Source organism: Coregonus lavaretus (assembly GCF_964263955.1).
Source record: "Coregonus lavaretus genome assembly, chromosome: 2".
Taxonomy (NCBI): Eukaryota; Metazoa; Chordata; class Actinopteri; order Salmoniformes; family Salmonidae; genus Coregonus; species Coregonus lavaretus.
This window is the reverse complement of record NC_139989.1, coordinates 15,347,134-15,419,222: the sequence shown is the minus strand read 5'-3', so window position 1 is coordinate 15,419,222 and position 72,089 is coordinate 15,347,134. Positions and strand designations below refer to the sequence as shown.

Below are 72,089 nucleotides of genomic sequence, written 5' to 3'. Positions count from 1 at the left end.
TGCATCGGCAGGACAGAACAGCAGCGTCGGGTAAGCTCAAGGGGCGTGGTGTTTTTCTCTTTGTTAACAACAGCTGGCGCATAATCTATCATATTAAGGAAGTCTCAAGGTTCTGCTTGCCCGAGTTAGAATACCTCATGATAAGCTGTAGACCATACTTTTTATATATTTTCATAGCTGCCTATTTACCACCACAAACCCCACTCAATGAGCTGTATATGACCACAAGCCCTATACAGGGGCTTTTTGATACAGGAAAACTGAAATTACCTCATTTCTGCCAGCATGTCACCTGTGCAACTAGAAGCGACAAAACTCTAGATCACCTTTACTCCACACACAGAGATGCATACAAAGCTCTCCCACGCATACAAATCTGACCATAACTCTATCTTCCTGATATCTGCTTACAAGCAAAAACTCAAACCGAAAGTATCAGTGACGTGCTCAATACAGACGTGGTCCGATGAAGCGGATGCTAAGCTACAGGACTGGTTCACTAGCACAGACTGGAATATGTTCCAGGACTCATCTGATGGCATTGAGGAGCATACCACATCAGTCACCGCCTTCATTATTAATAAGTGCATCGACGAGTCATCCCACAGTGACCGTACGTACATATCCCAAACAGAAGCCATGGAATAGAGGGAACATCCGCACTGAGTTAAAGGCTTGAGCTGCTGCTTTCAAGGACTGGGACACTAACCCTGATGCTTATAAGAAATCCTGCTTCGCCCTCCGACAAACCATTAAAAAGGCAAAGCGTCAATGCAGGACTAAGATTGAATCCTACTACACCGGCTCTGCTTTTCGGATGTGGAGAGGCTTGCAAGTTATAACGAATACAAAAGGAAATCCAACCAAGAGCTGCCCAGTGACGCGAGCCTACCAGACGAGCTAAATGCCTTCTATGCTCGCTTCGAGGCAAGCAACAGTGAACCAGAATGCTGAGAGAATGCTTTTCATTGAACACAGCTCAGCGTTCAACACCATAGTGCCCTCCAAACACTTTACTAAAGTAAGGACCCTGGGACTGAACACCTACCTCTGCAAATGGCTCCTGGACTTCCTGACGGGACACCCCCAGGTGGTGATGGTAGGCAACAACACATCCGCCAAGCTGACACTCAACACTGGGGCCCCTCAGGGGTTATTACTTTTATTATTACGTGTTTTACTTTTCAAATCAAATCAAATTTAAATTTGTCACATGCGCCGAATACAACCAGTGTAGACCTTACAGTGAAACGCTTACTTACAAGCCCTTAACCAACAATGTAGTTTTAAGAAAAATAAGTGTTAAGTAAACATTAGATAAGTAAAAAATAAAAGCAGTAAAATAACAGTAAAAATAACAGTAGAGAGGCTATATACAGGGGGTACCAGTACAGAGTCAATGTGCGGGGGCACCGGTTAGTCGAGGTAATTGAGGTAATATGTACATATAGGTATAGTTAAAGTGACTATGCATAGATAATTAACAGAGTAGCAGCAGCGTAAAAGAGGGGGTGGGAGGGGGACAATGCAAATAGTCTGGGTAGCCATTTGATAAGCTGTTCAGGAGTCTTATGGCTTGGGGGTAGAAGCTGTTAAGAAGCCTTTTGGACCCAGACTTGGTGCTCTGGTACCGCCTGCCGTGCGGTAGAAGAGAGAACAGTCTATGACTAGGGTGGCTGGAGTCTTTGACAATTTTAATGGCCTTCCTCTGACACAGCCTGGTATAGAGGTCCTGGATGGCAGGAAGCTTGGCCCTAGTGATGTACTGGGCCGTATGCACTACCCTCTGTAGTACCTTGCGGTCGGAGGCCGAGCAGTTGCCATACCAGGCAGTGATGCAACCAGTCAGGATGCTCTCAATGGTGCAGCTGTAGAACTTTGAGGATCTGAGGACCCATGCCAAATCTTTTTCAGTCTCCTGAGGGGGAATAGGCTTTGTCGTGCCCTCTTCACGACTGTCTTGGTGTGTTTGGACCATGATAGTTCGTTGGTGATGTGGACACCAAGGAACTTGAAGCTCTCAACCTGCTCCACTACAGCCCCGTCGATGGGAATGGGGGCATGCTCGGTCCTTCTTTTCCTGTAGTCCACAATCATCTCCTTTGTCTTGACCACGTTGAGGGAGAGGTTGCTATCCTGGCACCACATGGCCAGGTCTCTGACCTCCCTATAGGCTGTCTAATCGTTGTCGGTGATCAGGCCTACCACTGTTGTGTCATCGGCAAACTTAATGATGGTGTTGGAGTCGTGCCTGGCCATGCAGTCATGGGTGAACAGGGAGTACAGGAGGGGACTGAGCACGCACCCCTGAGGGGCCCCCGTGTTGAGGATCAGCGTGGCAGATGTGTTGTTACCTACCCTTACCACGTGGGGGGCGGCCCGTCAGGAAGTCCAGGATCCAGTTGCAGAGGGAGGTGTTTAGTCTCAGGGTCCTTAGCTTAGTGATGAGCTTTGAGGGCACTATGGTGTTGATCGCTGCGCTGTAGTCAATAAATAGCATTCTCACGTAGGTGTTCCTCTTGTCCAGGTGGGAAAGGGCAGTGTGGAGTGCAATAGAGATTGCATCATCTGTGGATCTGTTGGGGCGGTATGCAAATCGGAGTGGGTCTAGGGTTTCTGGGATAATGGTGTTGATGTGAGCCATTAACAGCCTTTCAAAGCACTTCATGGCAACAGACGTGAGTGCTACGGGTCTGTAGTCATTTAGGCAGGTTACCTTAGTGTTCTTGGGCACAGGGACTATGGCGGTCTGCTTGAAACATGTTGGTATTAAAGACACAGTCAGGGACAGGTTGAAAATGTCAGTGAAGACACTTGCCAGTTGGTCAGCGCATGCTCGGAGTACACGTCCTGGTAATCCATCTGGCCCTGCGGCCTTGTGAATATTGACCTGTTTATAGGTCTTATTCACATCGGCCAAGGAGAGCGTGATCACACAGTCATCCGGAACAGCTGACGCTGTCATGCATGCTTCAGTGTTGCTTGCCTCGAAGCGAGCATAGAAGTGATTTAGCTCATCTGGTAGGCTTGTGTCACTGGGCAGCTAGCAGCTGTGCTTGTCTTTGTAATCTGTAATAGTTTGCAAGCCCTGCCACATCTGACGAGCGTCGGAGCCGGTGTAGTACGATTCAATCTTAGTCCTGTATTGACGCTTTGCCTATTTGATGGTTCGTCGGAGGGCATAGCGGGATTTCTTATCTTATAAGCATCCGGGTTAGAGTCCCGCTCCTTAAAAGCGGCAGCTCTACCCTTTAGCTCAGTGCGGATGTTGCCTATAATCCATGGCTTGTGGTTGTGGTATGTACGTACGGTCACTGTGGGGACGACGTCATCGATGCACTTATTGATGAAGCCAGTGACTGATGTGCTGTACTCCTCAATGCCATTGAAAGAATCCCGGAACATATTCCAGTCTGTGCTAGCAAATCAGTCCTGTAGCTTAGCATCTGCGTTATCTGACCACTTCTTTATTGACCGAGTCACTGGTGCTTCCTGCTTTAGTTTTTGCTTGTAAGCAGGAATCAGGAGGATGGAATTATGATCAGATTTGCCAAATGGAGGGTGTGGGAGAGCTTTGTACGCATCTCAGTGTGTGGAGCAAAGGTGGTCTAGAGTTTTTTTTCCTCTGGTTGCACATTTAACATGCTGGTAGAAATTAGGTAAAACAGATTTAAGTTTCTCTGCATTAAAGTCCCCGGGACACTAGGAGCGCCGCCTCTTGATAAGTGTTTTCCTGTTTGCTTATGGCCTTATACAGCTCATTGAGTGTGGTCTTAGTGCCAGCATCGGTTTGTGGTGGTAAATAGACAGCTATGAAAAATATAGATGAAAACTCTCTTGGTAAATAGTGTGTTCTACAGCTTATCATGATATACTCTACCTCAGGCGAGCAAAACCTAGAGACTTCCTTAATATTAGATTTTGTGCACCAGCTGTTGTTTACAAATATACACAGACCACCACCCCTTGTCCTACCGGAGGCCGTTGCAGCGTAAACCCCGCCAGCTGTATGTTATCCATGTTGTCGTTCAGCCACGACTCGGTGAAACATAAGATATTACAGTTAATGTCCCGGTGGTAGGATATTTCGTGATCATAGCTTGTCAATTTTGTTATCCAATGATTGTACGTTGGCTAATAGGACTGATGGAAGAGGCAGATTACCCACTCTCCGTCAGATCCTTACAAGGCACCCCGACCTACATCCCCGATATCTCCATCTCTTTCTCCTGCGAATGATGGGGATTTGGGCCTTGTCGGATATCTGAAGTAAATCCTTCTCATCCGACTCGTTGAATAAAAAATCTTTGTCCAGTACGAGGTGAGTAATCGCTGTCCTGATATCCAGAAGCTCTTTTCGATTGTAAGAGACGGTGGCAGAAACATTACGTACAAAATAAGTTACAAATAACGCTAAAAAACACATAATAGCACAATTGGTTAGGAGCCCGTAAAACGGCAGCCATCTCCTCTGGCGCCATTATATTTATATTATTTTTCTATTTTCTTTCTCTCTGCATTGTTGGGAAGGGCCCGTAAGTAAGCATTTCACTGTTCGTGACAGATGTTGTTTACGAAGCATGTGACGAATAACATTTGATTTGATCTAAATCAATTTTCTAATAAATCTGCTTTTCTGGTGCTCCTAAACTTGAGGTTGTGCTCCTAACTTTGGGAGCACCAGTGCTATCTATGAGCAATTCGAATTTAGAACCCTGTCAGCACATCACTATACACTCAACGTAAATAAAGATACCGCTACACACTCAACATGGTAGTCTTGGCTATCCCATATCTCCCCTTGGTAACGTCCCAAATGGCACCCTATTCCCTATTTAGTGCACTACTTTTGACCAGGGGAATAGGGTGCTATTTGGGACACACCCTTATAACTTTGAGCTACTAGCCAACCTATTTTAATTGGTATGTGGTTGCAGATTACGCTTGAGGAACACAATGGAAACTAGACCACCAATGATTTTACCTATCATGTTGTCTTTTTATGTGTTTTAAAATGGTCAAATAAACTAGACTAAACTTTGTTCCAATGAGTCTTGGAGGAATTCACATACTGTATCATCACATGCTCAGAAGGCTGTGTACCCAAGCAGGAAAAGTATATGTTTAAATATACAAAATCATACTTTATTAACATAATTTAAGTATATATAAAATTATCTAAATTGAAACAATTATAAATACATTTCATGTAAATTTTATTTTTATTTTATTGGCATTAAAATACATTTAAAATTATCTCAATTGGGACACTTTTTTGTACTTAAGTATATTCTTAGTATATTAGATAAAGAGCAAAACAAATATACTTTGAATACACCTTAAGTACATTTTATGTATATTTCTCAAATTTCAATTACACTAAAAGGGTATTTGCATTAGAATATTTGTATTTTCTTTACAATAAAAAGTTTATTTACCTTTTGTTTCAAATATACTTTTACAAATACACTTCTACTACGGTTTGGCGGGTCATGTTTCGGAGGACGCATGACTCAACCTTATCTTCTCCCGAGCCCGTTGGGGAGTTGCAGCGATTAGACAAAATTGTAATTGATTGATTGGTGAGGACAGCGTCGGGTGAGGTTGTGTCTCTCTCTGGCGGGAGGTAAGCTTGGCTTATATGGTGTCGAGTAAAGCTTAAACCATGTATTTAGATTGTAGGTAGGTAGGTATTGTAGTTAGGTATTGTAGGTAGTTTATCTAGGTAGTTATTGTAGGTTATTGTAGGTAATTATTGTAGGTAAGTATTGTATTCGGCTGAGCCCGGTGAAGCACGAGGCTAGCTAACTCACTACCTGGACCAATAAAGCTAGCTAGCTAGCGGGTAGCTACTGGTAACTATTAGCAACAGTGGATAGTTGTTTCCAATGTTATTTCATGCTTAAGAGTACCTGTAATTATGCCAGCTAGCTACCTACCATTCAGCTGTTTTTCTAACCTCATTATCTGAAGCGTTAACGTTAGGTAGTTAGTAGCTACTGTACTCGAAATGTAGCTACCTGGATAGCTAACTAAACAATAGCTGGAACGACCTAGCATTAATATTTGGAGACGCTTTCTCTCCGTTGGGACAGACGCGAACTGGCTGAATCGAATCAGTGGCTAGCTTTGCACTTAACTGGCTAACAGTAGCTACTAAGGGTAAGTTATAACCTACATTTATTTTTGTTTTGTTTTCACATACTGGTAACCAGAGTCGTTCAAGGGCATTCGGGACATGGGTGACTAGTTAACGTTAGCTTGGCTCTCTGTGTGTTCGTGCCGTGGGAGGAGGGGTTAGTTCGTTGGCAGAGAGCAATGGCTAGCTAGTATGCTAACTATTCTAGTTAACTAATTGGCTGAATAAGTTGACGACGTACTCACTCAAACTGTCAAAACTAACCCAAAACTTTACACAACGTTAGACACGGACACGAATGATCTGCTTGGCGTGTTAACACACTGGTGGTTTGTTGTAACCGAGTATTGGTGCTAAACCGTGTTATTGGAGGCTGGCATGCTAGTTGGCTTTGGCGTCATAGGATTCGGTGCCCTGGACGGTTTTCACGGAAGAATACTGTTCCAAGTTAGCTAGCTGAATAAACTAAGTTAGAGTCTATTCCTAGAAACATTGAACCGCTGTAGTTTACAACAATTATAATTTCTAAAGTGGAAGTTGGGAGAGTTATATTTGAGTGTTTCAGTGAAACGTAAGTGAGGGAAGCCCCACTCTCTCGCTTTCCCAGATGTTTAGTTCATTTCATTCCGATCTCCTTTGCATTGTTGTAGCCTTTTTCTGTAGCCTGTCAACTATGTGTCTGTCTATCCCTGTTCTCTCCTCTCTGCACAGGCCATACAAACGCTTCACACCATGTGGCTGTTGCCACTCTAATATGGTGGTCCCTGCGCGCCCAACCCACGTGGAGTTCCAGGTCTCTGGCAGCCTCTGGAACTGCCGTTCTGCGGCCAACAAGGCAGAGTTCATCTCAGCCTATGGTACCCTCCAGTCCCTCGACTTCTTGGCGCTGACGGAAACATGGATTACCACAGAAAACACTGCTACTCCTACTGCTCTTTCCTCGTCTAACCATGTGTTCTCGCATACCCCGAGAGCATCTGGTCAGCACGGCAGTGGCACAGGAAGTGGACATTCTCTCTTTTTCCCCTGACCCATCTGTCTATCTCCTCATTTGAATTCCATGCTGTCACAGTCACTAGCCCATTCAAGCTTAACATCCTTGTCATTTATCGCCCTCCAGGTTCCCTTGGAGAGTTCATCAATGAGCTTGATGCCTTGATAAGTTCCTTTCCTGAGGATGGCTCACTCCTCACAGTTCTGGGTGACTTTAACCTCCCTACGTCTGCCTTTGACTCATTTCTCTCTGCCTCCTTCTTTCCACTCCTTTCCTCTTTTGACCTCACCCTCTCACCGTCCCCGTCCCCCCCCCTACTCACAAGGCAGGCAATACGCTTGACCTCATCTTTACTAGATGCTGTTATTCTACTAATCTCACTGCAACTCCCCTCCAAGTCTCCGACCACTACTTTGTATCCTTTTCTCTCTCACTCTCCTCCAACACTACTCACTCTGCCCCTACTCAGATGGTAATGTGCCGTCGCAACCTTCACTCCCTCTCTCCCACTACTCTCTCCTCTTCCATCCTATCATCTCTTCCCTCTGCTAAATCCTTCTCCCTCCGATCTCCTGATTCTGCCTCCTCAACCCTCCTCTCCTCCATTTCTGCATCTTTTGACTCTCTATGTCCCCTATCCTCCCGGCCGGCTCGGTCCTCCCCTCCTGCTCCTTGGCTTGACGACTCATTGCGAGCTCACAGAAGAGGGCTCCGGGCAGCTGAGCGGAAATGGAGGAAAACTAGACTCCCTGCGGACCTGTCATCTTTTCACTCCCTCCTCTCTACATTCTCTTCCTATGTTTCCGCTGCTAAAGCCACTTTCTACCACTCTAAATTTCAAGCCTCTGCCTCTAACCCTAGGAAGCTATTTGCCACCTTCTCCTCCCTGCTGAATCCTCCTCCTCCTCCCCCTCCCTCCTCCCTCTCTGTGGATGATTTCGTCAACCATTTTGAAAAGAAGGTTGACGACATCCGATCCTCATTTACTAAGTCAAATGACACCGCTGGTCCTGCTCACACTGCCCTACCCTATGCTTTGACTTCTTTCTCCCCTCTCTCTCCAGATGAAATCTTGCGACTTGTGACGGCCGGCCGCCCAACAACCTGCCCGCTTGACCCTATCCCCTCCTCTCTTCTCCAGACCATTTCCGGAGACCTTCTCCCTTACCTCACCTCGCTCATCAACTCATCCTTGACCGCTGGCCATGTCCCTTCCGTCTTCAAGAGAGCGAGAGTTGCACCCCTCCTCAAAAAACCTACACTCGATCCCTCCGATGTCAACAACTACAGACCAGTATCCCTTCTTTCTTTTCTCTCCGAAACTCTTGAACATGCCGTCTCTAGCCAACTCTCCTGCTATCTCTCTCAGAATGACCTTCTTGATCAAAACCAGTCAGGTTTCAAGACTGGTCATTCAACTGAGACTGCTCTTCTCTGTGTCACAGAGGCTCTCCGCACTGCTAAAGCTAACTCTCTCTCCTCTGCTCTTATCCTTCTAGACCTAGCCGCTGCCTTTGATACTGTGAACCATCAGATCCTCCTCTCCACCCTCTCCGAGTTGGGCATCTCCGGCGCTGCTCACTCTTGGATTGCGTCCTACCTGACAGGTCGCTCCTACCAGGTGGCGTGGCGAGAGTCTGTCTCCGCACCACGTGCTCTCACCACTGGTGTCCCCCAGGGCTCAGTTCTAGGCCCTCTCCTATTCTCTCTATACACCAAGTCACTTGGCTCTGTCATATCCTCACATGGTCTCTCCTATCATTGCTACGCAGACGACACACAATTAATTTTCTCCTTTCCCCCTTCTGATAACCAGGTGGCGAATCGCATCTCTGCATGTCTGGCAGACATGTCAGTGTGGATGTCGGATCACCACCTCAAGCTGAACCTCGGCAAGACGGAGCTGTTCTTCCTCCCGGGGAAGGACTGCCCGCTCCATGATCTCGCCATCACGGTTGACAACTCCATTGTGTCCTCCTCCCAGAGTGCAAAGAGCCTTGGCGTGACCCTGGGCAACACCCTGTCATTCTCCGCTAACATCAAAGCGGTGACCCGATCCTGCAGGTTCATGCTCTACAACATTCGCAGAGTACGACCCTACCTTACACAGAAAGCGGCACAGGTCCTAATCCAGGCACTTGTCATCTCCCGTCTGGATTACTGCAACTCGCTGTTGGCTGGGCTCCCTGCCTGTGCCATTAAACCCCTACAACTTATCCAGAACGCTGCAGCCCGTCTGGTGTTCGACCTTCCCAAGTTCTCTCATGTCACCCCGCTCCTCCGCACGTTCCACTGGCTTCCAGTTGAGGCTCGCATCTACTACAAGACCATGGTGCTTGCCTACAGAGCTGTGAGGTGAACGGCACCTCCTTACCTTCAGGCTCTGATCAGACCCTATACCCAAACGAGGGCACTACGTTCATCCACCTCTGGCCTGCTAGCTCCCCTACCTCTACGGAAGCACAGTTCCCGCTCAGCCCAGTCAAAGCTATTTGCTGCTCTGGCACCCCAATGGTGGAACAAGCTCCCCCACGACGCCAGGACAGCGGAGTCACTGACCACCTTCTGGAGACACTTGAAACCCTACCTTTTTAAGGAATACCTTGAATAGTATAAAGTAATCCTGGGATTTCTTCACATTTTATTGTTACAAAGTTGGAACAATCTACACAAAGTGGACGATTTCTATAATTTTTTTTGTAAAGATTGATAGAAATTAAATAACTACAATATAGTCGTTGCATAAGTATTCAACCCCCTGAGTCAATATATGTTAGAAACACCTTTGGCAGCAATTACAGCGGAGTCCTCATTGGTAAGAGCCAATTTATGCTTGATCTGAAAAATGTTGTGGCCGGACTGTATGGATGGTGTGACGCAATTGCGAAGCCTCCGGAGATACACAGAGGCCTCCGGAGGCACCGCTCAAATTTTGTAACAATGCGAAGGGCTGCAGATATTTTTTGGTACCCTTCCACAGATCTGTGCCTCGACACAATCCTGTCTTGGAGCTCTGCGGACAATTCCTTCAACCTCATGGCTTGGTTTTTGCTCTGACATGCACTGTCAACTGTGGGACCTTATATAGACAGGTGTGTGCCTTTCCAAATCATGTCCAATCAATAGAATTTAACACAGGTGGACTCCAATCAAGTTGTAGAAACATCTCAAGGATGATCAATGGAAACAGGATGCACCTGAGCTCAATTTCAAGAATCATAGCAAAGGGTCTGAATACTTATGTAAATAAGGTATCTGTTTTTTTTTTTTATACATTTGCAAAAAATTCTAAAAAACTGTTTCGCTTTGTTATCATGGGGTTTTGTGCGTAGATTGATGAGGAAAACAATTAATTTCATCAATTTTAAAATAAGGCTGTAACATAACAAAATGTGGAAAAAGGGAAGGGGTTGAATACACTGTATATTGCTAACAATGCAAGCGTAGGGGGATTCCCCAAGTAGGTCTCAAACCCAGGCCACCAGGCTGTCACGATCGTCGAAAGGAGGAGACCAAAGCGCAGCGTGTTGAGCGAACATCGTAGACTTTATTTAATTAAAGAAACCACGATCAAAACAACAAACCAAATAGGACGAAAGTGAAGTCCAAATACTGATATACACTAACAGCATCAAGGAAACAAAAACCCACAAAACCAAGGTGAACTCACACAGTATAAATATGGCTCCCAATCAGAGATAACGAGCCGACAGCTGACACTCGTTACCTCCGATTGGGAGTCATACGACTAATCAACATACAATCACCCAACATAGAAATGAAACAACCAGAATACCCAACATAGAAATACACCCAACCAAGGAAAATGAACAACCCTGGCTCAATAATAAAGTCCATGGAGCCAGAGTGTCACAGTACCCCCCCCTAAAGGTGCGCACTCCGGGCGCACCAGCATACAGTCTAGGGGAGGGTCTGGGTGGGCGTCTGTCCATGGTGGCGGCTCTGGTCCAGGTCGTGGTCCCCACCCCACCTTAGTCACTTTCCGCTTCCGTAGCCCCTTCCACATGACCACCCCCCAACTAAACCCCACTGGATTAAGGGGCGGCACCGGACTAAGGGGCGGCACCGGACTAAGGGGCAGCACCGGACTAAGGGGCAGCACCGGACTAAGGGCCAGCACCGGACTAAGGGGCAGCACCGGACTAAGGGGCAGCACCGGACTAAGGAGCAGCACCGGGCTAAGGGACAGTACCTGACTGAGGGGCAGCACCGGACTGAATGGCGGATCCTGGCTGGCTGGCTCTGGCGGATCCTGGCTGGACGGCTCTGGCGGATCCTGGCTGGACGGCTCTGGCGGATCCTGGCTGGCAGAAGGCTCTGGCTGATCCTGTCTGGCAGAAGGCTCTGGCTGATCCTGTCTGGCAGAAGGATCTGGCTGATCCTGTCTGGCGGAAGGCTCTGGCTGATCCTGTCTGGCGGAAGGCTCTGGCTGATCCTGTCTGGCGGAAGGCTCTGGCTGCTCCTGTCTGGCGGAAGGCTCTGGCTGATCCTGTCTGGCGGAAGGCTCTGGCTGCTCCTGTCTGGCGGAGAGCTCTAGCGGCTCCGGTCTGGCGGACGGCTCTGAAGGCTCATGGCAGACGGGCGGCTTTGCAGGCTCAGTACCGACGGGCAGCTCCTGCGGCGCTTGGCAGACGGACAGTTCAGACGGCGTTGGGCAGACGGGCAGTTCAGGCGCCGTTGGGCAGACGGGCAGTTCAGACGGCGTTGGGCAGACGGACAGTTCAGGCCCCGTTGGGCAGACGGCAGACTCTGGCCGTCTGAGGCGCATCGTAGGCCTGGTGCGTGGTGCCGGAACAGGAGGTACCGGGCTGAGGACACGCATCTCAGGGCTAGTGCGGGGAGAAGCAACAGGGCATGCTTGGCCCTGGGGACGCACCGTAGGCCTGATGCGTGGTGCCGGAACTGGAGGTACCGGGCTGAGGACACGCATCTCAGGGCTAGTGCGGGAAGCAGCAACAGGGCATGCTTGGCCCTGGGGACGCACATAAGGCCTAGTGCGGAGAGCAGCAACAGGGCATGCTGGACCCTGGGGACGCACATGAGGCCTAGTGCGGAGAGCAGGAACAGGCCGGGCTGGGCTGGCGACGCGCACCGTATCTCTGGTGCGAGAGGCCGGAACAGGCCGGGCCGGGCTGGCGAAGCGCACCGTATCCCTGGTGCGTGGAGTAGGAACAGGCCGGGCTGGGCTGGCGACGCGCACCGTATCCCTGGTGCGAGTGGCCGGAACAGGCCGGGCTGGGCTGGCGAAGCGCACCGTATCCCTGGTGCGTGGAGTAGGAACAGGCCGGGCTGTGCTGGCGACGCACACCGTAGGCTTCGTATGAGGCTCAGGAACAGGCCGAACCGGGCTGGCGACGCGCACCGTACACTTAGTGCGAGGGGCCGGAACAGGCCGTACCGTACGGGGAACACACACTACTGGCTGTACCTCGGGATTAGGAACGGGCCGGACCGGACTGGTTACACACCCCAGTACCTCTCGCCGAGCCTCTACACCTTCCTTCCCTGCTTTACCCAGTAGCCCCCTTAACCTGGTAGCCTCCTGAATCCGTCCCTTCTCTGCCTCCGTCAGCCCCCTTAACCTGGTAGCCTTCTGCATCTGCCTTGTGGCCGCCTCCTGCTGCTCAGTCGCCCAAGCCATGTGCCCCCCCCAAAAAATTTCTTGGGGTTGCCTCTCGTCCTTCCGACGTTGGCTCTGCCGACGCCGTTGCTCCTCTCGCCGTCGCCTCTCCACCGTCTCGCCCCATGGACGGCGATCCATACCCTCCAGGATCTCCTCCCAAGTCCAGGACCCTTTACCGTCCAACAGTTCCTTCCATGTCCAGACCCTTGGCTCCTGGACGCGCTGCTTGGTCCTTTTATGGTGGGTTTTTCTGTCACGATCGTCGAAAGGAGGAGACCAAAGCGCAGCGTGTTGAGCGAACATCGTAGACTTTATTTAATTAAAGAAACCACGATCAAAACAACAAACCAAATAGGACGAAAGTGAAGTCCAAATACTGATATACACTAACAGCATCAAGGAAACAAAAACCCACAAAACCAAGGTGAACTCACACAGTATAAATATGGCTCCCAATCAGAGATAACGAGCCGACAGCTGACACTCGTTACCTCCGATTGGGAGTCATACGACTAATCAACATACAATCACCCAACATAGAAATGAAACAACCAGAATACCCAACATAGAAATACACCCAACCAAGGAAAATGAACAACCCTGGCTCAATAATAAAGTCCATGGAGCCAGAGTGTCACACAGGCCCGATGACAAATGCCCTAACCACTGTCCCAATAAAGGGATATCGCTATGCAAAGTGTTTATTGGGCCAATACAGTTAAGCCCTGTCCAGAAGCAAACCCTAACCCCTTCTCCCTAGTGCCTAGGCACTTGTGTTGCTCTGAAACAACTGGATCGGTGTAAGCAAAAGAGTGAATGCACTTTGAAGTAAATCTCAGCTCTTTTAAAAGTACGCTCAATAAATGTATTTTATTTTATTTCACCCAAAACGTTTTGCAGGGAGTTCCATTGAGATTTAGATCTATTTTACAAGGCAGCCCTGCACATACACAACTTATAAATACAACATAATACAAATATTGATCATAGTGATTCGGGAATATCATTAGAATAGGTTAATATGCCCCACCAACATTAGACAATTATACAGAAAGCACTTAAATTGCTGAATTAAGTAAATCAAATCAATGATGAGAGTATAGTCAGATTAACTGACACCTGGTGGCGTAGCAGGAACATCAGAGTACTGTGAACCAAGAGGTTCAAATCCCACGTGAGGACACACCAAAATATAGTTTTTGGTGGAGTTTTCCTTTAAGGAAACAGTCGTTGCACAGCATTGGAACATTCCTATGAAAACGTTAGGTAATGACCTAATAAGACTTAAGGGAATATTCTCTTATGTTGTGGTAACGTTTGTTGTTAGCTGGGGTGTGTGTGATGGTACGCTAGTCCTCGGTGTATTCCTTTCCCTTCCTACAGGGGATTCTTTGATCACCTAGGACATGCACGCTGCAATGGTTCTACTGCTGGCTATGATCAGCATCCTGGATATCAGGTAAAATGGTCCTCCAGGGTAGGAGAACAATAAAATATAAAGATATTATAGCAAGTGGTCTGCAAGTAAAGCAAGTGATGATGGATACAGTGGGGGAAAAAAGTATTTAGTCAGCCACCAATTGTGCAAGTTCTCCCACTTAAAAAGATGAGAGAGGCCTGTAATTTTCATCATAGGTACACGTCAACTATGACAGACAAATTGAGAATTTTTTTTCCAGAAAATCACATTGTAGGATTTTTAATGAATTTATTTGCAAATTATGGTGGAAAATAAGTATTTGGTCACCTACAAACAAGCAAGATTTCTGGCTCTCACAGACCTGTAACTTCTTCTTTAAGAGGCTCCTCTGTCCTCCACTCGTTACCTGTATTAATGGCACCTGTTTAAACTTGTTATCAGTATAAAATACACCTGTCCACAACCTCAAACAGTCACACTCCAAACTCCACTATGGCCAAGACCAAAGAGCTGTCAAAGGACACCAGAAACAAAATTGTAGACCTGCACCAGGCTGGGAAGACTGAATCTGCAATAGGTAAGCAGCTTGGTTTGAAGAAATCAACTGTGGGAGCAATTATTAGGAAATGGAAGACATACAAGACCACTGATAATCTCCCTCGATCTGGGGCTCCACGCAAGATCTCACCCCGTGGGGTCAAAATGATCACAAGAACGGTGAGCAAAAATCCCAGAACCACACGGGGGGACCTAGTGAATGACCTGCAGAGAGCTGGGACCAAAGTAACAAAGCCTACCATCAGTAACACACTACGCTGCCAGGGACTCAAATCCTGCAGTGCCAGACGTGTCCCCCTGCTTAAGCCAGTACATGTCCAGTCCCGTCTGAAGTTTGCTAGAGTGCATTTGGATGATCCAGAAGAGGATTGGGAGAATGTCATATGGTCAGATGAAACCAAAATATAACTTTTTGGTAAAAACTCAACTCGTCGTGTTTGGAGGACAAAGAATGCTGAGTTGCATCCAAAGAACACCATACCTACTGTGAAGCATGGGGGTGTAAACATCATGCTTTGGGGCTGTTTTTCTGCAAAGGGACCAGGACGACTGATCCGTGTAAAGGAAAGAATGAATGGGGCCATGTATCGTGAGATTTTGAGTGAAAACCTCCTTCCATCAGCAAGGGCATTGAAGATGAAACGTGGCTGGGTCTTTCAGCATGACAATGATCCCAAACACACCGCCCGGGCAATGAAGGAGTGGCTTCGTAAGAAGCATTTCAAGGTCCTGGAGTGGCCTAGCCAGTCTCCAGATCTCAACCCCATAGAAAATCTTTGGAGGGAGTTGAAAGTCCGTGTTGCCCAGTGACAGCCCCAAAACACCACTGCTCTAGAGGAGATCTGCATGGAGGAATGGGCCAAAATACCAGCAACAGTGTGTGAAAACCTTGTGAAGACTTACAGAAAACGTTTGACCTGTGTCATTGCCAACAAAGGGTATATAACAAAGTATTGAGAAACTTTTGTTATTGACCAAATACTTATTTTCCACCATAAATTGCAAATAAATTCATTAAAAATCCTACAATGTGATCTTCTTGATTTTTTTCCCTCATTTTGTCTGTCATAGTTGACGTGTACCTATGATGAAAATTACAGGCCTCTCTCATCTTTTTAAGTGGGAGAACTTGCACAATTGGTGGCTGACTAAATACTTTTTTCCCCCACTGTATATGTGCTTTCTTGAGCAGGGGGACCTTGCGGGCGCTGCAGGATTTCAGTCCTTCACGGCGTAGTGTGTTACCAATTGTTTTCTTGGTGACTATGGTCCCAGCTGCCTTGAGATCATTGACAAGATCCTCCCGTGTAGTTCTGGGCTGATTTCTTACCGTTCTCATGATCATTGCAACTCCACGAGGTGAGATCTTTCATGGAGCCCCAGGCCGAGGGAGATTGACAGTTCTTTTGTGTTTCTTCCATTTGCGAATAATCACACCAACTGTTGTCACCTTCTCACCAAGCTGCTTGGCGATGGTCTTGTAGCCCATTCCAGCCTTGTGTAGGTCTACAATCTTGTCCCTGACATCCTTGTAGAGCTCTTTGGTCTTGGCCATGGTGGAGAGTTTGGAATCTGATTGATTGCTTCTGTGGACAGGTGTCTTTTATACAGGTAACAAACTGAGATTAGGAGCAATCCCTTTAAGAGTGTGCTCCTAATCTCAGCTCGTTACCTGTATAAAAGACACCTGGGAGCCGGAAATCTTTCTGATTGAGAGGGGGTCAAATACTTATTTCCCTCATTAAAATGCAAATCAATTTATAACATTTTTGACATGCGTTTTTCTGGATTGTTTTGTTGTTATTCTGTCTCTCACTGTTCAATTAAACCTACCATTAAAATTATAGACTGATCATTTCTTTGTCAGTGGGCAAACGTACAAAATCAGCAGGGGATCAAATACTTTTTTCCCTCACTGTATGTCCTCTTTCGTTGGCCTAGTCTTGTTAAATGTTTTTAGAATGTATAGTTTTTTTAAATACAGTGTGCGTTATGTGGGGCGAACAGAATGGGGATTGCACACTGTGTAACTCAGTGGGGGGTTCTATGACTCTATTATCAGGTGTGGGTCTCTGGACCATGTGCAGTGAATTTGCATGTTTGTACAATTGGTTTTCATTGGGCTAGGCCAGGTTTTCAGTGAAGTAGTAGTAGAACCTTGTATGTCCAGTTCTCCTTAACCGTATACTTCACTAGTGTGTAGTGTCACTTTTAAGCGTGTTATCGCACTTAATAGCTTGTGTGCCTTACACCTTCTTCAGTTCATTGCAGCACCTCTGATTGGGTTACAGAGATTGCAGGAATTTAGTAGGTTGCCTAGCATTGCATGCACGCTGTTTTATGAAATTGTGTAGTTAATAAAGATCATTGTTTGCTATATATCTTTGTTGAGTTTTGGTGTCCTATCCTCTGACACCGGACCATTCCGGTCAAACAAAGGTGATGGCAGTGTCACTCTACTCTGCTCAATACAGTACTTGCCCGACCTCCTAGGTGGTCTATTACGATAGGAACAATAGCATGTTAGCCTTATAAATATCTAAATCACTGTAAGTCATCAGGCAACATCCTCTGTTGCTCAGTTTGTAGAGCATGGCGCATGCCTGGGTCGTGTGTTCGATCCCTGCTGTATGGATGCACTACTATAAAAGTGTCTGCTAAATGGAATATATTGTTATATTACAACATCTCTCTTTCTGTGGTCTTATTCATGTTTGATGTATTATAATGACTCCGCCTAGGGCATATTATTTGAACTGAAACACATGTGCTCGGCCAGACAGACAAGGCTGTACATCATACCTTCTTGCCAAGACACTTTGATGGGTTCTCTGTTACAGAATGCCCCTTTCCTCTTCCGTGCTATGTACATCTTGTCCTCCTGGCAGCTGTAAACAATGCCAAACTCTGAGTCAAATACAGAGCATAGAGAGAAGGTTAACTTAAAGTGCGAAGTTTCATTTTCTACAAAGTTTCTACTGTAGAAATAAGAAAACAAAGCCTGCTGAATTCCTGCTACAGAGTTATTATTGTGTTATAAATCTCATGATGTTGCCAAACACAGCAAAACTTTACTTCACAGCAAAACTAATCGACACAAGACGGGAATCTGAGGTAAAAGAAAAGAGAAAATGTGTTAAGGCATTAAATAAGTGAACTCCTATAGGAAGTAAGCACATGATAATTTCAATTAAAACCTACTTTTCCTCAAACCCTTGAGGTCACTCCAGGAAGGCTGTAGCTGCTCTGGTTATGAGGACATTAGATGCTTTCAACCTATGTTAGACTACAGTGCCTAGCAAAAGTATTCAGACCCCTTGGTTTTCTTCGCATTTTATTGTGTTGCAAAGGATGATTAAAATTGATTTGTCCTTTTTTGTCAACAATCTACACAAAATACTCTGTAATGTCAAAGTGGAAGGATATATATATATATATATATATATTTTTTTTTAAGATCAATAAAAATGTAATAACTAAAATATAGTGCTTAAGTATTCAGCTCCCTGAGTCAATACATGCTAGAAACACCTTTGGCATCGATTACAGCTGTGTCTTCTTGGGTAAGTCAATAATAGCTTTGCACACATGGATTGTGCAATATTTGCCCATTATTCTTTTCAAAACTCTTCAAGCTCTGTCTCAAGATGTTGGAGATCATGGCTAGACAGCAATTTGGAAGTCTTGCCATAGATTTTCAAGCAGATTTAACTAAAAACTTTAACTTGGCTACTCAGGAACATTCACTGTTTTTTGGTAAGCAACTCCGGTGTAGATTTGGCCTTGTGTTGTAGGTTATCGTCCTGCTGAAATGTGAATTCCTCTCCCAGTCGCTGGTGTAAAGCAGACTGAAGCAGGTATTCCTCAAGGATTTTGCCTGTGCTTCGCTCCATCCCGTTTCTTTTTATCTTGGAAAAACGCTGCAGTATTTGCCGAAGTCAAGCATAACCCTACCATGATGCAGCCACCACCATGCTTAAAAATGAGGTGGCAGTTACTCAGTGATGTGTTGGATTTGCCCCAAACATAGGTCTTTGCATTCAGGCCAAAAAGTATATTCCTTTGTTGTGTTTTTTGGCTGTATTACTTTAGTGCCTTGTTGCATACAAGATATATGTTTTGGAATATTTATATTCTGTGTATTTGTATTCTTCTTTTCCCTCTGTCATCTAGGTCATTATTGTGGAGTCACTACAATGTTGTTGATCCATATTCAGTTTTCTCCCATCACAGCCATTGAACTCTGTAACTGTTTTAAAATCACGAAGGTCAAGCTAAATCAAGCACAACTCAACAATTATTTGCATTTGATCCAGGTCTGGTTCCTAAGTGCCTGAAAGGTGCTGTACTATGCTTATGTCTCTGATATTCACTAAGCATACACTGGTCTTCAAAATAATTGTAATTACAACAAGATACAGTATCTTATGATATCTCCGACTATCTCTGGATAGTGCCAATACATTACTGAGATATTCCCGGTATCTTGATGCCAGCTTCCTGTAAATTACTGTAATTTCAAAGCAATGAAACACAGTACAATACTGTAAAAGTGACTATTAAACTGTATTTTTACAGTATTTTACTGTAATTACAAGGGATTGGAGCAAGCAGGTTGGCTGATAAAAATGTGTATATTGCAGCATATTAATGAATACTAGGTGTTTTACATTACTTGCACTTCTAGAGGCCTAAACAAAGGCTTCCAAACTGGCTGTGATTACAGGGCAAAACATATCAAATGGACATGGTTAAATATTAAACCATTAAAGGTCAATTTATTAGATTTTTCCCAGATTCATTACAGGTTAAAATTTCAAATCAAATGTAATTCAACTTGAACAATAATAAACAATTCAAACAATAAATAATCAATCCAACTTAAGTTAATCAAAAGAAAAACAAACTATTACCAAAAAACAACAAACAAATGCATTCATACAAATAACATGTAACAATCATCAATCTGTCCATTTGTCAGTCAGTCAGTCATGTTTGGTCTGGTGGAGTGGTTGACGTTGTGTTTGTGTTGAGGGAGGGGTGGGGTCTGAGCTGGCAGTTGCTGGATGAAGGTGGCAGTTGTGGTTGGTCGAGGGTTGGTGCTGGTGTTGGGACTGGTACCGGGAAAACCTGGGTTGGAGATCATGCTGGTACCAGGGCTGGAAAACCTGGGGTTGGTGCTGGGTCTGCAGAGTGGAGGAAGGACAACCTGAGGAGCAAGCAGACCCGCAAGGGAGACCTAGAACCGGAGGTCAATTGTGGCACTCCCCAGTGGTCTGTTCGCTCCGGGTGAAGGTCTGGTGTTTGGTCCCTCCGCCTCGTCTGGTGGTCTGGTGGTGGAAACCGGGATCTAGATTGGTGCTGTGTCTGCAGAGAGGAATGCATTCGACCCAAATGTGTTTTCCGCATATAACCCAAACCCTCTGAATCAGAGGTGCTGGGGGCTGCCTTAATCGATGTCCACGATACCCGGGGAGCAGTTGTGGGGGGTTAACTGTCTTGCGCAAGGGCGGAATGGCAGATCTTTTTCACCTTGCCGGCATGGGGATTCGAATCAGCAACATTTCGGTTACTGGCCCAATGCTCTTAACCTCTCAGCTACCTGCCACATTCTACAGTATTTTATGTTAAAATTACAGAAAAGTCTTACAGTGTGCTGTAAAACACATTTACGGCATTTTACTGTGCATTCTATTGTTTTATAATTGAAATTACAGAAAAATCTTACAGTGTAACAAGCCACATGGGAATGACAAAAACCTAAGGAACATTGCTTCCTGTAGGCTTTCTATTTCTCCCTTTCTATTAGTAATAATTTACAAGTTGTTAACAAATTGTTCTAAATAGAAATGGAGATGATCAATGTCAAACATTTTAGACATAACCTAGCTAGCGTGCTAACGTTAGTGCCAACTCAGACAACAAGCATGTATTCCCAGTACTAATTCACTGGCAAAATCAGCAAAGACTCAGGTAACCAGGTAACCACCCTATATATACATGATGATAACAATAATCGATTTGCCAGCAATGACCGTTTGAAAGCCACAACTTACTGTAGCTAGCTACGTGTTTCCCTTTTCCACTGGGCGAGTTCGGTTTGCATAGCCCGTTGCCCCGATTGGGAGGAGTTTGCCCATTTTAGACCATTCCATTGGTCCATAAGTGAAATCTCCACTCACCGGGGCCACCGGGCCATGCAAAACGAACTTGCCCATTGTCTGCTACAAGAACCGTGTCACGGTGCATCCTTTATTTAAAGGGGGAGATCAAGCTGATCCTAACTGTTCTTTTTTACATTTACATTTTAGTCATTTAGCAGACTCTCTTATCCAGAGCAACTTACAGTTAGTGAGGGCATACATTTTTCATACTGGCCCCCCGTGGGATTCGAACCCACAATCCTGGCGTTGCAAACGCCATGCTCTACCAACTGAACTACACAGGGCCAATTTCTATTTTGCCCTGTTTATCAAAAGTGTTGGAAAACCTTGTCAATAATCAACTGACTGGCTTTCTTGATGTCTATAGTATTATCTCTGGTATGCAATCTGGTTTCCACTCAGGTTATGGATGTGTCACTACATTCTATATGATGTCACCATTGCCCTTGATTCTAAGCAATGTTGTGCTGCTATTTTTATTGACTTGGCCAAAGCTTTTGATACGGTAGATCATTCCATTCTTGTGGGCCGGCCAAGGAGTATTGGTGTCTCTGAGGGGTCTTTAGCCTGGTTTGCTAACTACCTCTCTCAAAGAGTGCAGTGTATAAAGTCAGAACATCTGCTGTCTCAGCCACTGCCTGTCACCAAGGGAGTACCCCAAGTATCTTCTGAATTTACATCAACAACATAGCTCAGGCAGTAGGAAGCTCTCTCATCCATTTATATGCAGATGATACAGTCTCATACTCAGCTGGCCCCTCCCCGGATTTTGTGTTAAACGCTCTACAACAAAGCTTTCTTAGTGTCTAACAAGCTTTCTGCCCTTAACCTTGTTCTGAACACCTCCAAAACAAAGGTAATGTGGTTTGGTAAGAAGAATGCCCCTCTCCCCACCTGTGTGATTACTACCTCTGAGGGTTTAGAGCTTGAGGTAGTCACCTCATACAAGTACTTGGGAGTATGGCTAGACGGTACACTGTCCTCTCCGCACATATCAAAGCTGCAGGCTAAGGTTAAATCTAGACTTGGTTTCTTCTATCGTAATCGCTCCTCTTTCACCCCAGCTGCCAAACCAACCCTGATTCAGATGATAATCCTACCCATGCTAGATTACGGAGACGTAATTTATAGATCGGCAGGTAAGGGTGCTCTCGAGCGGCTAGATGTTCTTTACCATTCGGCCATCAGATTTGCCACCAATGCTCCTTATAGGACACATCACTGCACTCTATACTCCTCTGTAAACTGGTCATCTCTGTATACCCGTCGCAAGACCCCCTGGTTGATGCTTATTTATAAAACCCTCTTAGGCATCACTCCCCCCTATCTGAGATAACTACTGCAGCCCTCATCCTCCACATACAACACCCGTTCTGCCAGTCACATTCTGTTAAAGGTCCCCAAAGCACACACATCGCTGGGTCACTCCTCTTTTCAGTTCGCTGCAGCTAGCGACTGGAACGAGCTGCAAAAAACACTCAAACTGGACAGTTTTATCTCCATCTCTTCATTCAAAGACTCAATCATGGACACTCTTACTGACAGTTGTGGCTGCTTCGCGTGATGTATTGTTGTCTCTACCTTCTTGCCCTTTGTGCTGTTGTCTGTGCCCAATAATGTTTGTACCATGTTTTCTGCTGCTACCATGTTGTACTGCTGCCATGTTGTGTTGCTACCATGTTGTTGTCATGTTGTGTTGCTACCATGCTGTGTTGTCATGTGTTGCTGCCATGCAATGTTGCGTCTTAGGTCTCTCTTTATGTAGTGTTGTGGTGTCTGTCTTGTCGTGATGTGTGTTTTGTCCTATATTATTATTTATTTTTAATCCCAGCCCCCGTCCCCGTAGGAGGCCTTTTGCCTTTTGGTAGGCCGTCATTGTAAATAAGAATTTGTTCTTAACTGACTTGCCTAGTTAAATAAAGGCAACAACAAAAAAACTGTACTAGGGGAGGGCCTAGCTGAATAAACCACCACTATTGGTTCAACGGGATTATTGACAGTAAAAGCACCACTGAAGTGCTGAAATGTCATTCAGAGCAAAATGAAACTCCACCTACTAGGAAGTTAGTGTTTCTTGCATTAGGGCAGCAGGCATGACAGATACAAATGCATACACAGGATATACAAGAGAGTTTTGTAGTCGAGTCAATAAACCTCAAGGTCGAGTCCCAAGTCCCCTGTGCTCAAGTCTGATTCAAGTCACAAGTCCCTATGGCTGAAGTCCTTTTGTGTTTGGCTGGGGGGAGTTGAGCAGAGAATGTCTCAGACCGGGTGCGTTCTAGGAGAGGGCGCTGTGCGGATCTGGATATCACCCGACTGACATTTATTATTAAATGTTTTGGGGGATATGGTTCTCGTTGGTGCCTAGAAAGTGAGAACCTATCCCACCCTCTCTATATGTTGTCTTGTCTGTCTTTCCCCCTCCCTATTTTGTCCCATAACAGTAGAGTCCTTTAGAGGGAGTGGCAGAGCAGAGCCAAGGTTGGGTCCCATATTGTGTGCAGCACTCGAGTGAGATTGAAGTGCCTTTCCTTATTATAACTACTGTTGCAGTGCCAAATCAGAATAATTCTGTGTGCAGTGGTGTGAGATTTGTAGTGCCCATCACCATATTGTTGCAGTGTCACTTACACATGCCCCACACTTACCTGAGGGAGTAAGGGGGAGGGTAACCTACCTGAAGGGAGGCTCTATTATGTCTACACAGACCAGGAAATCATACAGTCTACTGTGGGGAAACAGGGTCCGATCCATGATTTGAAAATAAAGCATATTAAATCCTATGTTGGTGGAGTTAAATGGTGTTCATACTAAAACTGTCTACCAATCCATCTCGTGACAAATCCATAATAAACTGTTGTATTTGTTATGTTCGCTATGTAGCCCTTGTGAATTATTGTGTTCCTTTTGACTCATCATATGTCCTACGGAAGCCACCGTACCTGCATGCGCTAAACAGTTATGTTAGTTTATGAATGTGAGGAGAGTTGTAGCTAGTACACCCCAGCAGTTTATAAAGAATTTAGCTAGTCTCGTTCGTTTAGCTACATAACGGTATTCTCTCTTGAATTCGGAGTTCCCCAAATGTAGCCTGCATAGGCTAATGCCTATGATCAAAATCAACACAGGTAGGCTGCAATTGTTTTCAAATATGTAGCCTATTTGACTGATAAACCTTAGCGAACAGCCCAATACATTTTAAATGACATCTTTAATCTACTTAGCACAGTGAAGATCATAACAATTTCTCTAATTCCTTTTCTATAAACTACCTACGCAATTTATCTGCTTAGTTTACCAGCATTGCTCAGCGTAGATGCGAGAAAAATAGATCTGTTCTAATTTGACCGCTATGACGCCGTTGAAGTTTACAGCCGGACTGTTTTCTCTCGTTCACTCCTGTGCGTTCTAATTTCAACGTGTACACGCTCGTTTTCATGAATTGTGTTGCCTCTTTTCATGGCATTTCTATCTGCAACGTTCGACACTGTTTGGCTACTGAACGTGGCTATTACCTAATAAACCACTCCCTCTCTTTCTCACACAGTTCTTTCTGAAGAAACGAAACCAACAGCTGAGCCACAGATAGATCAATGAGACAGATACTTCACCGAATGTATAAATGTGAAGCCTCCCGTTGGCGTTTCCACTCACTACCAAATATGGTGGTGAGAGGAAGTCCAGTGACCGGCAGTGGGAGAAGAAACAATACAGTTGTCTGTTTCCAAAACAAAAATATGTTACGAACAGAGTGGACAAAGTTTTTTTTTAGACTTTTACCCTTTGCCAACATTTCAAAAAAATGGTGTTGTTTAGAAGGAGTGTAATTGCACACACTCACTTCAGAGTCGTTTCCTAACGGAATAATGCAAATATATGCTAGAACGCGCCAATAGGCTCTCGCTAGCTCGTGCTTTGCTCTGTCCACCTCCTTGTTTGTTCTACCCACTAGGAGTCATTTGCTCCCATTAGAAACGACTGGCTGTGGTTTGTCTTGGGTTAGTTATACAAATATTTGGCTGACCTGGTGTAGCAGTACAAGAGACGAAACCAACAACTGCGCTGTAGCTGTACAGTAAGTAGTTGTATTAAGAATGCACCGGATGTATCGCACGTTAGTAACATGTAGTGACTCAACTACTGTGGCTCAAACTATAGATCTTTTGAATCAGAAAAAATTTAGTTGTCTAATCTGTGTGGGTTTACTGAATCCGGTGAGAATTCCCAGTGGACAGAGTTACTGCAAATTATGTATTGGTAACTGGGATCAGGATGACCAAAAGAATCCTTACCACATCTGCTTCCAGTGCAGAGAGACCTACACCCCAAGACCTGCATTAGACACAAACTGTCACGGATACGGCCGAGGCTGCCCCTCCTCCTCGTTCGGGCAGGCTTCGGCGGTCGTCGTCACCGGAGTGAGTACTAGCTGCCACCGATCGATGTTTCTGTGTCTCACTAGTTCTGTCTTTATTGTTCACACCTGTTACTCATTAGGCTTATTAGTTTCCCTATATTACCTCTGTTTTCCCTCCTGGGTGTGTGCGTGATTGTTCTGCGCCCAGACGCTGACACAAACACCAAGGTTGATGAAGTGGTGGAAAAAATAGAGAAGACTGGACTGCAAGCTGATGACACTGGATCTGGAAACATAGTCATATACTCCAAGTCATATACTGAGGAAACATACTGAGGAAATACTCGGCAAACATATGCTGAGAAATCAGCCCCTGGTTAGCAAGAAAAAGATATGGATCTTAACTTTTTCCTGTCTGCAGTGACTAAACTACATGGAGTATCATTAAATGTAGATAGGAATGTGGCATAGTATGAAATTAGCCAACTTGGACATTGTACTTTGCATGTCATGTGAGTTCAGTGAATTACACAGGCCCCTCCCATCTACCAGAGAAGGCAAATAGATAGAAATGTGCATCACAATACAACATTCAGGAAGAGTGTATATCACACAGAGAATAATGTTGTAATACCACAGTATTATTGCCTCAATACCACTACATGTTTGTCCACAGAAGAAGATGAGTGGGACAAAGAAGACACGCAAGCAAGAAACCCAGTCACCAGCTCCCTCTTCCATCGGACAGGCTGTGGAAAAACAGGACTTGGTAAGTCCAGAGTGTGTATGTACACAGTAGGTACGTGTGTTCAGTAATACCCTCCTGATTAAATTGTTGGTGAGATAATATCAAATCAAGTCAAATTTTATTGGCGACATGCGCCGAATACAACAGGTGCAGATATTACAGTGAAATGCTTACTTACAGCCCTTAACCAACAGTGCATTTATTTTAAATAAAAAAGTAAAATAAAACAACAACAAAAAAGTGTTGAGAGAAAAAATGAGCAGAAGTAAAATAAAATAACAGTAGGGAGGCTATATATACAGTGGGGTACCGGTGCAGAGTCAATGTGCGGGGGCACCGGCTAGTTGAGGTAGTTGAAGTAATATGTACATGTGGGTAGAGTTAAAGTGACTATGCATAAATAATTAACAGAGTAGCAGCAGCGTAAAAAGATGGGGTGGGGTGGGGGGGCAGTGCAAATAGTCCGGGTAGCCATGATTAGCTGTTCAGGAGTCTTATGGCTTGGGGGTAGAAGCTGTTGAGAAGTCTTTTGGACCTAGACTTGGCACTCCGGTACCGCTTGCCGTGCGGTAGCAGAGAGAACAGTCTATGACTAGGGTGGCTGGAGTTTTTGACAATTTTGAGGGCCTTCCTCTGACACCGCCTGGTATAGAGGTCCTGGATGGCAGGAAGCTTGGCCCCAGTGATGTACTGGGCCGTACGCACTACCCTCTGTAGTGCCTTGCGGTCGGAGGCCAAGCAGTTGACATACCAGGCGGTGATGCAACCAGTCAGGATGCTCTCGATGGTGCAGCTGTAGAATAGGCTTTGTCGTGCCCTCTTCACAACTGTCTTGGTGTGTTTGGACCATGATAGTTCGTTGGTGATGTGGACACCAAGGAACTTGAAGCTCTCAACCTGTTCCACTACAGCCCCCTAATTGTTTCTCTGACCTCCCCTTACCCTCTTTAACTTTGTCTATGTCACTGCCTCACCTGTCCCCCAATTTATAACTTGAAGAAGGAGTTTCAGGATCCAGAGCCAGGGAAGACACAGGAACTGTATGCCCAAATGGATTACATCCTGGATAGGGTAAATCAAAACAACTTCCAGCAATCGATGAAGGCAATTACTGAGTTCACCATTAACACAGAGGCCAGACTGAAGAGCATCATTCACCTCATATATGAGAGGGCCCTGGCACAACCTGCCAGCTCTGTGGTCTATGCCAACATGTGCCGCTGCCTCATGGGGGTAAGTCTGCATCTGTACAATTCTCCATCTGTGTGTATTTTGTCTGTCTCTCACAGAGGTGATTGCTATTTTTTGTCAAATGCCAGTGACCACACACCGAGAACAGGATGAAATCGTACATATTGTGCTTTTAACCAGAGTTTTTGCTCCCTTCTGCATATCCTCCTCAGCTTAAAGTACCCACCGCTGCCAAACCAGCAGTGACAGTAAATTTCCGCAAGCTGCTTCTGAACCGAGTCCAAAATGACTTTGAGAACATGGCGAGAAACAGTCGTGAAATCTTGCAGCAAAAGCAGGAGATGGTGGATGCCATCACCAAGGTAGCACATCCATCCCTTCAGATACACTGCCCACTACATTATAGACCAACACTTTGAGACATCTTTTTGAGATAGTCTAATCTGATCTAAATTATATTAATTCCTCTGTATGATTTTGATGTGCGATTGATTATGTTGCCCTAACTGTGAATTGGTAATATATTGTGGTGGTATTCCCTTCAATTGATCATTGGAATACGGTTTGTTATCTAACTAGTAACAATTTGTATAGTTTTACTTATTAACTTTCCTGATTCTTCCAGGAGGAGGAGCGCCAGCGACTGAGGAAGGAGCTGGAGGAGGCCAAGACCGAGGGGCGGAGGCAGTCGCTAGGCAATATCAAGTTCATGTGTGAGTTGTTCAAGTTGAAGATGCTGACGGAGTGCGTCATGCACGACGTCATCGTACAGCTGCTGAAGAACCAAGATGATAACTCGCTGGAGGGCCTGTGCACATTACTCTACACCATCGGCAAGGACTTGGACTTTAAGAAGGCCAGGGTACAGCATTTTGTCTGTGTCTGTCCGCCCATCCGTCTGTCTCTCTGTCTGTCTGTTCTTGAACAAAATAGAAACATTGTATTTCGTTTTTAAAATCCATGACAGCAAAATCAATGGCATTGCATCAATGGCATTTTAATCCCATATTTTGGGATTGATCAATCCAATAAAATAATTTTTTGGGGGGGATTCAGATCTATAAATCAGTCAAAAGCATTTACTTGGCCTGTCTATACTTCCACAGCCCAGAATGGATCAGTACTACAACCAGATTGTGAAGATTGTGAAGAATAGGACAACCTCCCCCAGAATCACAAGCATGCTGCAGGATGTGCTGGACCTCCGAAAGGTATGACCAGTTATTCTTAAACACCCATATCTAACCTCTTAGTAGTTTCATTTTCTTGCTCTACGCTATTAAAGCCATAGTATGTAGTTTATATGCATCAATTGTAGGAATTACAGTTCTATTAATTATATAATATTACAGATTATTGCATTGCCAAAATGATGTAATGTTTGAGATGAGTGATGTAATGTTTCTGTTGTGTGTGTGTGTGTGTGTCTTTCTCTCTCTAGAAAGAAACACCCCAGCTTGCGGAGTTGGTGGAAAAGATTGAGAAGACCGGGCTGCAAGCTGACAATGATGCTGAGAAACACACTGGACCTGGAGACACAGAACCTGTTTTGCGTCCTCACTATAAGTCATTAGCCATGAAGAATCAGAAGCTGATCAGCACATCTATACCACTACAGGAGAACACGTGTCCTCATTATGATAAACTGAAAGCTGAAGACTCAGCTGCTGCTCGGGGGGCTACCAAAAAGGTATGGATGGGATACCATTATAGGCTTAGTATAAGAGGTACATAGATATGTGGCAGACTATCAAATTATTTTATTGTTTCTGATCCAAAGTCCATATGTGTAGTCAGTGAAGTCAATACAGGCTTTACCCATCAACTAGAACAGACAGACATATTTAAACCTGACATATCTATCACAAAGGCATATGTTTTGATCCATTGTGTGATGTCAATTACCACTGTCTGTATGTTTGTCCACAGAAAAAGGCGAGTGTGCTGTTGAAGACATGCCAGCAGATAATCCAGGAGAGGGAGGAGGAGCTACAGAAACTGAGACAGGAAGTGGAGTGTCTAAAGGTGCGACATTAGCTGACTGATGGAGTCATGTGTAACTGCATACATGGAGTGTGTCTGAAAGTGGTCGTGTCAACAGAAGTGGTTGTATGGAATGCGAATCATCTAATTGGGCAGATTTGTTGCCACTCAAGACCATTTTGCGTGGCTGATTGGGCTGCACGATGAGTCGATTGTTGACAGCTGTAGCATTTTAGCTAAGCCTAACCTTAAACCTTTTCCTAACCTGCCACGTTAATTATCCTAACTTGCTACGCATTTTAGCTAAACCTAACCCTTTTCCTAACCTTAAACTCATTCTCCCAACCTGACACATTAATTATCCTAACCTGCTACGTTAATTCTCCTAACCTGCTACGTTGGTTCTCTTCACCTGCTATGTAAACAATAAGCTGGTCTAACCTATAATGGAGCATTAATGTTACACCATCGCCATTGATCCACCCACTGAAGTTACACCCATCGCTGTTGATCCACACAGAAACACTACAAATATGCAGTTACCCATACTTGGTGTGATGAGCTGTTTTAGGGCTCATCTATGTGTGAATCACAATTGTCTTTGCGTTTTGAATTGAATTTATTTTGGGTAAACAACATACAGTCCATTCGGAAAGTATTCAGACCCCTTGACTTTTTCCACATTTTGTTACGTTACAGCCTTATTCTAAAATTGATTACATTGATTTTTCCCCTCATCAATCTACACACAAAACCCCATAATGACAAAGCAAAAATAGTTTTGTTTTTGACATTTTTGCAAATGTATAAAAAACGGAAATATGGCAACGATTACAGCCTCAACTCTTCTTGAGTATGATGCTACAAGCTTGGCACACCTGTATTTGGGGAGTTTCTCCCATTCTTCTCTGCAGATCCACTCAAGCTCTTCAGGTTGGATGGGGAGCGTCGCTGCACAGCTATTTTCAGGTCTGTCCAGAGATGTGCGATTGGATTCAAGACCGGGCTCTGGCTGGGTCACTCAAGGACATTCAGAGACTTGTCCCGAAGCCACTCCCACGTTGTCTTGGCTGTGTGCTTAGGGTCAATGTCCTGTTGGAAGGTGAACCTTCGCCCAGTCTGAGGTCCTGAGCGCTCTGGAGCAGGTTTTCATCAAGGATCTCTCTGTACTTTGCTCCATTCATCTTTCCCTCTATCCTGACTAGTCTCTCAGTCCCTCCACTGAAAAACATCCCCACAGCATGATGCTGCCACCACCATGCTTCACCGTAGGGGTGGTGCCAGGTTTCCTCTAGACGTGACGCTTGGCATTCAGGTCAAAGAGTTCAATCTTGGTTTCATCAGACCAGAGAATCTTGTTTCTCATGGTCTGAGGGTCCTTTAGGTGCCTTATGGCAAACTTCAAGTGGGCACAATGTGCCTTTTACTGAGGAGTGGCATCCATCTGGCCAGTCTACCAGGCCTTATTGGTGGAGTGCTGCAGAGATGGTTGTCCTTCTGGAAGGTTCTCCCATCTCCACAGAGGAACTTTGGAGCTCTGTCAGAGTGACCATCGGGTTCTTGGTCACCTCCCTGACCAAGGCCCTTCTCCCCTGATTGCTCAGTTTGGCCGGGCAGCCAGCTCTAGGAAGAGTCTTGGTGGTTCCAAACTTCTTCCATTTAAGAATGATGGAGGCCAGTGTGTTCTTGGGGACTTTCAATGCTTCAGAAATGATTTGGTACCCTTCCCCAGATCTGTGCCTCGACACAATCCTGTCTCGGAGTTCTACGGACAATTCCTTCGACCTCATGGCTTGGTTTCTGCTCTGACATGCACTGTCAACTGTGGGACCTTATATAGACAGGTGTGTCCCATTCCAAGTCATGTCCAATCAATTGAATTTATCACAGGTGGACTCCAATCAAGTTGTAGATACATCTCAAGGATGATCAATGGAAACAGGATGCACCTGAGCTCAATTTCGAGTCTCTTAGCAAAGGGTCTGAATACTTATGTAAATAAGGTATTTCTGTTTTTTAATTTTAATAAATTTGCAAAAATGTCTAAACCTGTTTTCGCTTTGTCATTATGGGGTATTGTGTGTAGATTGATGAGGGGAAAATTTTTATTTAATCCATTTTAGAATTATGCTGTAACGTAAGAAAATGTGGAAAAAGTCAAGGGGTCTGAATACGTTCTGAATGCACTGTATACAACAAAATGTACAATGTGGACCCAGAGGGTATCACTTAAAAGTAGTAATTAAAAACGCTTGTTTCCAAAGTTGTCCTCGATGCTAAAAACAAAGACCTATAATGATTAAAAGGCAAGACAAAATTACAAACAACCATAAATACATTAATTTATATTGACATCCTAGAAATTGGCACTATTCTCTGCACTTTTCCCTAACCTTAAAAATCAACCATATTAATTTCACATTTCGACCTTTAAAAACGATCTATTCATTGCACATCATACCTGTCATTCAAATAAATACACCTGACCAGCAGTAGGGGCACAAGGGACAGTGGAGTGGTTTGTCTTACTTAGACAACCTTGTCCAAATGAAAACCTTTGCCTGCTTTTTAAAGCTATTTCTACTTTGTCTTTGCTTGACGTCCAAGGGGAGGCTATTTCATAGACAAATGCCTGTATCGAAAAACGTGCTCCTCGCTGTACTGTTTACTCTTAGGATTTTACAAGACATAACACTAGCTCTGGTATTGTAACTGTGCTGGTTATAGACCTAATCAATGTGGTTTTTCATATAACCTGGGGCACGATCATTTAAGATGTCAAACATATGATTAAGTTTAAGTTGGTCCACTCTGGAATCCAAAGGCAACAAGCGCACCTCCCGGAACTCCTGTACCCCTATGTGGGTCCTAGGGGGGACATGAAGCATATACCTGATAACATTATTTTGCATAACCTGCATTCTCTTTTTCACTATACCAAGAAGAGCAGTCATAATCAAAATGACACTGAATCAAGGTTGAGACAAGCAGTTTCTTAACCTTGTTGTGAAAATATATAGTGTTACGATAGAAACATTTCAATTTGGTCGCCATTTCAGAAATAATTTTAGCAGCAATCAGGTCTCTAGAAAGGGATTGATCTAGGGACACACCAAGATAATTACACTTGTTTTAGATTCAATCTCCTTGCCTGCACAGTTTACCTTTATCTTGTCAGCCCTAAGTAATCTACGTTTTGTTCCAAACAAAATCGATTCAGTTTTTCCCAAATGTAGCAACAATTTGTTGTCAGTCAACTAATCTCTAACAAAATGCAATTCCTTACTCAGGGTCTCCTGTATGTAAACTGTATCTTTCCCTGATACCAGTATGGCTGAGTCATCAGCATAAAGCAGGAGTTTGCACTTTACTGTATCTGGCATATCATTGACGTATACAAGAAATAAGAGAGGCCCTAAAATTGATCCCTATGGTACTCCACAGGATATCTCTTTGGCATCACCAACATTACATACTTGTATTCAGTTGGTCAGATATGACCTAAACCAATTAACTGCTACATAATTTAGACCCATGCCTTTCAGTTTCATCAGGAGAATATCATGGTCCACAGTGTCAAAAGCTTTCTGAATGTCCATGCCTGTATACAGCGGCTTGCGAAATTATTCACCCCCCTATTTTGTTGCCTTACAACCTGGAATTAAAATGGATTTTTTGTGGGTTTGTATCATTTGATTTACACATCATGCCTACCACTTTGAAGATGCAAAATATTTTCTATTGTGAAACAAACAAGAAATAAGACGAAAAAACAGAACTTGAGCGTGCATAACTATTCAACCCCCCCCCCCCCCCCATATTTACCGCCATCTGACAGCTTTTTTCTTGATGGCCAAAAAGCTCAATTTTAGTCACATCTGACCAGAGTACCTTCTTGTATATGTTTGGGGAGTCTCCCACATGCCTTTTGGCAAACACCAAACGTGTTTGCTTATTTTTTTCTTTAAGCAATGGCTTTTTTCTGGCCACTCTTCCGTAAAGCCCAGCTCTGTGGAGTGTATGGCTTAAAGTGGTCCTATGGACAGATACTCCAATCTCTGCTGTGGAGCTTTGCAGCTCCTTCAGGGTTATCCTTGGTCTCTTTTTTTGCCTCTCAAATTTAATGCCCTCCTTGCCTGGTCTGTGAGTTTTGGTAGGCGGCCCTCTTTTGGCAGGTTTGTTGTGGTGCCATATTCTCTCCATTTTGTAATAATGGATTTAATGGTGCTCTGTGGGATGTTCAAAGTTTTGGATATTTTTTTTTATAGCCCAACCCTGATCTGTACTTCTCCACAACTTTGTCCCTGACCTGTTTGGAGAGCTCCTTGGTCTTCTTGCTTGGTGGTGCCCCTTGCTTAGTGGTGTTGCAGACTCTGGGGCCTTTCAGAACAGGTGTGTGTGTATATATATATACTGAGATCATGTGACACTTAAATAAAGTCCACATGTGTGCAATCTAACTAATTATGTGACTTCTGAAGGTGGGGGCTTTATAGCAAAGGGGGTGAATACAGTGGGGGAAAAAAGTATTTAGTCAGCCACCAATTGTGCAAGTTCTCCCACTTAAAAAGATGAGAGAGGCCTGTAATTTTCATCATAGTTACACGTCAACTGTGACAGACAAATTGAGGGAAAAAAATCCAGAAAATCACATTGTAGGATTTTTTATGAATTTATTTGCAAATTATGGTGGAAAATAAGTATTTGGTCACCTACAAACAAGCAATATTTCTGGCTCTCACAGACCTGTAACTTCTTGTTTAAGAGGCTCCTCTGTCCTCCACTCGTTACCTGTATTAATGGCACCTGTTTGAACTTGTTATCAGTATAAAAGACACCTGTCCACAACCTCAAACAGTCACACTCCAAACTCCACTATGGCCAAGACCAAAGAGCTGTCAAAGGACACCAGAAACAAAATTGTAGACCTGCACCAGGCTGGGAAGACTGAATCTGCAATAGGTAAGCAGCTTGGTTTGAAGAAATCAACTGTGGGAGCAATTATTAGGAAATGGAAGACATACAAGACCACTGATAATCTCCCTCGATCTGGGGCTCCACGCAAGATCTCACCCTGTGGGGTCAAAATGATCACAAGAACGGTGAGCAAAAATCCCAGAACCACACAGGGGGACCTAGTGAATGACCTGCAGAGAGCTGGGACCAAAGTAACAAAGCCTACCATCAGTAACACACTACGCCGCCAGGGACTCAAATCCTGCAGTGCCAGACGTGTCCACCTGCTTAAGCCAGTACATGTCCAGGCCCGTCTGAAGTTTGCTAGAGTGCATTTGGATGATCCAGAAGAGGATTGGGAGAATGTCATATGGTCAGATGAAACCAAAATAGAACTTTTTGGTAAAAACTCAACTCGTCGTGTTTGGAGGACAAAGAATGCTGAGTTGCATCCAAAGAACACCATACCTACTGTGAAGCATGGGGGTGGAAACCTCATGCTTTGGGGCTGTTTTTCTGCAAAGGGACCAGGACGACTGATCTGTGTAAAGGAAAGAATGAATGGGGCCATGTATCGTGAGATTTTGAGTGAAAACCTCCTTCCATCAGCAAGGGCATTGAAGATGAAACGTGGCTGGGTCTTTCAGCATGACAATGATCCCATACACACTGCCCGGGCAACGAAGGAGTGGCTTCGTAAGAAGCATTTCAAGGTCCTGGAGTGGCCTAGCCAGTCTCCAGATCTCAACCCCATAGAAAATCTTTGGAGGGAGTTGAAAGTCCGTGTTGCCCAGCGACAGCCCCAAAACATCACTGCTCTAGAGGAGATCTGCATGGAGGAATGGGCCAAAATACCAGCAACAGTGTGTGTGAAAACCTTGTGAAGACTTACAGAAAACGTTTGACCTGTGTCATTGCCAACAAAGGGTATATAACAAAGTATTGAGAAACTTTTGTTATCGACCAAATACTTATTTTCCACCATAATTTGCAAATAAATTCATTCAAAATCCTACAATGTGATTTTCTGGATTTTTTTTTCTCATTTTGTCTGTCATAGTTGACGTGTACCTATGATGAAAATTACAGGCCTCTCTCATCTTTTTAAGTGGGAGAACTTGCACAATTGGTGGCTGACTAAATACTTTTTTTACCCCACTGTATGCACGCACCACTTTTCCGTTATTTTTTTTTTATTTTTTTTCACTTCACCAATTTGGACTATTTTGTGTATGTCCATTACCTGAAATCCAAATAAAAATCCATTTAAATTACAGGTTGTAATGCAACAAAATAGGAAAAACGCCAAGGGGGATGAATACTTTTGCAAGGCACTGTATTTCCCCTTCTCACTTTCCTGCTTGATGTGGTCAAAAAGGTGGATAAGGCTAGGATCAGTGGAATAAGCTGTTCTAAAGCCAGATTGGAGTTCATAAAGAAGTTTGTGCTCGAGAAGGTATCCCTCAAGTTGATTTAAAAACTCATCTCTCAACAACTTCAGATAAGGTGCTGAGGATCGACACAGGCCTGTAGTTTCCTACATTTGCTTTACTGCTCTTCTTGTGGAGCGGAACCACCCTTGCTGTTTTGAGATCATTGGGAAACGTACCCCTACTAACAGAAAGGTTTACAATATGCGTTATCATTTTAGCAGTGACACAAGCACTAACCTTTATGAATCTTGCAGGAAGGTTATCCAGCCCAGTTGCTTTGTTTGCGCTCATTAAGCATAATAGATTGGAAACTTTGTCCTCTGTTACCATGCACAGCTCAAACAAATCATTTGTGATACCTTTTGCTATGGTAAAAGTTGTTAATGAAACACTGGCCATAGTGTCCAGAGCAGGTCGGTAACTTCTTAATCAGAGATGTGGTAAAAAATGTGGTAAAATAATTTGCAACCTTTTCCTGGTCATAGCATAAAACATAATCATTATCCAGGCCAATACAACAGGATTTTATCTTATGGGGAGTTTTTGAGCCAATGTCCTTTAAAATGTTCCACAATTTACGAGGCTGATGTAAGTTGTCATTGACAGCGTCTATGTAATGTTGGGATTTGGCCTTATCCATTTTGTATCTTGCCTGGTTTCTACAGTTAATATAACCATCATAATCTTGTTGTAGATTTGTCCTTTTGAATTTGGCCAGGTAGCGATCCCTTTTCCTTATGAAGTGATCCATTTCCCTGACCGCTGTTTTGATTCTAATTTGTTTCATCGGAGCCAGAGAGTCGAGTGCAGACAGGAACATATCTTTAAATAAATATCAAGCTTGATCTACATCATCACAGTTTAGTACATGAGACCAATACAAATTTCCAAGTACTTCTACAAAATGCTCCTTTGAGTATTGTTTCATAGACCGTACCTTCATATAGTTATTACCTGACTCAAGTAGTATTTTGGATTTCTTATGGGTACAGTAGGTTACCATATGATCACTAAAACCAATGCTTGATTCCTCACATCCTCTCTTCTCACCTCCTTCTCAAAATGTATTGGAGGAGAAGATCTGAGTTTCCTCCCATCGGACCTTCTCCTCCAATGCGCTTTGAGAAGGTGGTGAGGAGAGAGGACGTGAGGAATGAAACAAATACAATTGATATTCATCCCATGGCTCTGTTCTCAAATAAAATAAAATGTTCACATGCTTCCTATACAACAAGTGTAGACTAACAGTGAAATGCTTACTTACAGTGAAATGCTTACTTACAGTGAAATGCTTACTAACAGTGAAATGCTACTTCCCAACAATGCAGAGAGAGAAATAATATAAATATAATAACACAATAAATACACAATCTGTGACAATAACTTGGCTATATACACAGGGTACCAGTACCGAGTCGATGTGCAGGGGTACGAGGTAATTGAGGTACATATGGGTAGGGGTAATGTGACTAGGCAACAGGATAGATAATAAGCAGTAGCAGCAGTGTATGTGATGAGTCAAAAGAGTTAGTGCAAAGGGGGGTCAATGCATATAGTCCAGGTAGCTATTTGGTTAACTATTTACCAGTCTTATGGCTTGGGGATAGAAGCTTATCAGGGTCCTGTTGGTTCTAGATTTGGTGCATCGGTACCACTTGCCATGTGGTAGCAGAGAGAACAGTCTATGACTTGGGTGGCTGGAGTCTTTGACAATTTTTAGGGCCTTCCCCTGACACCGCCTGGTATAGAGGTCCTGGATAGCAGGAAGCTCGGCCCCAGTGATGTACTGGGCCGTACGCACTACCCTCTGTAGCACCTTATGGTCGGATGCCAAGCAGTTGCCATACCAGTCAAGATGCTCTCAATGGTGCAGCGGTATAACTTTTTGAGAATCTGAGGGCCCATGTCAAATATTTTCAGCCTCCTGAGGGGATAGAGGTGTTGTCGTGCCTTCTTCACGACTGTCTTGGTGTGCGTGGACCATGTTAATTCCTTAGTGATGTGGACACCGAGGAACTTGAAGCTCTCAACCCGCTCCACTACAGCCCCGTCGATGTGGATGGGGGCGTGCTCAGCCCTCCTTTTCCTTTAGACCACGATCAGCTCCTTTGTCTTGCAGACGTTTAGGGAAAGGTTGTTGTCCTGGCACCACACTGCCAGGTCACTGACCTCCTTTCAATAGAGTACCACAGTATGAGTAATAAAACCTAATAATACCCATGGTTCCAATCGTTTTTCCACCATTCATTTTTCCCATAAGGGATTTTAGAAACACTTCAAATAAGGGCTGTGTTTCGTATACGCTTACCCTGGCGTGATGTTTTGATAACTGTGTAGATCTCTCTAGGACAAGGTGACTTTTATCAATATATTTGCCTGTTTTCATGATGGTGTTGGAGTCGTGCGCGGCCACGCAGTCGTGGGTGAACAGGGAGTACAGGAGGGAACTAAGCATGCACCCCTGAGGGCCCCCCATGTTAAGGGCCAGCATGGCAGATGTGTTGTTGCCTACCCTCACCACCTGGGGGTGTCCTGTCAGGAAGTCCAGGATCCAGTTGCAGAGGGAGGTGTTCAGTCCCAGGGTCCTGAGCTTAGTGATGAGCTTGGAGGGCACTATGGTGGTGTACGCTAAGCTGTAGTCAATGAAAAACATTCTCACATACAGTAGGTGTTATGTAGGTGGGGAGGGCAGTGTGGAGTGCAATGGAGATTGTGTCTTCTATTAGGGTGGTATGCAAATTGGAGTGGGTCCAGGGTGTCTGGAATGATGGTGTTGATGTGAGCCATGACCAGTCTTTCAAAGCATTTTATGGCTACAGATGTGAGTGCTATGGGGCCATAGTCATTTAGACAGGTTATCTTGGAGTTATTGAGCCCAGGGACTATGGAGGTCTACTTGAAACATGTAGGTATTACAGACAGGGTCAGGGAGACTTTGAAAATATCAGTGAAGATACTTGCCAGCTGATCAGCGCGTGCTCTAGGTACGCTTCCTTGTAATCAATCTGTCCCCGCGGCCTTGTGAATGTTAACCTGCTTAAAGGTCTTGCCTGTTTGATGGCTTCCGGATGGCGTCCAGATTAGTGTCCCACTCCTTGAAAGTGGCAGCTCTAGCCTTTAGCTCAGTGCGGATGTTGCCTGTAGTCCATGGTTTCTGGTTGGGATATGTACGTACGTTCACTGTGGGGACGACGTCGTCGATGCACTTATTAATGAAGCTGGTGACTGATGTGGTAAACACCTCAATGTTATCAGATACATCCCAGAACATATTCCAGTATGTGCTAGCAAAACAGTCCTGTAGCTTAGCATCCGCTTCATCGGACCACTTCCGTATTGAGCACGTCACTGGTACTTACTGTTTGAATTTGTGCTTGTAAGCAGGAATCAGGAGCATAGAGTTATGGTCAGATTTGCCAAAGGGAGGGCGAGGGAGAGCCTTGTGTTTGTTTCTGTGTGTGGAGTAAAGGTGATCAAAGATTAGTTTTGTCACCTCTAGTTGCACAGGTGAAATGCTGTTAAAAGTGAGGTAAAATGGATTTCAGTTTCGCTGCATTAAAATCACCGGCCAGCGCCGCGACCGGGAGACCCATGCGGCGGCGCACAATTGGCCCAGCGTCGGCTGGGTTAGGGGAGGGTTTGGCCGGCTGGGATATTCCTTGTCCCATCGCGCTCTAGCGACTCCTTGTGGCGGCCCGGGCGCATGCACGCTGACTTCAGTCACCAGCTGTACGGTGCTTCCTCTGACACATTGGTGGGGCTGGCTTCCGGGTTAAGCGAGCAGTGTGTCAAGAAGCAGTGCGGCTTGGCGGGGTCGTGATTCGGAGGACACATGGCTCTCGACCTTCGCCTCTCCCGAGTCCGTACGGGAGTTCAGCGATGGGACAAGACTGTAACTACCAATTGGATATCACGAAAAAGTGGTAAAAAGTACCCAAAAAATAAAAATACAAAAATTCTCCGGCCATTCTGCCTATGGATGTGCATTTTCTTGTTTGCTTGTGGCCCTATACAGCTCATTTAGTGCGGTCTTAGTGCCAGCATTGATTTGTGGTGGTAAATAGACAGCTACAAGGTATCTAACTCAGACAAGCAAAAACTAGAGACCTCCTAAACAATAGAGTAAGAAGAATGTCTAGAGCTGCCGACTCAATGAAGTAGAAATCTTGATCCAAATCGTGGTTAGTGATCGATGTTCTGATGTCCAGAAGCCATTTTCGATCATAGGAAATTAAGGTGGAGACATTATGTAAAAAAATAGCAGTATTGGTCAGGAGCCCGTAAAACGGCCGCTATCCACTGCAGTCCATCAATCATGACGGGGAGTGTGCAAGTCCATACTTTGGGATAAGTGTGGAGAATTCGGGACGCAGACAATGCTTACCAAAGTTTCTGAGCCAAATGTCTCAACAGACGCCTCTTTCTCTGTCTTTTGACAGTGCTTATCACAGGCTACAATGGAGGACAGTGAGAGGTTCTTCACCAAGCTGATTGAGACAAGGTGCTCAGAGGTGAGAGAGGTGATCCAAGCTAAAGAGAAGGAGATGGTGAGTGAGGCTGAGGGACTCCTACAGACACTAGAGCAGGAGCTTGATGAGCTGAAGAGGACTGAAACAGAGGGCAGACAGCTTCCACACATAGAGGTCTACCCCCATTTCCTACAGGTAAGATCAATAGCGCTCTAATAAAGTGCTACAGATGTTCACAAGAACATTTAAGAGTGTAAAGTTTGACATTTAGAAGGGGAAATGTTTTGATCCGTTTTGAACAAAGGCATTTATTTTCTCTATATTGGTAGGTCAATATCATTCAGCACTTAGAATATAGACAACTTCACCTGGGGATAAAGACACATTTTGGACATTAACAGGAATTATTTTTATTTTTTTCACCTTTATTTAACCAGGTAAACCAGTTGAGAACAAGTTCTCATTTACAACTGCGACCTGGCCAAGATAAAGCAAAGCAGTGCGATAAAAACAACAACACAGAGTTACATATGGGGTAAAACAAAACAAAGTCAAAAATACAACAGAAATAAATATATATACAGTGTGTGCAAATGTAGCAAGTTATGGAGGTAAGGCAATAAATAGGCTATAGTGCAAAATAATTACAATTAGTATTAACACTGGAATGATAGATGTGCAAGAGATGATGTGCAAATAGAGATACTGGGGTACAAATGAGCAAAATAAATAACAATATAGGGATGAGGTAGTTGGGCGGGCTAATTTCAGATGGGCTGTGTACAGGTGCAGTGATCGGTAAGGTGCTCTGACAACTGATGCTTAAAGTTAGTGAGGGAGATAAGAGTCTCCAGCTTCAGAGATTTTTGCAATTTGTTCCAGTCATTGGCAGCAGAGAACTGGAAGGAATGGCGGCCAAAGGAGGTGTTGGCTTTGGGGATGACCAGTGAGATATACCCGCTGGAGCGCATACTACGGGTGGGTGTTGCTATGGTGACCAATGAGCTAAGATAAGGCGGGGATTTGCCTAGCAGTGATTTATAGATGGCCTGGAGCCAGTGGGTTTGGCGACGAATATGTAGTGAGGACCAACCAACAAGAGCGTACAGGTCACAGTGGTGGGTAGTATATGGGGCTTTGGAGACAAAACGGATGGCACTGTGATAGACTACATCCAATTTGCTGAGTAGAGTGTTGGAGGCTATTTTGTAAATGACATCGCCGAAGTCAAGGATCGGTAGGATAGTCAGTTTTACGAGGGCATGTTTGGCAGCATGAGTGAAGGAGGCTTTGTTGCGAAATAGGAAGCCGATTCTAGATTTAACTTTGGATTGGAGATTCTTAATGTGAGTCTGGAAGGAGAGTTTACAGTCTAACCAGACACCTAGATATTTGTAGTTGTCCACATACTCTAGGTCAGACCCGTCGAGAGTAGTGATTCTAGTCGGGTGGGCGGGTGCAAGCAGTGTTCGGTTGAAGAGCATGCATTTAGTTTTACTAGTGTTTAAGAGCAGTTGGAGGCTACTGAAGGAGTGTTGTATGGCATTGAAGCTCGTTTGGAGGTTTGTTAACAGTGTCCAATGAAGGGCCAGATGTATACAAAATGGTGTCGCCTGCGTAGAGGTGGATCTGAGAGAGGCATGACAGCATTTTGTACCATTGTAGAGGATGGAGAACTCTTACGTTTTCAGAATTCCAAGGAGAGATATGGTATGGATAACCAAGATTTCTTCAGATTTTTAAAATTAGTCTTTTGAAAAAGAGAAATATTACAGAGCCTTCTTTGATACCAAATATGACTATCCATGTGATTCGAAATGCATATAAATAGGCAATGTCCAAGACAACCTCTTCACTCTGTCATGGCCTGATAGACTCTAGAAAAGACTCAACTCTTTATATTAAAGCAAAATGGGAAAAGGAACTGAATATAGACATCTCAGAGGAAGACTGGGACAATATATGCAGTACCCAAAATACAGTGCATTCAGAAAGTATTCAGACCTGTTGACTTTTTCCACATTTCGTTACATTACAGCCTTATTCTAAAATTGATTAAACTGCCCCCCCCCCCCTCATCAATCTACACACAATACCCAATAATGACAAAGCAAAAACAGGTTCTTAGAAATCTTTGCCAATTTATTAAAAATAAAAAACTGAAATATCACATTTACATAAGTATTCAGACCCTTTACTCAGTACTTTGTTGAAGCACCTTTAGCAGCGATTACAGCCTCGAGTCTTCTTCGGTATGAGGCTACAAGCTTGGCACACCTGTATTTGTGGAATTTCTCCCATTCTTCTCTGCAGATCCTCTCAAGCTCTGTCAGGTTGGATGGGGAGTGTTGCTGCACAGCAATTTTCAGGTCTCCCAAGAGATGTTTGATCAGGTTCAAGTCCGGGCTCTGGCTGGGCAATTCAAGGACATTCAGAGACTTGTCCCTAAGCCACTCCTGCGTTGTCTTGACTGTGTGCTTAGGGTCGTTGTCCTGTTAGAAGGTGAACCTTTGCCCCAGTCTGAGGTCCTGAGCGCTCTGGTTTTCATCAAGGATCTCTCTGTACTTTGCTCCCTGCCACTGAAAAACATCCCCGCAGCATGATGCTGCCACCACCGTGCTTCACCGTAGGGATGGTGCCAGGTTTCCTCCAGACGTGACGCTTGGCATTCAGGCCAAAGAGTTCAATCTTGGTTTCACCAGAATCGAGAATCTTGTTTCGCATGGTCTGAGGATCCTTTAGGTGCCTTTTGACAAACTCCAAGCAGGCTGTAATGTGCCTTTTACTGAGGAGTGGCCTCCGTCTGGCCACTCTACCATAAAGGCCTGATTGGTGCAGAGATGGTTGTCCTTCTGGAAGGCTCTCCCATCTCCACAGAGGATCTCTGGAGCTCTGTCAAAGTGACCATCAGGTTTTTGGTCATGTCCCTGACCTAGGCCCTTCTCCCCCGATTGCTCAGTTTGGCCGGGCGGCCAGCTCTAGGTAGAGTATTGGTGGTTCCAAACTCCTTCCATTTAAGAATGATGGAGGCCACTGTGTTCTTGGGGACCTTCAATGCTGCAGACATTTTTTTGTACCCTTCCCCCGATCTGTGCCGCGATACAATCCTGTCTCGGAGCTCTACGGACAATTCCTTTGACCTCATGGCTTGGTTTTTGCTCTGACATGCACGGTCAACTGTGGGACCTTTATATAGACAGGTGTGTTTCTTTCCATATCATGTAAAATTGAATTTACCACAGGTGGACTCCAATCAAGTTGTAGACACATCTCAAGGATGATCAATGGAAACAGGATGCACCTGAGCTCAATTTCAAGTCTCATAGCAAAGGGTCTGAATACTTATGTAAATAAGGTATTTCTGTTTTATTTTATTTTTGATACATTTGCAAAAATGTCTCAACCTGTTTTCGCTTTGTCATTATGGGGTATTGTGTGTAGATTGATGAGGATTTTTACTTATTTCATCCATTTTAGAATAAGGCTGTAACGTAACAAAATGTGGAAAAAGAAAGTGGTCTGAATACTTTCCGAATGCACTGTACTTCTGCAAACTCAATGATAAAGAAATGTGTGAGTAAGATATGACTAAAATGTCACACCCTCAGTTAAACTAATAATGTATGACTAATTAGTAGACTAGAGCTTAGAGAGTTAATCAAATGTGTTTATATCACAGCAACAGAGTATTTGTGTCTTGTAATTAGGCAAGCAGAAGTGCAAAACGATTGAAACCAAATAACAGGAGACTGGTTCCCAAAACACACAGGGAAAGGGGAGTGAAGAGGCTTTCAGGATATTGTGAGGACGCGATAACTGAAGAATGCAGCCTGCCCGAGCAAGAAGTAGACTATGATAAGAACGTGTGTGTGTGAGACCTGATGGTCAGGAGAGCAGAGGAAAATCACGTGAGCTAGACCCAGGTGTGAACTTACAAGATGTGTACAGTGGAAAAATACAGCCCGCCTACAGCGGGGTGGGATTTCTCCTCTGACGTGTGCATATAAAAATATTGTACGACCATTTTGTTGCAGAGCGCTCTCATGAATAAACGTGTTGACCATTGCAGGATTGAGTCTTTGTTTAATTTATTCAAACTAAGAGATTTACAACCTTTTGGGAATTATTCAAAGATTTAAGAAGTAGTTGACTTCAACCATTGAGATAACAAAATTATTGTGACACTCAAGAACATGGAGAGAGTTCTGTTTGAAAAATATAACTCATTTTTTTTATCACTCCTAGAATCAAAAGTCAACAGCTAGGTATACAACAGCCATGCTGGCAGCTGTGTGGCCATGTAGATGCCAACCACACCCATGTTTAATGGAAATATCCAAAGATGTCATTTTTGGGGGATAATGTATGCTCAGTGCTAAAATATGTCTTAAGATATGAAGTCCCTAGAACTTGCCCTATAATGTACCTTGGTAATGTCCCAGAGAATGTGATGGGCAGTCAGATACTTGTTAAAAGTCACCTTGCTGCAAGTAAAAAAGCCAGTACCAGGAACTGGTATAAAGTAGAAGCCCCAAAAGTATAATCCAATAAATCTTTATATGGAAAGCTTGACATACATATACCTTAAGACTCCAAAAACCTTTATTTGAAAGTAACTGGGAGAAATAGATATAATTCACAAACCAGGAAGACTTGATTAACTAATATCTTGTTAAGCTTTAGTTCATTGTTTTGTTTTAGTTTTTTTTACTGTTTTTGCTGAACTGTTTTGAAAAGGTGTGTGTATGTATATATATTATATTAAAAAGAGGATATAGACAACTTCTATCTCTGCTCACTATATATAACTATTTATATGGACACCTGATATGTTGACTTTTACCATGTTGCAGTGTATTAAGAAGTTTTTCTGAAATGGATTTGTGGGATATCTGATGTCCTGAATGTTTCATTGTCTGTTTGTAGACATTGCCCAGCATCACTGAGGCTTTTGAAGAAGTGAGGACATATGCCTCTGAAATGCAACAACAATTTGAGGATTCCTCCAAGTTGCAATTTGTGGAGTTTTCTAAATCAGGTGCTTATTTCAAATTATAGGCCTACTTAGGTCTGCAAAATTCCAGTAACTTTTCCAACATGCCCAGGTTTTTCAGAAATCCTGGTTAGAGGCAATTGGATTCCCTGCTTATTCCCTCCTGATTCCGGGAATCTTCCAGCCGGGATTTCTGGAAAACCTGGGAAGTATGGTTAAATTGCTGGGATTTTTGCAACCCAAGGACTACTATTTCTAAGCACAATAAGATTCCTTCATATGTGAACACTTTTTTTCTGTATTTCTTTCAACAGTTGAAGAAAGTCTGGGACCATACAGTAAGTACCCAGCTAGCACAACGTTCTGAGAACTATATGTTTCTTAGAGCTTGGTGAGAGCGTGGTTGTCCTATGGTTATTTTGCATACAACCTTCCCACAACGTTCTGGGAATGGTGCAGATTACCCAACTAGCACATAATTTTCTGAAAACCATATGTTTCTTTGGTGGGAATTCCAGTACTTCAGCATAACATTTCCTACAGGTTTCCTCATGGTTCTATTTAAAATTATGTTCTCAAATCATTCCGAGAATGTTAAGAAACAACGTTCTTCTGTGGGAATTTCAGTACTTCAGCATAACATTTCCTACAGGTTTCATCATGGTTCTATTTAAAGTCATGCTCTCAGAACATTAAGAAAACTTTCTATAAAAACCACAAGAAAACATTAATAACGTTTAAAGAAGGTTCTAAGAATGTTATTTAACAACGAATATATCCTATCTTGTTAAGTGTGTTCAGGTGTGATGGCCACGCCCACTAATAGGCCACACCTGATCATAATGAGTGCTTGTTCCCTTTGAAATGGGGTCTGTTTAAATAGATTAAAATGAACAGTTTTGTATGAGTAAAAAAAACATGGTGTGATAGCTCCGTCGTGGTGGCACAGTGGACTAATTCCATGGATAAACAACAGAAGATCATAGGTTCAAGTCTCACTGACGGCGTGCCACAATAACAAATAAATGTGTTTGCATGATTAATGCCTAAGCAAAATAATTTCCATGTGTCCTATCTGTGCTTGGAATTAAAATAAATTAAATTAAACTACCAGTGTTATTAAAAGTCTTATTGAAACATATTCTCAAAACGTTATTTAATTACCTATAATTTTAGTTCTCAGAACGTTAATACAACCTCCAAGGAAAACTTTCAGGAAACATAGTAAAAGGTTCTGAGAACCTCCCTGAGACCTTAAAATGTAAGTTCCCAGAACAGGCTACTTTTCACTTTTTTAAACGTTCTCAAACGTATGACTTCGTTTCCAGAACCAATGGGAAACCAAAACGTACATTCCCACAACTTCCAAGGAACCAAATGTGCTAGCTGGGTAGTACCATCACAGCAGAATTACTGGCATAAAGTAAAGGACCTAACATACAGGACTGACATACAACCTCCTCTTTCTCCTTCTTGTTTTATTTTTCTCTCGCTCTCTCTCAGCTATCAGTTCTCTTAGCACTACCAGACAGGCAGTGGAAGAAAAGGACTTGGTAAGATCTGGTCAGATTAATATATACATGTGTAATACACTCCTGGTTGAATATCGATGCGATAATATCTGTTGGTGATGCTGCCCCTTTGTTATTGCCTCCCTACCCCCCTTTAACTCTGCTTACTCCCTCTTCTGCCCTCTTAACTTATTACTTGAAGGAGGACTTTGTTGACCTAGAGACAGTGAAGACAGAAGAAATGTATGAACAAATGGATAACATCCTGGCCAGTCTGACTCCCAAGAACTTCCATCAGTCGATGAAGGTAGTGAGTGCATTCACCATTGACACAGAGGACAAACTCAAGGGCATCATTGACTCTATATATGAGAGGGCCATCCTAAACCCTACCGGCGCCGAGGTCTATGCCAAGGTGTGCCACCACCACCAATTCATGGGGGTACGTCTGCATCTGTACAAGTCTCCATGTGTGTATTTGTGTTTGCCTGTCACCAACAGCTGTGTATTATTTTTTTAAAGATTTTACTAACTCTTAGGGCAACACACTGAGTGTACAAAACATTGCTCTTTCCATGTCTTAGACTGACCAGGTGAATCCAGGTGAAAGCTATGATCCCTTATTGATGACACATGTTAAATCCACTTCAATCAGTGTAGATGGAGGATTTTTCAGCCTTGAGACAATTGAGACGTGAATTGTGTATGTGTGCCATTCAGAGGGTGAATGGACAAGACAAAATATTTAAGTTCCATTTGAACGGGGTATGGTAGTAGGTGCCAGGCGCACAGGTTTGAGTGTGTCAAGAACTACAACGCTGCTGGGTTTTTCACGCTCAACAGTTTCCTGTGTGTATCAAGAATAGTCCATCACCCAAAGGACATCCAGCTAACTTGACACAACTGTGGGACGCATTGGAGTCAACATTTTCAAGTATTTTCAATTATTGTGGTGGCAACATGTTATGGGTATGCTTGTCACCGGCAGCGACTGGGGAGTTTGTCAAGATCAAAATACATTTTTGAAAGGAGCAAAGCCCAGGTAAAAAGTTAAAGGAAAACCCGCCATAGTCTTCTGAAAACTTAACTATGGGATAGAGTTTTCCTTTTCAGCTGGACAATTACGCACATTTTAATGCAAAAAAAACACACCAAAATGGTTTTCCAATAAGTATTGAGTGTTCGTGAGTGGTCCAGTATCAACCCCCCTGACTTAAATCTGCGTGAAAATCATAGACAAGGTTTGAATATTGCTGTCCATCAATGATTCCCAACTGAATTTACTGAGCTTGAGCAATTTTGACTAAAAACAATGCCCTGTAATGGCTGCAAAAGGTGCTTCCACCAAGTATTAGGCTAACTTTGCGGTGTGAAGAAGTACGCAATCAATATGTCTTCATTTTTTATCTTTTATTAATTTGGAAGATTTTCTATAATTTGTCTTTCATTTTGAAAATGTGAAGTAGTTTGTGCAGATCTGTAGGAAGAAATCCCGATTTTTAATTTTTATTTGAAGGCAGCAAAATGTGAAGACTGTGACTATATATATATATATATATATATATATATATATATATATATATATATATATATATATATATATATATATATATATATATATATATATATATATATATATATATATATATATATATATATATATATATATATATATATATATATATATATATATATATATATATAACAAATAAGTATCCAATACAGAAATGTAATAGTGGTCAACGTTCAGAATCTAATTCAAATCTAACTCGCTCTCTGTGTCGCTCTCTCCATAATCTGATGACAACCCATCAATGGGTTTTTGTGTCCTACATATCCTGCCCTTTCAGCTCAAAATACCTGGAGTGACAGTAAATTTCCGCAAGCTGCTGCTGAACCAATGCCAGAAGGGCTTTGAGAAAGATAATAGTAAGATCTTAAAAGAAAAGCAGAGGGAACTGGACGCCACCACTGAGGTAGCACATCATACACCAACATTTTATCTCTGAGATATCAAAATCCACATTACATAAACTTAATTTCTCTTCCTAATGCCTTATTCTTTCTAAACAATTGTAATTGATTAAGTTTCCCTTAACTTTACATTGGTATTACATTTAAGTATTCCCTTCAACTGATCATTGTAACGCTTGTAACAACATGTACCTTGTTTAGTCCAGTGCCATTTTTATTAGTACAAGGCAGGCTGAACAGACGTCCCGGTTTCCTTCCAGGAGGAGGACCGCCAGCGACTGAGGGAGGAGCTGGAGGAGGCTAAGGCAGAGGGGCAGCGGGAGTTGCTAGGCAACATCACATTCATCTGCGAGTTGTTCAAGTTGAAGTTGATGACCGAGGGCCTCATAGACTACTGCATCGTAAAGCTAATAAAGGATGGGGATGATGATTCGCTAGAGGGTCTGTGCACAATACTCTTCACCATTGGCAAGGACTTGGACTCTGAGAAGAACCAGGTCTGTCTGTCTGTATAGATTTATTGATGTGCGTCTGTTGTTTGTCAGTCAACAGCATTCACTAAGCCTGTCTATACTTCCACAGCCCAGAATGGATGAGCACTACACGCAGATTAATCTGATAAAGGAGAGAAGGAGGACCTCCCACAGAATCCGTTATATGCTTCATGATGTGCTGGACCTCAGAACGGTATGACCAGCTATCCCACAACCTCCACTACCTGTTATGTTTGTTCTGTGTCTTTGGTTGTCTGTCTGTCTCTCTCTTTCTCCCCCTCCCTCCCTCTCTCTCACCTATCCTCTAATCTTAAAGCACTGATATTAGATTGTTCAAGTCTAATTTAATGTTTCACTCTCTGTTCCACTTTCTCTCTCCAGCTCCATTTGTACAAGGAACAAAAGGAAGACCATTGAAGACCAGGACTGTGTTTTTTACAATGGTTTTCCAACACACATGCACAAACACACATCATCGAGTTACTGTAAATGTTTATTTGTTTAATTTGATATGTATAGTCCAATCACAAGAACTGAACATAGCCGTTTTGCATTGAAATGCATGTTTCATGTGTGTTACCAGGTTTCAATTCAAACTTTTTATGCAAGTAAAGTACAGATGTATGATCTTCATTTGAGGCAGTTTGTTACAGCAGGAAAATAATCCTGCAGCAACAGTAAATGTGTATTATTCTGTGGATTATAATTAATGGATATGTTTTATAGGGGTTGATGCATTTTACGTTAGGGCAAATCAGGTCTGACATTTTAAAGTGGAAATTACTAACTTTAGAAGCCTTTTTAAACCTTGAATACACTACAAGTTTGCATTTCCTGCTGTGCAAGAAAATTCTCACCTACAAGAGTGATCAAATTAAGATCCTACATCTGTACATGTCGGATAGAAAATGTCACGACAGGCCTGATGGAAACAGCTAATTTGTCAGTAAACTTTCCAGAGTTTGACAAAACAAGGTGAGATTGTTTTGTGTCTGTAAAATGTATTATGTGAGAAATGGCAGTGGAACATATTCATGCGCAAATATTGATATAACAAGGCAACAGTAAACATGTTGTCCCCCATGAATGATGCAAGGTAGGGGACATTAGACCGGTGGAAATCTGTCCTTTGGTCTGATGAGTCCAAATCTGAGATTTTTGGTTCCAACCGCCGTGTCTTTGTGAGACGCAGAGTAGGTGAACAGATGATCTCCACATGTGTGGTTCCCACCGTGCAGCATGGAGGAGGAGGTGTGATGGTGTGGGGGTGCTTTGCTGGTGACACTGTCAGTGATTTATTTAGAATTCAAGTTACACTTAACCAGCATGGCTAGCACAGCATTCTGTGCATCACCTTACCTCAACCCAATTGAGATGGTTTGGGATGAGTCGGACCGCAGAGTGAAGGAAAAGCAGCAAACAAGTGCTCAGCATATGTGGGAACTCCTTCAAGACTGTTGGAAAAGCATTCCAGGTTAAGCTGGTTGAGAGAATGCCAAGAGTGTGCAAAGCTGTCATCAAGGCAAAGGGAGGCTACTTTGAAGAATCTCAAATATAAAATATATTTTGATTTGTTTAACACTTTTTGGGTTACTACATGATTCCATATGTGTTATTTCATAATGTTGATGTCTTCACTATGTACAATGTAGAAAATAGTTTAAATTAATATATATATAATTTAAAAAAAAACTTTTTAATGAGCAGGTGTGTCCAAACTTTTGACTGGTATTGTATGTTATATATATATATAATAGATACTGTATACATTTCCTTGATTTATAAAAATAATAATAACAGGCCTGGGCACAGGGTGCAATTATCCAGGACCTAGCCTACTGAGGCGGGGCTCACTCAAGACAGAGAGGGAAGGCCCTGACATTCTTGCCTCCGCTTGCAAACCAAATGCTGGTTGATAACGAGCATCAAATCAAGCATTATTTATACAGCTCATTTCAGACATGGAATGCAACACAATGTGCTTTACAGAAGAAGAAAAAACAATGAAAATAAAAAGAATGACACAAATAAAAAGCACCCTAAGGAAAAGCAAAGCTAAAAATATGTGTTTTAAGATGTCTTTTAAAAATGTCCAGCGTTTCGGCCCCCCTCATGTTCTCTGACAGGCTATTCCAGAGGCTGGGGGCATAATAACTAAAGGCTGCCTCCATGCCTCTTGGTCCTAGGCTTTGGGATAGTTAAAAGGCCAGTGCCAGTGGACCTGCTGGATACATAACTTAAAAGCATGTCTGACATGTATTGGGGTGCACAATCGTGGATTGATTTAAAAACCAATAGAAGAATCTTCAACTTAATTCTAAAACTCACAGGCATCCAGTGCAGAGACCTTAAAACCAGTGTAATGTGTGGTCAGTACCTGTGCTGCAGCACTCTGTATGTTTTGCAGTTGATCAATGGCTTTCTTGGGTAGACCAGACAGGATAGCATTAGAGTAGTCAAGCCTGCTTGTAATAAAAGCATGGATGAGTCTCTCTGTATCAGCCTAAGAGAGAAACGGCCGCACCTTGGCAATGTTCCTCAGGTGGTAAAAAGCTATTTTGGTCACATTCCTAATGTGTTGTGGTGGCCGAATTTTCCACAACAGTGTGATTCGAAATTGAGTTCAGAATCTAAAATAACACCTAGGTTTTTTAACTGGTGTTTTATCTTTATTGCCCGTGAATTAAAATGTGCGGCTAGATTCTCTCTCTGTGCTTTGACTCCAACAATAAGTACCTTGGTCTTGTCTTGATTTAGCTGGAGGAAGTTCTGAGCCATCCAAGTATTTAAATCACTAATACAGTCTAATAATTTATCCGTGGAGCTAAATCTATCAGAATGGTAGGAGATGACAGTTTGTATAAACTCACTAGAAGGCGGAGTTAAAGGAATGAAAATTAGGTTACTCACAATAACCGTAGTGCCATTTCTACAGGAGTTGATATGCTTTCCAAGTCCTCTGTTGCTTATTCTGACCGGGAGAACTGGAGCACTACCAGAATGTCCGTTTGCGATTTTGCTGGAAATAATCCTGGAACCCCTGCGGTTAGGTTGAATCCTGTCTCTTTTAAAAAGACTTGGTTGCTCCCACAGCAAATCAAAGTTGTCACGAAAAGACGTTGGGAAAATTGTGAAGGATTAAATAAAAATCTATTTTTTTTTGTTTTTGAGTTTGAAAATGTACTGGCCCAAGCGAACCATGTGAAAGCTTGATTAACTGGCCCGGTGAGCTCGGCAGATGTTGCCGGACCAGCAGGCAGCCCTGAATGTTGACCCCTGCAGTCTCTTTAGCTAATCCACTCCCTGTACTGTGCCAAAGAAAAAAACACCACCTGCTGGAGAAAACAAATTTTGGGCCCAGTTATCCCTCTCACTTCGCCTCCTCCCCTCTCCGGTGTGACTCACACATTTCAGTTAATTATTATAGCTTCCGCCTTGGCCCAATCAGTGTAATTTTGTAAATGCTGGATCTCTATCGCAGGATGCATCATTCACCCAAGTTTCGTCGAAATCGGGCCAGTGCTGTCTGAGATCGTGTGTGACCAACGTATGGACGGACCACAATCCCCTCCTCGTATGGACCGATCCACAGTCCCCTCCTCGGTTTCGTCATGGGGGACAATAACCATCATATCGAAGTAAACTTTGAGTCACAAAATGACATGTTGTGTGGTCCTCCCACTACGACTCAGGAAAGCATACAGTTTATTAGGCTACAGATTAAATCAATTATGGTGAACTTCACAGGGAGGTGAAAGTGCAAGGTGATGAACTTGATGCTCCTTTCCAATCAATATCGAGGGTCTTATTCTGACATGATGATCGATGCTTGGCTGCCGTTTGGCACATCAAAATAATCTCTCTCTTTGGCAAATAATAATCTCATCATGTAGGCTATACCCACACTGTTTCTGCAAGCTGTTGGCTAGAGCGCACGTGCCAATACCAGAGTGGGCACATTCGCTATATAACGCAACATATTTTGTGACAAAACCATCAGTAGATGGAAACCTTGTATTTTTGATTTGCTACATTCAGGAATTTAAATGTAAAAGTAATGTTTATGTGCACTACGTCATCACCCACAGCCTTTTATCCGCAACAAGTCAATTTGATGGAAAGACATCTCTGGTGGGAAAATGCGGAAATTAGAATATTTGCATGGAAATCTGTCGCCAATTGAATGGAAACCTAGCTGGTGTTGTAATATGTGTTATTTATACTTATAGTGCATTCGGAATGTATTCAGACCCCATCACTTTTTCCACATTTTGTTACGTTACAGCCTTATTCTAAAATGGATTAAATAAAAAAAAATCCTCATCAATCTACACACAATACCCCATAATGACAAAGCGAAAACAGGTTTTCAGAGATTTTTGCTAATTCCTATTAAAAAAATAAACAGTAATACCTTATTTACATACGTTTTCAGACCCTTTGCTATGACACTTGAAATTGAGATCAGGTTCATCCTGTTTCCATTGATCATCCTTGAGATGTTTCTACAACTTGATTGGAGTCCACCTGTGGTAAATTAAATTGATAGACATGAATTGGAAAGGCACACACCTGTCTATGTAAGGTCCCACAGTTGACAGTGCATGTCAGAGCAAAAAACAAGCCATGAGGTCGAAGGAATTGTCCGTAGAGCTCCGAGACAGGATTATGTTGAGGCACAGATCTGGGGAAGGGTACCAAAACATTTCTGCAGCATTGAAGGTCCCCAAGAACACAGTGGCCTCCATCATTCTTAAATGGAATAAGTTTGGAACCACCAAGACTCTTCCTAGAGCTGACCACTGGCCAAACTGAGCAATTGGGGGAGAAGGGCCTTGGTCCGGGAGGTGATCAAGAACCTGATGGTAACTTTGACAGAGCTCCAGAGTTCCTCTGTGGAGATTGGAGAAACTTCCAGAAGGACAACCATCTCTGCAGCACTCCACCAATCAGGCCAGACAGAAGCCACTCCTCAGTAAAAGGCACATGACAGCCCACTTGGAGTTTGCCAAAAGGCACCTAAAGATTCTCAGACCATGAGAAACAAGATTCTCTGGTCTGATGAAACCAAGATTGAACTCTTTGGCCTGAATGCCAAGTGTCACGTCTGGAGGAAACCTGGCACCAGCCCTACGGTGAAGCGTGGTGGTGGCAGCATCATGCTGTGGGGATGTTTTTCAGCGGCAGGGACTGGGAGACTAGTCAGGATTGAGGGAAAGATGAACGGAGTAAAGTACAGAGAGATCCTTGATGAAAACCTGCTCCAGAGCGCTCAGGACCTCAGACTGGGGCGAAGGTTCACCTTCCAACAGGACAACAACCCTAAGCACACAGTCAAGACAATGCAGGAGTGGCTTCGGGACAAGTCTCTGAATGTCCTTGAGTGGCCCAGCCAGAGGCCAGACTTAATCCCGAACGAACATCTCTGGAGAGACCTGAAAATAGCTGTGCAGCAACGCTCCCCAGCCAAGCTGACAGAGCTTGAGAGGATATGCAGAGAAGAATGGGAGAAACTCCCCAAATACAGGTGTGCCAAGCTTGTAGCGTCATACCTAAGAAGACTCGGCTGTAATCGCTGCCAAAGGTGCTTCAACAAAGTATTGAGTAAAGGGTCTGAATACTTATGGAAATGTAATATTTCCGTTTTTAATTTTGTATAAATTTAGAGGGCCTAGAGAACTGCCCTGCGGTACACCACACCCTACATGTTTGACATTAGAGAAGCTTCCATTAAAGAAAACCCTCTGAGTTATATTAGATAAATAGCTCTGAATCCATGATATAGCAGAGGTTGAAAAGCCATAAAACATATTACATTTACATTTTACATTTTAGTCATTTAGCAGATGCTCTTATCCAGAGCGACTTACAGTTAGTGAGTGCATACATTATATATATATATATATATATAATATTTTATTTTTTTCATACTGGCCCCCCGTGGGAAACAAACCCACAAGCCTGCCGGCCATTCCCTCCCCTACCCTGGACGACGCTGTGCCAATTGTGCGCCGCCCCATGGGTCTCCCGGTCACGGCCGGCTACGACAGAGCCTGGATTCGAACCAGGATCTCTAGTGGCACAGCTGTTTTCTCATCAACAGGTTATGGTCAATAATATCAAATGTAACAGTACAGCTCCCACAATCTTCTTATCAATTTCTTTCAACCAATCATCAGTCATTTGTGTCAGTGCAGTACATGTTGAGTGCCCTTCTCTATAAGCATGCTGAAAGTCTGTTGTCAATTTGTTTACAGAGAAATAGCATTGTATTTGGTCAAACACATTTTTTTCCTACAGTTTGCTAATAGCTGGCAGCAAGTTGATTGGTCTGCTGTTAGAACCAGTAAAGGCCGCTTGGGTAGCGGAATGACTTTGGCTTCCCTCCAGGCCAACACCTTCCTCTAGACTCAGATTAAAGATATGACAGATAGGAGTGGCCATAGACTCACCTACCATCCTCAGTAGCCTTCCATTTAAGTTGTCAATGCCAGGAGGTTTGTCATTATTGATCGATAACAATAATTTTTCCACCTGTCCCACACGAACTTTACAAAATTCAAAACGTACAATGCTTTTCTTTCATTATTTGTTTTTTTTATGCATGAATACAGTGGCTCACTTTTCGTTATTGGCATTTCCTGCTTAAGTTTGCCCACTTTGCCAATGAAGTAATCATTAAAATAATTGGCAACATCAAATGGTTTTGTGATGAATAAGCCATCTGATTCGATGAACGATGGAGTTGAATTTGTCTTTCTGCCCATAATTTCATTTAAAGTACAGCAAAGTTTTTTTCCATCATACTTTATGTCATTGATATTGGCTTCATAATACAGTTTCTTCTTCTTTTTGTTAAGTTTAGTCACATAATTTCTCAATTTGCAATAAGTCAGCTAGTCAGATGTGCAGCCAGACTTATTAGCCACTCCTTTTGCCCCATCTCTTTCAACCATACAGTTTTTCAATTCCTCATCAATTCATGGAGCCTTACAGTTTCTTAACAGGGGCATGTTTATCAATAATTGGAAGAAGCAATTTCATAAATTCATAAAGTGCAGCGCCTGGATGCTCCCTATTAATCACATCAGACCAACAAATATGTTTTACATCATCCACATAAGAGTCGCAGCAAAAACTTTTGTATGATCTCATATACACTATTTTAGGCCCAGCTTTTGGAACCTTGGTTCTCCTAGATATAGCCACTATATTGTGATCACTGCATCCAATGGGTACGGATACAGCTTTAGAACAGAGTTCTACAGTATTAGTAAAAATGGGATCAATACATGTGGATGATCTTGTTCCTGTAGTGTTTGTAAACACCCTGGTAGGTTGATTAATAACCTGAACCAGATGACAGGCACTGGTTACACAGAGAAGCTACCTCTTGAGCGGACAGCTTGATAAATACCACTCAATATTCAGGTCCCCAAGAAAGTAGATCTCTCTGTTTACATCACATACACTATCTAGCATTTCACACACATTATTTAGATACTGACTGTTAGCACTTGGTGGCCAAACACTGTTAACACTTGACATGGGTTAAGGCAGGGTTTCCCAAACTCGGTCCTGACACCCCTCGGGTGCACATTTTGTTTTTTGCCCTAGCACTACACAGCTGATTCAAATAATCAAAGCTTGATGATTAATTGGTTATTTGAATCAGCTGTGTACTGCTAGGACAAAAACCAAAATGTGCACCCAGGGGGGCCGCCCCAGGACCAAGTTTGGGAAACCCTAGGTTAAGGAAGGATCACACAGAAAATAACATCCAGATCAACAGGAGGTATCAGCCTATGAATTATACTCCTGAGTAAACGTTCCATAACTGAATGTGGCAGTAAATCACCAACCCAGGTGGCAGTATGCACCCTTTCTGTTTGTTTAGCGAGTGTCAATAAAACTCATAGAAGTAGAAGACGAAGAAATGTACTACTTTAACATGGAGATAAGCCTCAATGGTGCTGCCCATGCTGTCACAGAAGCCATAATGGCAAAGACGTACCCTCTATCCAACTCTATGTTCTACACTTGCAGGTAAAGGCCACTCCCCATCTGACTCATTGAAAAACGGTTTCAGAAATGTGCCACCGTGGTTTTATACCAGACCACATGTTGATCTTAGCCTGATTGAAGGAAATAAACAGTGGTGTGAAGAAGATAATGTAGGAACAATAGTGGATCAATATATTAGTCATCGGTTTTATTATTTTCTTGCCGTGTATACAGATGGTTCAAAGGATCCCATGAATGGGAAGACAGGAGCAGGTGTATTTATTCCTGAGTTCGATGTTAATTTATGCAAGAGACTAACAAATGATTTATCTGTATCTGCAACAGAAATGGATGTGATAATTGTTGGATTGCAATGGATAGAGGCGGCGCAACCAAGAAGAGTAGTAATATGTTCTGACTCTACATCAGTTTTGTGTAGTTTAAGATCTGGAAAGTCAGAATGTGAGGATTTATGGTTAGCAATAATGATGCTCTTTTTGGGGTTCCAAAGTAATGGTATCGTAATTCAGTTCTGTTGGATTCCGGCTCATACAGGAGTTTATGGAAATGATATAGTAGATACAATAGCAAAAAGACCAGTGAAAAAGGTGCAGTTGGGTAGAGGGGAAATTAAATCATTAATTCGGAAAAATGGGTTAGATTGCTGGCAGAGACAATGGGATGAAAGTAGTATGGGCAGACATGTTTATAGTACAATGAAATCTGTAGATAGTGTCATATAATGGAAATGAAAGGGAGGAATTTATGTTGTGTAGGATGAGATTAGGGCATACGGGATTTAATTAATCTTTGAAATTGATAGGGAAACATGGTACTGGAATGTGTAATGGCTGTATGGTAGAGAAACCGTTTGAACATGTATTATTATTTTGTGAAATGTATGATGTAGAAAGGGAGATGTTATTTGACAGGGTCAGAGAGGTTGGACGGGAATGGGGAGTGGGTGGTATTTTGGGTGGGGGTGATGGGAGTAATGAGATTTGTAGGGAATTATTTTATTTTATTAGAAATGTAGGGTTAGTTAAGAGAATATAGTGGTATAGGTTGGTTGTGAGCTGCTTCACACTCCAGTACAGTAGGTGGCGGTGTATGCACATGTCAGTTGGTTGCGATTTGCCAATAAAACTTGAAGAAGAAGAACCGTTTCAGAGAAATGAAACTGAATGTGACTAGATGATTATTCTCAGTGTTTTTAAGGACATTGAAAATGGCAGAGGTCTGTATTTCAGTGTACCTGGATGAGTTTAGCTGCTCAATCTGTCTGGATTTACTGAACGATCCGGTGACTATTCCCTGTGGACACAGCTACTGTAGAGTCTGTATTAAGGGTCACTGGGATCAGGATGATCAAAAGCTTATCTACAGCTGCCCTCAATGCAGACAGACCTTTACCCCAAGGCCTGTCCTGAGCAGAAACAACATGCTAACTGAAGTAGTGGGGAAACTGAAGAAGACGGGACAAGAAGTTTCACCTTCTCTGCCGTATGTTGGACCTGGAGATGTGCCATGTGACATCTGTACTGATAAACGACACAGAGCAGTGAAATCCTGTTTGGTGTGTCTGGCCTCATACTGTGAGACTCACATTCAGCCTCACTATGAATCAACAGTTTTGAAGAAACATAGTCTGTGTAAAGCCTCCACACAACTAAAGGAGAAGATCTGCCCTCACCATGACAAACTGTTGGAGGTCTACTGCTGCACTGATCAACAGTGCATTTGTTATCAGTGTGCTATAGATCAACACAGAGGTCATGAAATTGTTGTAGCTCAAGCTGAAAGGACAAAGAAACAGGTATGCCAGAAAGCTTTTGTTCTTCAATGTAATCTTGTTGTTGTTGTCATCACAGCATTAATACTATCAAATAGTGTTTAATATGTATATTCACAGGAACAGGTGAAGAAGGTACAAATGGAATGTCAGCAGAAAATCAAGGAGAGGGAAACTGTGATGCTGGATCTGCAAAACGTGATGGGTTCTGTCAAGGTAAGTTTTGACCTGTGGATGTAAAATATGGCAACATTAAAGGACAAAACACATTGCGAAGACAAACCTCTAAAAGTAGAGGGTGGCTGCAGTGTGTCAGGATATCAACAGAAAATGATGTACTGAATGCCAATGTTCTAGTCTGAGCAGATAGGACGGCCACCCACTGCTTTTAATTAACCGTTCGTCAGCACAGTGTGTTGTCCTTAAACATGTAAATGCCATTTATTGTCTTTTTTCCGGGCGGCTCTCCTATAGTTAGATTAGCCACTCAACCTGTATCTCACTGTGGGCAACAGATTGATGGAGCTCAAGTAGAGCCATATTTTCAATGGTAAAATAAAACCACAGAATGTTTTCAGGAACTATTAAAACATACAACCAGGTAAGTTGTAAACAGCAACACTGTAGGTTGTAAACAAGTATATTACGATGGCGGCTTCAATTAAATTCCTACTTTCTGAATTCCCTATCAGTGCTCTGCACAGGAAGCTGTGGTGGACAGTGAGAGGACCTTCAATGAGCTGATCCGCTTCATTGAGAGAAGAAGCTCTGAGGTGAGAGAGATTATCAAAGCTAAGGAGAGGGATATGGTGTGCGAGACTGAAGGACTTCTAGAGACACTGGAGAAGGACAATGTTGAGCTGAGGAAGATTGATGCTAACATTATTCTGCTTACACAGACAGAGGATCACATCCATTTCCTCCAGGTACTGCAGCATTAGTAACTCTCCGAGCCATTTAGAAATATATGGCTCTGGTAACTATGCTCCTCTGTAATTTTCATGTACATAGGAGTCTTGCTATTTTTTCTCTCTATTTACAATCCTGCATCTCTCTTTTGTTTCTGTTTGAATCTAGAGCTGCAAGTCTCTAGTTGCCCCTCTTGGATTTGAAGACATACCCAGGATTCCTGTTGGTCATCAAGTATATTTTGAGAAAGTTAAGATGTTCACCTCTACACTGAAAGACAAACTAGAGGATGTCTGCACAGAGGAACTGGTGAAGGTCTCTAAAACAGGTACTCATTAAATATTACTCAATGTGTCTCTTAATGGATTGTTCTGTATATAAGATAATTCCCTTCTCTTTTTCCTTATGTCTTTATCTACACAGCTGAGGATGTGTACAGTCTATTTATGTAGGTAGCAAAGCTCAGACAGTGTACATTGTCTACAGTCTCCACTAGGACACCACCAGCTCCTCAACATTAATGTATGTATTTTTCTGCTCTCTGTCTCTCTCTACTTATCTCTCTCTAATCTTTGGATCTGGTCTAGATATAACTGGCAATTTTGTCAGTGAGGAGTCAGTAGAACGGAACCTGGTAAGTGCCTACTGTAGTTGTGTTGTAGTACCTTCTAAATTGAATATTGCCAGTGATATTTTACCATGTCACCCATATCTGCCCTATAGGGCTTGAAGGAAACCATGCAAGCTGAGGATCCACAGATGCAGAAGCTGTTTGTCCCTATGTGTCACATCCTGGACAGGTTGACTCCTAAGAACTTCCAGCAGTTGATGGTGGTAGTGACTGAGCTCACCATTGACACAGACAACAAGCTGAAGGGCATCGTTGACCTCATACATGAGAGGGCCATAGCACACCCTGCCAGCTCTGTGGTGTACGCCAACTTGTGCCGCTGCCTCATGGGGGTAAGTCTGCAACTGTTTGTGCCCGTCTCCCTTTGTCTTAGCTCTTGTTTGCCAAATGCCAGGACCACTTTACCAATAAAACATTGATTCACAGGCATTTTGACTTTTTGTAACTTTGATGTAAAAACATAATTTTTACTCTTCAGCTCAAAGTGCCAAAGTCATATAATCCGAGAGTGACTGTGAATTTCCGTAATTATCTGCTGAATCGATGCCAGAGGGAGTTTGAGAATGATACATCTGAGCTGTTTGGAGGAAAGCAGAAGGAGCTGGACACCGCCACCAAGGTACAATAACATATTTTAGGGGCTAGCTTAAGCTGACACCTAGTGATCTTGGCAAGAGGTTTGGTTCTCGTTTTAACAGCTAAGGGGTTGGATTGACAGTTGCTAGTTCCCAGGTTTCAAGCCCCGGTTGGGATTATCCCCCTGATTTCACTGCAATATGCATGTCATAAAACAAATGTTCCATGGTTACTCCATAGACAGAACACACTGACACATATTTGATATACAGTATATGACATCAGAACTTGCTCCTTACATTGCAGTGGAAATAAATTGTTATTCCCAATTAAATTAGAATTTTATCAAAAGTGCTTAAACACTCTGATACAACTTGTGAAACCTGTCCAAACCTTCCAGGGGGAGGTCAGCCAGCGACTGAAGGAGGAACCGGAGGAGGCCAAGGCCATGTGGTGCAGACGGTCTCTAGGCAACATCAGATTCATTTGCGAGTTGTTCAAGTTGAAGATGCTTACAGAGTCAATTGTGCACACCTGTATCATAAAGCTATCTAATGATGGCGATGATAACTCTCTGGAGTGTCTGTGCACAATGCTCTCCACCATCGGCAAGGACTTGGACGTAGAGAAGGCCAGGGTACAGCATTGTCTGTCTGTTTTGAATCATTGATTTGATCTGTTATATTTATACGAGTACAGTGCATTTTAATCCCAAATTATTGGATAGATCAATCCAATAGATTAAGATCTACAAATCAGTCAACGCATTCATTTGGCCTGTCTATATCTCCACAGCCCAGAATGAATCAGTACTACAGGAATATTGAGACTATTGTGAAGAACAGGACAACCTCCCCGAGAATCCGCTATATGCTGCAGGATGTGCTGGACCTCAGAAAGGTATGACCAGTAATCCCTCAACCTCTTTTAACGTCTACATAAAAAACGTTGTTTGCTTGCCTATTTTTCTTGCAAAAAAAAATAGCAAGGCATAGTATAGTTTGTATGCATCAACTGTAGGAATTACAGTCCTTTAATACTGATTATTGTATTGCGTCATTACAAGAGTGATGTAATGTTTCTCTCTGTATGTATGTTTTTCGTTCTCTAGCTTCATCTGTAGTAAAGGGGAGACCATATGCACAGGACAAGATGGAAGCACACACACCATGCACACACACGCCACGCACACACACACACACACACACACATCAATATGTAATAAGAGTGAAATCGTGTGTAAGATATAATTATTTGAGAAATTAAGTATGATAATGTAAGACAATTTGCTATTGATATATACAATTAAACTGATATTAAACATGTATTTCCTACAATAAAAATATGTATATTACCCGAAAGTCTCTGTAGTTCTATATCAGAGTTTTGCGTAACCTGGTTTACTAAGATATCAGCAGAAATAAGGATTTGCATGAAACCGACAATAAAATGTATGTGTTCATTTGACCAGGTAAATTGGCTGAGAAACCACATTCTCTTTTACAGCAACATGGGGGAAGAGTTCTAGGGGAGAGGGGTTATAATCTACAAATTATAATTATAATCATACAATTCTTATTTACATACTGTATGTGATGGAAGGAACAACTTCCTGGTACTGTATTATTGAAACAGAGTGCAAGGCTGGGATGGGGATTCCCACCACAACTCGCATACAAACAAGACAGTTAATACCACCTACTGGCCACTAAGTGACACTGCACACATCGTATCTTAATTGGCACTCCACCCCTTTTCTAGCATTAAAGTAAGATATGTCAATCCAAAGAGCGTCTCTTTATGTATTCATATGATATATGTGTGCTCGTCCCTGTATATGGTAAGTGTCCTTCCCCAGAGTCCTTCTCCTGCCCTCTGTGTGGAGACGGTTGTAATGAGAGTCATGCGGGGCTGCTATCCGTCTGTCTGTCTGTGGCAGGAAAAGGCCTGGTTTATTCCCTCAGTCCAGCTCTATGGATTGGGAAAGGGCTGTGTCTGTCTTGGGAGCCCAGCCCCTCAGGCTTCTTTGTGGCCAAGGGAGGAGGGTAGATGTCCACTGCACAACCCCAGGACACTGCTACTGTGCAGGGAGAGACATGAACACCACTCCTACGGACATCCAGATGTTGTGGAGCTAACTGTTCATCAACTCATCAATGGTTGTGTCCCTTCTTATGCAGTGGTAAGCACTTCTTGGTCTTTGTATGTATTGGTTTTTTGACTGTGAGTATTTCTATCGAATATGTTTGACATGATTACTAATTTATTACCATGTTATTGTTTCCCGACTTATTCTAATCTTAGGTAAGGTATTGGTGTTGAGTTGGTGAGTTTGAACTGTACTGTACTTCATCAGTGATAAGAAAATAGATGATGATGTTTGGCTTTTAACAGATGTATCATTCATCAGTAATGTCTGCCATAATTTGAGTGTGTGTGCTTGACGGACTGTTAACCCTTACATCTACTGTAAACTACTGAAAGACAACCACCTTTATGACAGGACACAAAGACAGTGGGAAGAGACAGCCACATTCCCTTGGCTGATTAGATTTAACAGGCAACAAACCCAGTGTGTGTTCTCTTGAGAGTAGTGCGTTTCTCTGACGCAAGGAGCTCTGCCAGCCACTGGTAACCACTGTTACTCTACTATCCCAACTCATAAACCCTATCTCTAACTAAAGTCATACCCTCCGACTCATCAACTCCTCACTATTACACACACTGACCAAAATCTGACACTACCTACCAAAAATGTTGGCCTGACATTATGTATGGCCTGTTGGTATTTCTTTCTGCAAACTCCCAGTGGCTGACCTCTCCCCCTATCGCACAAAAGTGCCTCTTATTAGTATAGTGTGAAAGTATAATTAGAGTCACATTTGGGACAACACATGGGTCGGCTCTTCTTTTACCTCACACGTGATGTCACCAAGCTTGCAAACACACACACAGCATGAAATTATAGAGTCACATTTGGGGATAACACTGAGTTAGTCTCGTCATTGACCTCACACTCTTGATGTCTATTGATGTCACCAAGCACGTGCACACACATACACACACGTCCTTACTCTCACTCACTCTTTCTCTCTCTATTGACAGCAACAGGGCCTATTTCTGAAAGTAAGAGAGGTTTGGGGCGTACCTGGAGAGCTCCATCCATGACCTCTGAACACCATGACCTTTCAGATGTCTTCGTCGACCTCTAGGATATTCCACATGCTCATATTATGTGAGTTCTTTGTCCATAGTACCTCCATAACCTGAGTGAAATAACACTTTTGTAGACATTGATGAATACATTCAAAGAGGTATTGTACTTGTGTTATTTCTTTCATCAGGGTTTGTTATTGTCTTGTTTTGCACTGATGGTTTGAGAGCTGAGATGGGGACGACACCTAACCTGAAACACATTGTGATTGGTCGATGTTACAGCTACATAACACTAGTTTTCCCTAATTCCAGGTAAAGTGTGGGTAAGACATGAAAAAGTAGGCAGTTTGAACGACTTAGTTTCTTGATAAATCAAATGTATTTCTAACATAGAATCACTTACGGAAAACCACATGATTTAACATGCGAAATAATGTGAAAACGTGTTTGTGGAACATAGGCGAAATAGCCACCTTTAATAATAAAGTATTTGCAGGCTAACAATAAAATACAATTGCTAATGTGATGAGTAGCCTAAAGCATTGGACAAGATTCGGTAACAGTAGTCACTGCAGCCTAAAGTAAATTGAAATAAATTTGCCAAAATGTATAGGCCTAATTACTCCTGTCTATACAGAAATAAATAAAATCATTCAAAGTACAGTACTTCACCAGAGAGCATGACTTAGCCACAGATGATCATTAGCTTCTTTTAAAGTGGTCCTCTGTAGCTCAGCTGGTAGAGCACGGCGCTTGTAACGCCAAGGTAGTGGGTTCGATCCCAGGGACCACCCATACACAAAAATGTATGCACGCATGACTGTAAGTCGCTTTGGATAAAAGCGTCTGCTAAATGGCATATTATTATTATTAAAGCTGTGGATTGTTTCAAATATTGGCCTGTCTCTCTCCAGAATGCCTGAGCTGTCTCCCGCCAATTCTTGGCATACATTGTTTTATTGTGTTAATATGAATTAAGATAATGTGTCTTGAGTATAATTTGAAATATTTAGACAAGCATATGTCTCCAGAAGTAAATTCACCATTAATCCCCATCATTTGATTACATCAATTTATGTTAATACATGGATTAATCAGGCCTACAGTCATTTACCGTTCTCATTCTCGGAGTGGAAATGTTGTTTGCAGAGTTCACAACCTGCTACACTTGTGAATCCATTGTGAATGATAATCAGGGCCGGCGCCAGAATTAATCAGTTTGAGGGGCATTTGATTTCTATAGGCGGGCCCGTTTTTATTTCGTTTCTCAAAATTATTGTCACGTGGTTAATCATAAAATGTTTAATTAAAATGACAAAAATCTAACTGTTAAAGTTCAACTAATACAAGAGCACCAGCCTTTGCCATATGGACACATTGATACACCATGATCCATTGGCAGCTAAAGAAATTAGCCCATGGAACTCCGAGATAGCCTATAGGGCAATGCAGCAGTAGGCCTATTTAATATAATATAATATGCCATTTAGCAGACGCTTTTATCCAAAGCGACTTACAGTCATGCGTGCATAATTTTTTGTGTATGGGTGGTCCCGGGGATCGAACCCACTACCTTGGCGTTACAAGCGCCGTGCTCTACCAGCTGAGCTACAGAGGCCTATAACTTTCATTGTCAACTAAATAAAATGCATAGACCTAATGCCGACATATAAAAACAGCAGAAAATATCTTGATGAAAATGAAGGTTATTTCAATCGCATTAATCTCTCTACTCCACCTGTCTGCCTCCCTTTCTATTTGTCTTGACTTGAGCTATAGCTAGTGAAGTGCAACATTGTATCAACACAGCAGGTTGGTGTGCTCAGGCATGCCTGCTCCCTCAAAGTTATCAGGACAGAGAAACCATACATGTGATGTGCTCATTGCTCACATGGAGCTCTCCAAACAAAAGACAATGAAACCATTGACAAAATTCCTAAATAATGGTTATGAAATAAACCAACACGTGTTTCTCACAAGTGTAGCAGGTTGTGAGCTCTGCAAACAACTGTTCCACTCCAAGAATGAGAATGGGTAAATGACTGTAATGCATAGATTAACAGAAATTAATGTAACCAAATGAGGAGGATTAATGGTACATTTACTAGGCCAACTAAACACACAGTATGTAATGGGGAATTGCTAAAGAAAAAATCAAAGGGCAAACAATTCACACAATGAAACAATGAATGTGCAAGAATTGGTGGGAGACAGCGGAGGACATTCTGGAGAGCTGAGTGCATGCATTCTGGAGAGAGACACCCATATCTTCGCCACACACCCCTCCCCTTCTTCTTGTCACAACATTTAAAATTATACTCAGGACACATTATCTTCACACATTATAGAAGCTAATGATCCTCTGTGGCTAAGTTAAGCTCTCTGGTAAATTATTTAGAATGATTTTTATTTAAACAGGAGTAATTATTTAATTTTGGCAAAACATCAATTTACTTTAGGGGAAGCCAGCATCAGAACAGTGCACTGTGCACCTGCCAACCCTCTTTTTATTTCACAAGTGGCTGAAACCAGAGAGGAGATGCTCATGTCTCCACCCTAACAAATCGAGTCGCTGTACCAAAGACAGGAATGCAGGCGACAAGCTTATGTCTGCATATTATGCCTGTAGAAACGCATTGGGCTAAAATCCAATGTATGCTTGATCCACAATTGTAGTAGGAGGCTCCGTATGGAGGATGTGACCCATTTGCGGAGCCTACGAAGGCATGTAGAGGCCAAATTTAGCTCCATACCGCATCACTGTCCGCCTCCCAAATTTGTTAACAATAAGGAGGGCTCCACATAGCTCCGCATTGACATGATTGGTTGACAGTAGGTGGGGCGGGAGGTCCTGTATAAACACAAACTCACTTCCTTGACAACTTCCTTCCCAACAACTCTGCTCAACAGCTCTGCGCTGCTCCGCGAAGCGCAATAAGTATGAATGCCCTGACTTCTACAAGGCCAATTTATCACGTAAATGCTGCACGGCCAATGCAGATGTCAGATTGACCATGTAGCGCCTTTTATTCAGGACAGATTTTCGCGAGAGTGATCCGTCCCTTCGCTTTTTCCTCTCTGGTGAAACTAGTGAGCGAAACAGCGCCCCTCTGTCTTACTATACGTAGCCCATGTATCTGATGCTGTCTGGCCAGAAAAAGTATGACATGCCATTCTCCAGACATCATCAGATACTGTACATGGTCTACACATACGGAGACAGAGGAGCGCTGTTTCACTCACTCGAATGCTTTATCTGAGATTGATGCGTCTTTCGTTCGGCGCGCGTCTCGGTCAAATATTATCAATATTTCAATATTTTATTTGGACGGGCAAGGAGGACCTAGGGGGCCTGGCCCGCCCATATTATGTCGGCCCTGAATGATAATAGTTCCTCACAGTATTTGCACAATCATTCCAACACTCTCCCCGGTGATGGCCTCTGTGTGAAAGAGCAAAATATCATGCTCTGGGGAAAGCAGTCCAATCTGATGAGTATTTTGCAACACTATATTGAACTGGAATAAATTATGCATTTATTAACAATGACCAACACAATTCCAGTCAAAATAGAAGATTGTAAGAAATACTGTAGCCTACCATAACTATACCTAAACCAAATCCATTTGTTGCCACTATCATGTATCCCAGTGGTTTTCAAACTTATCCGCGACCCCAAAAAGGAGTGGTAGAAACCGTGCGTTCTCCGCGCTCGCAAATGCACATGTGATAGCGCGAACTCCCGCACACAATCGCTGCGCTAATGTAGCCTGTCTTTACAGCCATAAACGGTGATGCATTTTCAAACGCAAGTTAGGCTACAGAAATAAACTGCGTTTTAAACCTGCCTTTGGAGCTGAAAGTCATTCATGTTAGCAGCCAATATCAACGATGGATATACAGTATCATGTCACTTCTCTGGAGTCCAGAGCAAGCAGAATCATACATGTTCTGCTGCACAGCGCCATCACTTTGGAGTGCAGCCTTTCTGAAGAGTGTTCATTGCCAGCCGAGTAGCCCTGTTCTTCCTCACAAATATCGTAATAAATTCGCCAGAATATGTTACATCTTTTATCCCATAATATTACAGCTGCCTATCTTAGACATATAGCCAGTAGCCACCCAAACTAGACCTATTTGAAATATGAAAATGATCAATCAAATCGCCAGGTAGCCTATTGTTCTGGCAAAGATGACTCAGTAGATTGCTAAACTGTAGTTTATATGGATGATAAATGTAGGCCTACTCTGTTTTTGCCTGGCAAAACTGGAGGAAATTAAACAAGTTCTTTCTGGTCACTAATCTTGATATGCGCGCCCGCTTTTGCACGCCAATGATGATTGGTCAACAATCAAGACACACAACTTTTTGGTTCTGAAGCATAGACGAGCATTTAACTATGACTTGCATACAGTGGGTTCAGAACAACAACGAAAAAAGTAATTTAAAAAAATACACATTTTGGGGAAATTATACTACCAACGAAAGTGGCACTTTGGAGACTGGAAGGGCAAAGGGGCATGTGCTCTGCACAGGTAGAGCCTTATCTGTGCACTTGCCTAATTGTAATGAATTCTTTACAGTCATGGTTTTTTTCTTCATATATGGTCATCATGCTTCATGACAGTGTAATAAAGTTATTTAACCTCTTAAGGACCCTTTTTTTCAATTTTCGCCTAAAATGACATACCCAAATCTAACTACCTGTAGCTCAGGACCTGAAGCAAGGATATGCATATTCTTGATACTATTTGAAAGGGAAAACTTTTAAGTTTGTGGATATGTGAAATTAATGTAGGAGAATATAACACATTAGATGTGGTAAAAGATAATACAAACAAAAAAACATGTGTTTTCTATTTATTTTTTTGTTCCATCAAATTTGAAATGCAAGAGAAAGGCCACTATATAATACTGTAGTTGAGGTGCAATTTAGATTTTGGCCACTAGCAGTGTGTGTGCAAAGTTTCAGATTGATCCAGTGCCGCATTGCAATACTGGACTATTTCATATCAAGTCTGCCCAATTGTGCCGAATTGGTCAATTGATACATTTTCAAGTACATAACTATAGAGAACATACAAAAATGATATGGTAATACAAAATGTAAGTTTACACACTCCCAGGAATGTCATACATGATGGATCATTAGCTTATACACTAACTTTCACACATCTAGATGGCGGGGCGGGGCGGGTGTGGAGCCAGAGACAGCAGGGGTTCAAACTGTAGAACCCAGTTCCTACATTTAAATATAAAAATGGATTTTATCAAACAAAACAATGCTACATTTTATCTCTGGGACAATTAGGATGACAAATCAGAGCAAGATTACTGAATGTAAGTACATTATTTAGCTTCAGAGGTGAATGTATCAAACCAGTTGCCTTGATAAGTTTTTTGTTGTTGTGCACTCTCCTAAAAAAATAGCATGGTATTTTTTTTTTACTGTAATAGCTACTGTAAATTGGACAGTGCAGTTAGTTTAACAATAATTTAAGCTTTCTGCCCATATAAGACATGTTTATGTCCTGGAAAGTTTGCTGTTACTTACAACAGTCATGCTAATCACATTAGCGCAAGTTATATCAACCGTCCCGTATACAGGACACCGATCCTGTAGAGGTTAAAATATGTAAGGGATAAATGCTGACGTTCTGTACATTACCTTGCAAATAATGGAGGATGCAGTGGGAAGAGGCAGAGCCGAGTAATGTACAGAACGGAGGCGTTTATCCCGCTTATACCACAGTTGCCAAAGAAAACAATATGAAAGCACACATTTACTGGTAGAAATACTTTTTTTTCGTTGATACTTTCATCTTTATAAGCAAATTCATACTTAATCATCTTTTGGTTTCTAGAGACGTGACCCAGTTGTTCGTTGGATCCGATGCATTTGTTTAAGCTGTTTATCCCGCTTTTACCACAGTTGCCAAAGAAAACAGTACTATAAGCACACATTTACCGGTAGAAAAAACATGTTTTCATTGATATTTTCATTTATATAGTGAATTCATACTTTCTGATCTGTTGGTTGCTAGATTAGTTCAATATTTATGGACGCGACCCAGTCGTTCATTCTTTATGTTCCGTTACCATGCTCGCTGGCAACGTTCTTATCCCTTGCTTGCTAGCTAGCCAGCTAGCTACGGCTAACACAGTCGCGACCTCTGCAGCCAGAATAACAGCAAAGTAGCTGTTTTCTTTTGACATTAATTTGGATACATCCATAACAATGAGCTAGAAAAGTTGGCCTTCTCTTCAGGACACTGGAAAGAATGAATTACAAGGAGATCGCATTGGATATCACACACTAGGCTAGAAATTAGCTAAATAGTTTGTTGCTAGCAAACCTATTTATATGACAACCAAATTAAAAAAGATCAGTTGCTGAAAACAGCTGGTCAAAATAGAAATGTGGGAGTATTTGACAGCATAGCACCACTTGCGTCATGACTGCAATAGTAGGGACCAGATACATTCTTGTTCATCATTCTCTGTGAGGAAATAGCAAGCATTTTTTAAATGGTCTGTTTGAGATACAGGTTTGAGGTATGTTTTTTCAAGGGTTTTCTTCTCCAATTTATGCTTTGGCCACAAATGCGAGTATAGGATAAGTCATTATTTGGGTGTGAGTTAACAGAATATGAACTTTTAAAAGTGAGATTTTCACCAGACACACTTTAAAACTGCAACATTTTCTCTCATCCTCATGGCAATAGGTGAAGAACAACATGAGATCAGCTTTAAAACAGCAAATTTCAATCTCTGCCCCATGGCAAAATGTGTAGAATTGCACGAAATTAGCTTTATCACTGCAAATGTTCCTCTCACTCATGACAACATTTGTAGAATCACATTATAAAGCTGCAAATGTTTCTCTCTGAGGTTGGGGGTCTTCCACTTATCCTTCCACTTATTTTCAAAATACCCCTCCATACACCCCTCAAAATAACCCTCAAGAGAGGCATAATAAGTGTAGAATTGCAGGAAATGTGTTTTAAAAAGTAGAAAAGGACCTCCAGTCCCCCCGTTTACGGTTCGAATTGTACCATGTGAGTTCATATGTGTAGCTGTGAAATCAGTGGAGGATCCTCAGAGGAGGAAGGGGAGAACCATCCTCCTCAGCGAATTTCATAAAAATAAAAATAGTGAAACATTAAAAAGTTATCCTTTTTAGATAAAACTGTACTAAATATATTAATGTCACCAAATAATTGATTAAAACACACTGTTTTGCAATGAAGGTCTACAGTAGCCTCAGCAGCACTCTCTGGTGTAACATCAGTTGGCACTATGCATTGGGGCAGGTAGCATTCTCCTGGCATCCACCAAACCCAGATTCGTCCGTCGGACTGCCAGATTCATCACTCCAGAGAATGCGTTTCCACTGCTCCAGAGTCCAATGGCGGTGAACTTTACACCACTCCAGCCGACACAACATTGCGCATGGTGATCTTAGGCTTGTGTGCGGCTGCTCGGCCATGGAAACCCATTTCATGAAGCTCCCGACAAAGAGTTTTTGTGGTGACATTGCTTCCAGAGGCAGTTTGAAACTCACTAGTGAGTGTTGCAATCGAGGACAGATGATTTTTACGCGCTGTGTGCTTCAGCACTCGCGGTTCCGTTCTGTGAGCTTGTGTGGCCTACCACTTCGCGGCTGAGCCGTTGTTGCTCCTAGACGTTTCCACTTCACAATAACAGCACTTACAGTTGACCGGGGCAGCTCTAGCAGGGCAGAAATTTGACGAACTGACTTGTTGGAAAGGTGGCATCCTATGAATGTGCCACGTTGAAAGTCACTGAGCTCTTCAGTAAGGCCATTCTACTGCCAATGTTTGCATGGCTGTGTGCTCGATTTTGTACACCTGTTAGCAATGGGTGTGGCTGAAATAGCCGAATCCACTAATTTGAAGGGGTGTCCACATACTTTTGTTTATATTGTGTTTTTCCCGTCCTCCTATGGGTACATTGTCTTTTTTTTTTTTA

The 72,089-nt window shown here is 42.9% G+C and overlaps 3 protein-coding genes across 8 annotated transcripts in view; all 3 read left to right on the top strand.

The window, feature by feature from the left end:
- The first annotated feature begins 23,872 nt into the window (after positions 1 to 23,872).
- On the top strand, positions 23,873 to 49,995 carry LOC311101100 (uncharacterized protein). 6 transcript variants are annotated; one of them, XM_084142162.1, is made up of 19 exons: positions 23,873 to 24,047; positions 24,467 to 24,994; positions 25,227 to 25,337; positions 25,953 to 26,045; positions 27,024 to 27,257; positions 27,428 to 27,577; positions 27,841 to 28,077; positions 28,322 to 28,426; positions 28,657 to 28,905; positions 29,145 to 29,240; positions 40,027 to 40,251; positions 44,983 to 45,094; positions 45,364 to 45,387; positions 46,553 to 46,602; positions 46,763 to 47,002; positions 48,411 to 48,536; positions 48,795 to 49,031; positions 49,117 to 49,221; positions 49,410 to 49,995. In XM_084142162.1, the coding sequence occupies exons 4-19, from the start codon at positions 25,959 to 25,961 to the stop codon at positions 49,443 to 49,445; spliced, it is 2,313 nt and encodes a 770-aa protein (XP_083998288.1). In that variant the 5' UTR covers positions 23,873 to 24,047; positions 24,467 to 24,994; positions 25,227 to 25,337; positions 25,953 to 25,958; the 3' UTR covers positions 49,446 to 49,995. The 6 variants fall into 6 exon arrangements, 5 of the variants coding, with proteins under 5 accessions (XP_083998288.1, XP_083998286.1, XP_083998285.1 ...); XR_014609878.1 differs by lacking the exons at positions 23,873 to 24,047; positions 24,467 to 24,994 and having other exon boundaries at positions 25,008 to 25,337; positions 48,736 to 49,031; XM_084142160.1 differs by lacking the exons at positions 23,873 to 24,047; positions 24,467 to 24,994 and having other exon boundaries at positions 25,008 to 25,337; positions 25,956 to 26,045.
- An 8,186-nt stretch (positions 49,996 to 58,181) lies between these two features.
- Positions 58,182 to 62,292, top strand: LOC311144088 (E3 ubiquitin/ISG15 ligase TRIM25-like). The gene is made up of 10 exons (XM_084180050.1): positions 58,182 to 58,848; positions 58,945 to 59,040; positions 59,517 to 59,750; positions 59,902 to 60,061; positions 60,321 to 60,367; positions 60,457 to 60,696; positions 60,843 to 60,983; positions 61,341 to 61,577; positions 61,736 to 61,840; positions 62,052 to 62,292. Exons 1-10 carry the CDS (start codon positions 58,261 to 58,263, stop codon positions 62,061 to 62,063), a joined length of 1,860 nt encoding a protein of 619 aa, XP_084036176.1. The 5' UTR covers positions 58,182 to 58,260; the 3' UTR covers positions 62,064 to 62,292.
- Positions 62,293 to 64,120: 1,828 nt separating this feature from the next.
- The window catches only part of LOC311142798 (ADP-ribosyl cyclase/cyclic ADP-ribose hydrolase 1-like), a gene marked incomplete at both ends in the record, with an annotated part of 16,955 nt that continues 8,986 nt past the window's right edge, over positions 64,121 to 72,089 (top strand). Inside the window, 2 exons of the mRNA XM_084178479.1 lie at positions 64,121 to 64,175; positions 64,285 to 64,408. Coding sequence (XP_084034605.1) covers positions 64,121 to 64,175; positions 64,285 to 64,408 — 179 coding nt within the window. The remainder of the gene's footprint in view (positions 64,176 to 64,284; positions 64,409 to 72,089) is intronic.

Bases quoted from the DNA above. Each gene is read 5' to 3' on its own strand.
- LOC311101100 (XM_084142158.1), top strand. From the start codon at position 25,014: ATGCACCGGATGTATCGCACGTTAGTAACATGTAGTGACTCAACTACT. The intron at 25,338-25,952 runs GTGAGTACTAGC...GTTTGTCCACAG, and splicing joins CGGCGGTCGTCGTCACCGGA to AAGAAGATGAGTGGGACAAA. The intron at 29,241-40,026 runs GTGCGACATTAG...GTCTTTTGACAG, and splicing joins AGGAAGTGGAGTGTCTAAAG to TGCTTATCACAGGCTACAAT.
- LOC311144088 (XM_084180050.1), top strand. From the start codon at position 58,261: ATGGCAGAGGTCTGTATTTCAGTGTACCTGGATGAGTTTAGCTGCTCA. The intron at 59,751-59,901 runs GTACTGCAGCAT...GTTTGAATCTAG, and splicing joins ATCACATCCATTTCCTCCAG to AGCTGCAAGTCTCTAGTTGC. The intron at 61,578-61,735 runs GTACAGCATTGT...ATATCTCCACAG, and splicing joins TGGACGTAGAGAAGGCCAGG to CCCAGAATGAATCAGTACTA.